The following is a 72,089-nucleotide window of genomic DNA, read 5'->3' as shown; positions in this document are numbered from 1 at the left end:
TTAAAAATTAAGGACAAAAGGCTAGAATCTCCCTAGATACTTATACAAATAAAAATAAAATTTACGAAAAGAAGACATTTTTTAGCTGGTGGAAATATTTTGAAGATATTCGAAGGCCTTGGAAACCTGAGAGTGGACATATTCTTTGGGGGGGGGGGGGGGGCACGTGTGGGGAGTTTCCTGTTAGCATACTACTCATTAAGAATTTTTAATTTTTAATTTTTTTGGGAGAATAAACTAACAAAAATATTTCTTGGTCAGGATTGGGTTTCTTCACTTCATCAATAGACTATAGTCTTTGTGTTTTGGGGGGCGGGGGGGGGGGGGGGGGGTGGCAAGCAAAATTCATATGGTGGTGGCCTCGAGAGACATAGGCAAATTTTCCTTGGAAGGTATGCACTTAATTCACACCTGGGTTGCCTAACTATAGTTGATGAGGATGCTGAGGACACTTGCCTAATCTCGGATGGTTGAGGGACAGAGTTAGAGGGTGCATGGGGCAACTTGAGGGGGAACAAGGGAAACTTGGTACTGAACTAGGAAGAGAAGAGAAAGGAAGTACAAGATGGCCATCCCCTCCACATTAAATGCATTGAAACCACTTAACTGGCTGCATTAATGGGAAAATGACTTTGAATAGTGTTACCATAACTAATGTTCAAGTGTAAAAACCTTCTAGCAAAGTCCTAATGGGACAAGTATCAAGATAGTTTGATCATTGCCTTCCAAATGTAAGGTCCAGATGCATCTTGGCTAAGTTATATAAAGCCAAGAAGCACCTAGATCAAATGGGGGGAAGGGGGGGAATAGAGAGAGAAAAAAACCATTCAATTGTATCTTCATCCTTGGGCTGAAGCCGAGGACGAACACTTAGCTATTTCCTATACAAATTCTAGTTGAATACTTCCACTTCGTATACACAATTTGACTCTGATCTTCGTTTCATCTTACACTACGAATATTACGAGATTGACCTTGCATCTCATCTCTATAAATTAATTGTGTGAATGATGTAATACCCCACATAATTTTATTTGAAGTTATTATTAAGTTTTCTTTTAAATATAATTGATAGGCCATATATATTTTTTTTATTAATAACTACAGCCCGCTACCCCATTAAGCCCACATCTCTAATACAAACTACAAGGTAGAGGAAGAGATAATTAGGGTTTTCTTAGCAAGGGATTTATCAAAGAGGCTAAGAGGTGTTTTTCCTTGCAGTTTAGAGCACATACAATTGATTGAAGAATCAATCAAATTGTTCAAGGTATGATTTCTCACTGTTAGAAACAAAGAATTAAGGAGTTAGAATTCTATCATGAAAAACTTTAGTGATGTGTAGATTGTTGAATTGGTAATTTCTTAGATTACGATTTACACTATTTCAATAATTCTTGAATCCTAGGTTGCCACTGTTCGGATTCTAGAACAAAAGCCGAAATTATTAAATCCATGAATAAGGCTTGCATCGTTTTCGTAGGACTATAAGAGCTTTTGGACTGCTGATCTATACCATAATGGTAATTCTGATTTGCTGGAGAATTTGCACCCAACCCCACACATGTTTCACTAGCTAGCTCTCATTTTTTGAAAGTCCTATTTTCTCTTATTGATAGCTTTGATAGTCTATGCCTAGGTGTTGACCATTCCCAAACACAATGAACCATTTAGGGTTTAACACATCTACAATTTTTTTAAATGGATAATGACAGATTTGAGATTTCATACCAAAATTCTTATATTAAATCCGTAGGGTCAATGAATGTTAAATTCATTAACAGAATCATATTGGTTTTGGCCCACCGTTTGCATTGAGGTTATATATTAAATTCTAAAGTGTTGGCTACTGCATTTCTCATGGTAAAATAAGTTTCGATTAACGCAAGGATGTAGTATTGATTAGAATACCATTGGTTAGAGAAACATTAATTCAGTGTTGAAAGTGTTATTAGTTCAGCAAAGTATAATTCTAGTGGGTCTATTTGTATAGTTCTATAAACTTTATATTTTGTATAGGATATTAAGTATATTTTCATGATTGATTATAGGTCCTATTTAAGAGTGTTTTGAGGCTCTTTGGAAGTTGTTTTGGTTGGACTTTCAGAGTGATTCAAGTGCTGTAAGTAATTATGCATGCATAAGTTTTGTTCTTTAGGTTCTTAGAAGTTAAAGATTTTCTAAAGTTATATTTTTAAGGTTACATTTTTAAAAGTTTATCAAAAATCATTTTTACACTATTGAAAGAGAAATTTCGACTTTTAAATAATGTTTTAAAGAGAAACTTTGAATTCTAAATAATGTTTTGAACGTCCGAATCTCATTTAAAAGATGAGTTCTAAACTAAACTATTTTCATAAAATAATTGAGTTTCAAAGTAAGTTTTCTAAAAAGGTTCTTGTTCTTTAAATTTGTGTAAAACCAAGTGATTTCAAAGTCATATTCCTATTTTCCAAATGGTATTAAAATGTTACTTTTAGCAAATTGAATTTTCAGATTTACTCAAGAATTGTAAAATATTTATATAATTCCTCAGCTCCTATTTGTTCCCTAAGGGAGTCAAGCATCCTTTGATTCTGTTTCAATTCAATATTGTGATATTCGATATGTCTTTATATCTGGAATAATTGTTAATATTAAAAAAATTATTCTATTTTGTATATATTTTGTTTTGTGATATGTAACTCAAAATGAGTATTTTTAGAATTGATCAGATATATGTGTAAATTCACTCACAGGATTGTATGTGAAAATATGTGTTGATCCCTCACCAACAGAGTTTAGATGTTGGTATCCGCTCACAAGATTGTATTTGAGAATATGTAATGTGTATATGTGACACTATTCTCTGATCAATTATCTATATGTGTTTTCAAATGACTTTAAGATTTGATTATATATGTATTAAGTGGTTCTTTATATGTTTGGAAAACTACATCGGATATTTTGAGTGAAATTGTGAAATCAAACTCGTGCTTTGCTTGACTCTATTCCGTTGTGTATTTTGTATAATTACTTACTAGATGTGTGGCTCACCACATCAATTACTGTTTTCAGATTAAAGTGTAGTTGGGAATATAGAACCTTTAGATCGCTTTGTAAGGTGCAAGGTAGAGCGTGGAAGTTGTAGGCGACTTCAGTATTACTTGAAGACTTATAGAATTTTAGTTACCTTTATTTTGTAATTCATGTTTTATATAGTGGAGATTATTTCCAATTTGTGGAGTTTAGATTTTTGTAAGAGGTTTTTTTTATTTTTTTTTATTTTTTATTTTTATTTTTTTTTTATGAGTATTGTTTCTTTGGAGGTTTAATTTATTTTGGATCGGTTATGTTTATAGAGTTACATAAGTTCAACAAGTTAGTCATGCATCTAAATTCATGTTCTATGGATTTGGGTCGTGACAAGTGAACTATAGCTTAATTAAAAACGAGCCTTAATTAATTGTTCTACTTTTCACCCGCCATAGGCTTGTTGTCTAAGAAGAAACAATAGATTAATACATTGATATTGTATGATTCACAAGCTACTTTATTAACTAATTCTTTTTCTCGTATACATACATACATACATACATACATATATATATATATATATATATATATATATATAACCATGACTAAAATTTTTAATTTTTTCATATATCTATGAATTCTTACTACAAATGGACTAATTATACTATTAATAAACTACAAATAATAATTGAAATCATATAAACATTTTTTTAGAGAGTTTCAACTTATCTTGATGATAGCTCTTTATAAACATATTTACAAACATACATTATTCAATCTTGAGTCTATATAATTATTATTTTTAAATAACTACACATATAAAGTGTAATAATATAATATTATATATAGTTAAATCAAACTTTTATGTTCATCACTTTGTTCACAAAAACATTATTGTATTCGAACTTGGTTTATTATATAGTTGAGCCTAACTTTAGACTAAAGTTTGAAGTGTTTGATAAACAAATGAACATAAACTTGTCTTTTCCTCTATAAGTTCAGGCTATTCATAAACATTTTTTGTTTATTTACAACCTTCCACCTTTACCTAGTTATAATTAATGGATATGCTAATATTATTTTGTTTGAACTTAGATCGTTTAATAGTCGAGACTTACCTTGAACTTGTGCTTGTTTTATTTGCTAAACAAACAAATATAAATATGACTGTTACAGAAGCGACCTTGAACTATTCATAAAAAATTTTGCTTATTTACGGTTCTATACCTTAAACCAAATATAATTAATGGAGCCAAAGCATATGAGTATTTTGTGGGCCTAACTCATTTTGTAGTATCACCCACCTTACAATAATCTATTTAGTTTGTAAGCTAAGGATATTCGGTTAGTTATTGTATATTCTTTAGTCACTTTCACCATTACTTCAACGAAATTTAGACAAATAAGATACAATTAATGATATTCCTTCCTCAAAAACAAAACAAAAAAATTTAATGATATTCCAGCTGCCTAATTGGGATGTGGGGTCTTGGGGGAGTGGGCTCTTATCAGCCTACTTGCTCATCAAGAAATGGCTTAGTCAGCTAAAGTCTTACTGCCTTATTAAAAAAATAAAAAAATAAAAATGTTACTCGAACAAGTAGTTTAAAGAAAAAAAAAATTATGTTTCTTCGTATCAACATTAAGTACCAAATTCAAGGATTGGAATCGTTTATGAATTTTTTCGGAATTATTTTCTCGTCTGGTTTTTCAAACCTAACGATTACTAAGCCGCCCTGAGCCCAAAAAGTAATAAATCAATCTGCATCATCAAGTATGATTTCTCAACCTTTGATTCTTAAAGAGAGTAAAAATGGCATCGCAACCGTGTCTGCATTTTATGGCTCTGTGACTGGTACTTAAATTTTGACTAACAATAAAGAGAATTTCGTGAAACAGATAGAACCTCAAATCGGCTATATAAATATTACACACAAGTACGCAAGTTGCAATAACATTTTGTGATACCATGTAACAAAGAAACATCAAATGTGACACAGAAACTTTCTAATTAAATAATAAAATAAAAATAAGTAGATACCTTTTCAAAATGACCATTTCAGAATCCCAAACTCCATATATATAATTACTGAAATAGATTGTTCATCCAATGTAGGCTAATGTTCTTGATTGAAAATATTAATATATACATCCGTACACGCGTTTCCTCACTAAAACTTTAGCTATAGGCTATAGGCTATAGCTGAATCAATCAACTTTTCCTAGGCTCGATCTGTTGAATGTCGGGGCATTTGTGAGCAAAAACACGTGATATATATATAGTTTAATTTTAAATCATAAGTTCAATGTAATTTTTAAATTTTTGTGTCAAATTAATTATTAAATACAAAAATTGAAAAGTTTAAATTTAATTAAATTCTAAATTAAAGTTTAATTTTTTATTACGTGTTTGATTTACTTTTTAATTTTTTGTGACAAGTAAATTATTAAAGTGTGGAAGCCAAGAGTCCAAATCCAATGTTCATCAACTAGTCCCGCCCGGGTCCATGCTAGCGTACAAACAAAATAGGCCAGAGATGCAATCCCTTAATAGTCCTAGTCAACTAGTCATATTTTCAACCTGTTGATATCTCAGAAACTTCATAGAACCAACAAAATCAACTTCCAATTCTTCATTATAAATATAGGTACCCCACTTTTTGCTGATTCTTATATTCTCTTCAAACAATTAAATCTGGTGGTCACGATGATCTTTGAGTATTGATTGGGGTGCCTAGCTCTTGTTGTCTTTTGAGTTTTTGTGTTTCTTTTGGTGTTTTTCACCTTGTGTTAGCTGCTGGTGTCAGAGGTTACTTTGTTTTGTTTGTCTGGTGTTTTGGTCAAGCTGCGTTTGTATATACTATGTGTATTTGTTGATTTAAACATTTCATTCCTTAAAAAAAAAAAAGAAAAAAGAAAAAAAAAAGTGGGGATTATTAGCATGAGTTATACTTTAATGAGGTAGTGTGAGATTGTGATGAACGAGTTTCCTATAAGAAGTGAACTTTTAGATGTTTTCCATTACTTATCATAGTTGTGGGGGTGAGTTGTGAGTTGTCTTGTGCCTGCAATTTACGTGCAACCATTTGATTATATATTTTAAGTATTAGATTTCTAGATATTGGGGCTCCAGGAAATATGGCAAGTAGGCATGAGGCATCAGAGGTTTTCTTGTTTGAAGATATTATATATGTTGCTTTGGGAACTGATGTGAGAGAATGCAAATCAATCCTGGTATGGGCTGTACAGAACTCTGGAGGGAAGAGAATTTGCATCCTTCACGTACATCAGCCTCCACAGTTGATCCCTTTTAGTATGTCCCAGAATCTACATCTATATCTGTCTGTCTGTCTGTCTGTCTCTCTCTCTCTATATATATATATATATATATATATAGTTTGCATGTTCAGTTATGAACACATAAATAATAACACAAACACTCTCACACACACATATATTTGTCTGAATATGTTTTATGTATACAAAACATGGAAGTTTTATGATAATTCAGTGTTTGATGTTGTAAAAATTGATCTATTACAATTGACTATTCTTTGTTTTGACTTTTTGGAGTTGCACTGTTCAATGGTTTGTTTGTTGACTCCAAATGACAAACTTGATAACGATCTGCCTCTTCATGATAAATTTTCTAAAATTTAGAGAATTTTTATTATCCTGAAGAAATGATTTGGAATTTTGGATAATTTAGGAAAATAAGAAAAACTTGGTAACTCCAACTTATATTTGGATGTGATTCTAAACTAATGATATTGTAATATAATGAAATGTGGCTAAACAATCGATTTACAATACCAAGGTAATTGACTGAAGATTGTTCATTATGGAGGGATGCGTATTTGTCTCAAAGGTTTTTACTTTTTTTGAATGGTTTTCATTATTTTTAAAGAGAATTTATTTGACCTTTTTCTTGGTTTGCAGTGGGTACAAGAGCTCCTGCAAGCAAACTGAAGGAAAGTATCGTAAGGGAATACCGGGAAAAAGAAAGGCAAAAAATGCAAAAGACCCTGGATGATTACCTTCTTATCTGTCGCGAAATGGGGGTAATAAATCCTTCTCTTTTAATTAGTATACACTTTTTCTTGTTAATTTGTTCAGTTTGTTTTGGCTTTAAAGAATTTGTCTCTCTAAAACAGAAACCATGAAGCTATGTATGGAATGACGGTCACTTTTAGAAACTTCTAAGTTTGGAATTGATAGCTTAAATGTCCAGTGAGTTCCTTTTGAGAATGCAAATTTGCTGAGTTTCTAATTTATTTTGGCTTTGCTGTTTTTTAATTCTAGGTACAGGCAAAGAAAGTATATACAGAAATGGACTGTATTAAAGAGGGAATCGTAGACCTCATTTCCCAGCATGACATCAAGAAGCTTGTTATGGGTGCAGCAGCAGAGAAGCAATACAAAAAGTACAAACTACATTAGAACTTTCCCCTTTTTTCATGCTGACTTCTTTGTATATCCACCATGGCCACATAATACTAGAATAAAAATTATATGATGTACATGAATGTGCTTTATTGAGTATCACTTTTGATTGCTTCGGAATAGATACATTGTTAATAGGTCTTTAACCGTACAAGACGATCTGGAATTTTCAAAGAAGGCCAGGCCAATGTTCAGACCATAAGGGAAGTTGGGGATTGAAGAATAGAACACCTTAGTAGCACTTATTCAAGTTGTACTAAAAAGAAAGTTTTCTAATAATAAACAAAGAAAAGAAATCTTGAATAGATACACCAAGCAATTTGAAATGTCTGTTTGTTTGTTCAATTAGTTAATTGAATTCCTTGAACACATGGCTTTATTATTGTTGGTGTCAAATGAGATTTTTATTTTTTTTTGCAATCTACTTCCTGGTTTTTTGAGATTATGGTCTTCATTTGTTTTTTTCATGATGGTCAAGTAGCTTATGTTTTGACATCAACAACTTCTGTATGATTTTGAGATCTCAGAACATTGTTAAAGATATTAATACATTGTCTCTCAATGATGCAGAAAAATGATGGAACTCAGGTCTACTAAAGCTATGTATGTGCGTGAGAAAGCACCTGTCTCATGTCAAATACAATTTATCTGCAAAGGAAACCTCATCCATACTAGGTTTGCTTGACAGTTTTCTTAATGACATTGCAGCTATGATGTGTATGATTGATAGTAAATATTACAAAATGCTTGATAAGTTTCTGATCAAGAAGATTGTACACTAGAAATTGTGAAAGTACATTGGTTGTCATTTCATGATCCCTTGTTGGCTAAGTAACCGTCACTCGATGCAAGTACCATATCAATTCTACTTAACTGTCTTAATCTTTTTACTAATACAAGTACCATATCAAAACAGGCAATCACGTGCAGACACTGAAACAGGAGAAGCAAACCCTTTGAGATCAAGGTCTGTTACTTTCAGCCAAAATAGGGATATCACTGAACCTGGACCAGCAAACTACTATAGATCACAATCTGTAACACTGGGGCACAATAGGGACATCCATGGAAGGAACATTCTATTCCCACAAGGTATGGAGGAGCTTCCATCTCTTAAGAACAAGTTTGATGCAGAAGAGAGTTCTCCTGATGAATGGGATGGGTCATCAAGGAGGAGTACTTCAGTTTACTCAACTAGGTCTCCCAAAAGAGTAGTTGACGTAACTCTGACTTCATGGAGTGAGGGGAATGAGTTTAGTACACTCTCTCCACCTACCTATTATTCAAGAAGCCCTTCTACTGTGGAGGCTGCATCTTCATTACGGCAACCAAGTTCAAGTTCCTTATCAACAAGCTCTTCTAATGGAGCTCTCAGTGCTGCGGTATGTGCAAAACATTCATTTGTGGGGTGGGAGACATATATTTTTGTTATGAAGCATTTGAACATTTTGATGTGTGAGTTCTAATTGGATTTATCTATACAAAGCATTTTTCCTGTTCTTCAACATTATTCTTCTGAATTGATCAATCACTAAACAATATGAAGGCTTTGAAATTTTTACTTTTATCTTATCCCAGCAGGATGGAAGTTTAGATAATACTCTTTATGAGCAATATCAACAAGCGGCAGAAGAGGCTGACAAAGAGACACAAAGGCGTCGGAAAGCTGAAAGAGATTTGGTTGAGGCTCTACGCAGGGTATGTTATTTTAGAAAATCTTGAACTTTTTGCATTTATGGAGATATTCTTTTACACTCTTTCGTCTTAAATGCGAATGTACTATAAATGGATTTTTCAATTTTGTTAGTTTTTCATACTTGACCAAAATATTGTAGATGAATATTAGCTTGTTGTGAATGTACTTATAATGGATTTTTCAATTTCATGTTAAATTTTCATACTTGACCAAAATATTTGAATATCAGCTTGGCAAAGAAAAATCTCTGCTTGCTACAGAATTAACTGTTTCAGCACACTGCAAACCTGTTCTTGTCTATCATATGCACCATTCTTGAAAAATATATCAATGTAATCACTAAAGGTGCAAAATTTAACTCAATTTTTTTATCAACAGGCCCAAGAAGAGTCGTTTCAAAGAAAAGAAATTGAGGAAGCTCTATTAAAAGGGAAAGAAGAAGTTGAAAAGGTTAAGAATCAGAGGGACCAACTCATGGAAGAATTTCGGAATTCCCATGAACAAATAATATTATTAAAGAGCCAACTTGAAAATTTACAGAAAGAGAGGGATGAGTTTAAGATGGGGCGTGACAATGCACTGAAAGAAGCTGAAGAACTGAGAAGAAAACAAGCAGAGGTCTCTAGACATTTACCTCAGTTCTTCTCTGAGTACTCACTCTCTGAGATTGAAGAAGCTACTCATGGCTTTGATGAATCCCTCAAAATTGGACAAGGAGGATATGGTAGCATTTATAAAGGTCGCCTGCATCAAACCAAGGTTGCGATAAAGAGGCTAGAATCTCAAGGCTCACAAGGCCCCTCAGAATTCCGAATGGAGGTTTGTGTATTATTTACAATTTGGTTAGTACTAAATTCTTTCTCACAACATAAAAGATAAGAAAAAGCTACAACACACATTTGCACTTGAATAATGGACTTAGTTTACTTGATTGTTATATCAGGTTCGTGTATTGAGTCACTTGAGGCATCCCAATCTTGTCAGACTCATAGGATCTTGCCCGGAAGTTTTTGCACTAATTTACGAGTATCTCCCCTGTGGAAGCCTTGAAGATCGACTAAATTGCAAGGACAACAGCCCTCCATTATCATGGCAAACTCGAATATGCATTGCCACGGAGTTGTGCTCAGTCCTGGTGTATCTTCATTGCATTAAACCTCACAGCATTGTACATGGTGATTTAAAACCATCCAATGTACTCCTTGATTCCAACTTTCTTTGTAAACTTAGTGACTTTGGAATCTGCCGTATGTTATGCCATGATAAAAGTTCAAGCAACACAACACTGTGTCATTTTACCGATCCGAAGGGAACCATTCCTTACATAGATCCTGAGTTCGTTGATACAGGAAAGCTTACTAGGAAGTCAGATGTTTACTCCTTTGGGATCATACTAATACAGTTGTTGACTGGGAGATCAGCCATCAAATTAGCAAATGCAGTGCAAAATGCCTTAGATGCCAGAAATTTGAAAGCCGTCTTGGATCCTTCAGCTGGAGACTGGCCATTTGAGCTTGCTCAAGAGTTGGCTCGCTTGGCCTTGAGGTGTTGTGACAAGAACAGAAAGAACCGGCCAGACCTTGGGTCAGATGTCAGGAATGTACTTGAACAAATGAGGGCTTCATGTGGAGCCTCATCCTTGTACCGACAGGAGCCTGAATAGCATTATTGCCAACTACCTCCATCTATATATTGTATTTGTTGCAAAATTTACAAGGTAAGTTAATTATGTTCCTATCTTTTTTTCAATATTTGGGAATGGCTTATCTCTACGTTCATATCCTTCATAGACCTTATGGCACTCTCCGTTATAATTCAAGTGTCTCCAATACTTGCATTGCATAAATTCATCCTTATGTATACTGGTTACTCGGAATAATATTTGCTACAGGTACTTCATCACAATATGATCCTTTTGTCTCTTCCAACAAACACTTTATCCCACAAACTTCTATTTGTTTTGTTTTGATGAATGAGAAATTTTATTTCAAAGAATACACATTTACAAAGAATTAAAAAATAAAAAATAAAAAAAAAATTCAGAATCAAAACAGTTCAATACTTCAGACAACCTATCCCACTTAATCATTAGGGGAAAAAAAATCAAATACAGGCTAGGAATACCCCCACATGGAACATGAGGCCCTATTCTGAACACTGTTGCAGAAACTGCTATTATCAAACTCAATTATACTCTTGGTCTCCTAGCATATTAGCTTCACAATGTTGTGCTCAAATTTAATCCTCTGGTGGAGGGCATTCCCATGTTTTCAAATGTGATAATCAGCACTGAGCAGACAATTGGTATGCCAGGGGGTATAAGCCACAATCTTATTTCATACCAACAGAATTTCTGGTGCTTAAATCGGAGGCAGATGGTTAATGGTTTATGTTATTGTCATCAAATATAATGAAATATATTTATTTGAAAATTTTCAGGTAGTCTTGCAAGATTTGTTTGTGGCAGCAAATGGTTTTTTTCTCATGAAGCAGAGCTCGACTTTGAGAAGAGGGCTGGACAGTGGTCAGCGGGCTTTACACTTAAAATAAAGGATAATCTTAATAATCTTAAGCTTGCATACTACAACCTTCTTCTCTTCCTTCCATCATTCAGATGTGACTGCAACACAGCATTGAAATCTTTTTTTTGTTTCTTTCTTTTTGAGCTCTACAAATCATTCATACCAATCTTTCCGGGAAGGGGGGAAGAAAAAAAAATGTATATATATAATGTACATGCTTTCTTCATTCTTTAAATCTTTGTTGTGTAATATACTTTTTTTAGCCTTTGTTGTATCTTTGATGTATGACAGTAGATGAAGCCAATTTTTGTTCTTCGTTAATTTGTGACACTTCAATGTAATTTTGTAGTTTTATGGGTTAGGATTTTTATATCCTTGAATTTATGTGTTTCTAAGGCTTTCCTAATCAAATTAGAGTCTTAATATGCTATAGCTTTAACTATGATCTCTTTGAATTTTCTTTCACTTTAGAAAATAAGTTTTGGAACTTTTAAATATGTCAATAACTAGTAAGAGCTTTGTAGATACCTTTTTGTATTTCTAATAGAGATGTCCATGATTCAAATTTATTCATCCCAATTGTAATTATCGAATTTATTAGCAACAAAAACTTGTTAAATAAAAATGAAAAATTATCTATCATCAATGAAGTTTCAATTAAAATTTTATATATAATAATTATTATTATTTTTTTTTTACCCTTAAAAAAAATTAGGAACACCCTCAAATTAAAAAATAAAAAATAAAAAATTTGTTCTACTTCCAAAGAAAAAAAAAAGCCCAAAAAAATTTTTTGAACTAAAATCTGAAAATAAATAAATAATGGAATGGAGCAAGTGGCAAGCCCACGAATTCTCAAAAAAAAAAAAAAAAAACAATGGACGGCAAGTGCAACATTAAGCCCATGGTAAGCCCAATAGATTACAGAGGTAGCAAACCCATGGATTCAAAAAAAAAAAAAAAAAAAAAAAAAAAAAAAAGCCAAACAAACAAACAAACCTAATGCAGAGCAAATCACTAAATTAGAAATCACTAAAGGCTAAAGAAAACCCTAAGCTCCCAAAATCTCCTTCGCAGTCCCACTAAAATTCGTCGCCATAGACTTAGGCTTCATCACCTTAATGATCTCAATGACATCGTCGAGCAAGATGTAACCGTTGTGCTTGATGTTCTTCGTCTTCTTTCGGTCGCACTCTAGCTCCTTCAGCACCTTGATGACCAGCATGGCGGCTGAGGGCACCATGGACACCATAGCCTGACGATTCTAGACCGTTAGCTTGACTGTTACGCAGAGGCCCTTCCAGTCTTTGGCAGTTTCCTTGGCTATGTCTTCTCTGATCTTCTTCGGGGAGAGACCCAATGGACCGATCTTTGGAGTGAGTGAACTCGCCGCTCCAACCTCACCTCCGGTGACTCGGACGTACACATCCACCACTTGTGAAGGATCGAGCTTTGGAGGCATCTTTTAGGTCTTTGATGGTGAAGCTTAGTGTTTAAGCAGCTTGTATGAAATAGCTATGCCCCTCTATGAAAGTGAGTCAGAGAAACTATGAGGTATTTCATTTTACTAAGTTTTCTCTCTTTTTCTCTCTAACTCTCTCTCAGTCTCTCAGTCTCTCTCTCTCTCTCTCTCTCTTTATTTGAAATCACTGAAATGAAATAAACAAGAGTCCCTCTCCCTCTTTATTATGTAAGACTAACTTTATCTAATTCTTTGGAACTGTGATTGGCTGAAACTTTAACTTTATTAATATTTTGCCTATTTTTTGACTTTTTGAATTTGGTTTTATCTTATCCATTGGTGTTGGTGTTGGTGAGATATTAATTGTCTTTTAGTGTAATGTGTATTGTGATTTGTGATTGTGAAATTTTCTGATTGGCAACTGGCTCTTGTGATTGGGGGTATCAGGCATGAGGCTTGTTTGTTGAGTGGGGTGGGGGGTGGATGGGCAAATAGGGCTGGGTGGGATATTTGAATTGGGGGAAGTAAATGCACATGAGATTTTTTTTTTTTTTTGAGAGAGATAATTACAACATGCTGCTTACCCCACACCTAGAACCATTTCCCCCTAGACCCTCAAGTACTTTGTACATAGGGAGGTGTCAATTCAACTACAAGGCCTTTGGCAAATGCACATGAGATGTGTGCTAATGTAACTAATGAACAATAATTTAATTAACCAAAATTAATTGGGGAAAGCAACTAATAAACAATAATTAATAATTTAATTAATCAACACATTATAAAAGACAAACAAATTAAATTATATTAGGCTAAACAACAATTAATAATTTTATAATTAATGAAATAATAATATAACAAATTATAGTTTATAAAAGACAAACAAATTAATGAAACAACTAAACAACAATAATTAATAATTTTATTAATATTTCAAATAAACTTATAGTTTATTGTTTATTTTTTTGCTACCCTGGGAAAAATTCTTGGGAACTTATAGGAACACTTTAGGAAAAATTCCTAAAGCTGTCATTGCTTCCTAAAGGTTTTTTTTTTTTTTTTTTTGGCTTCTTATATGTATTTTGGAGGGTTTAGAATAATAATGATGATGGTGGTTTATTATTTGATGAAACAGATCAACGAAGTAGAAATATTTGACCAAGTGCTTAGGAATGGGTCCCACAAAAAGTAGAAATATTTGAGTGATTGGAAGCTATAAACAGTGTGTCAAACGTGTGGAGTTTAAGAAATTGTGGTATTTTAAGTGATAAGCAATGAGTAACGAAAATTGAGTGAGGAGTAATGAGTAATGGTTTTTTTAAAACCAAACAACCCCTAAGAGTGTGTCTGGTAACAGTATGTATTGTTGTTCAATTTTCAATGTTTTGAAAATACGTGTTTAAGTATTATAAAAATACGTGTTAAAAAATGTCAAAAAAAATGTGTCAAAAGTGTTATAATTGTTTAAATACTGAAAGAGAAATGCTAATGAATATCTTTAGGGTATTGATTAATAATCAATTTTAAAAAAGTTTTTATAGGAAAAGAAAAAAATAGTTAATATTTTGATATCTTTTTTCATTTTCATAAAAGTAGTGTCAAAACTTTTCTAAAATAAAAAGGTTAACCAATACCCTTTGCTAGAATTACGCATTCTAAAAATACCAAACATCCCTAAGTCTACTCCTCTTAATAATGTCTAACTCACTATGCTTTCCGTTTTTGGGGAAGTTTGTAGCAAAGTAACATGTCATCTTGTTGTGCAGAAATCGACAAGGCAACTATTGACTTTCCTATATATTTGGTCAAATTAAAATTGAATTTTCCTATAATTTGTAAAAGGCACAATTTTATTATTTGGTTATATGTTGTGCCCTTTTTGGATAAAAGACAAAAAGTTTTATTGCACCTAAAAATCAAGAGAAAGAGTATGTTTACAATAATTTCACAATATTTTCACAACAAATTATATGTTATAAGTTGTTATAGGTGGTTATTGGTAGGCAAAAAAGTAATTTTAATGATAAGTTTAAATTACTACCTTAGGCTTTAAAATTTTCTTTTTTGTCCCTAAAGTTTTTAGAGACATATTTTCAATAGTTTAAGGAAGAAAAATAAAATTATAATAGTTTAAAGATGAAAAATGAATATTTAAATTTGAAAATAATAAGTGTAATATTTTTAATAGTTTAGGATTGAAAAATGAAATTTATGCAAAGTTTAGGGATAGAAATGATATTTTTGCCTACATTATATCAACCCTAAAAGCTTGAACAAGCCTAGAGGGGGAGCTTGAGCACGACATCTATATACACATATAGGGTGTCGTATAAGTATAGTCTATACTACAACAACCTTTTATTGTGAATTTTCTTTTTGTAGCTTCACCCTTAGAGTATTTTTACCGTGGTAATATTTTATACAAGAGTTTTCACTTCATAAACAATTTTTTGTCTCTTATGTGTGATTGTGATTGTGATTGTGTTTATTTGTTATTTATTGGTTATTTGGAAGTTGTGTCGTTTAATTATCTTAGATCATAATTGAATTAATTTAATAGAATCAGTAGTACACTGTCCAGGGGTGTACGAACAGGAAACCTTCCTCTGGACCATCAAGGATGGGGAAAGACACCAAATCCATGGTGGATGTTTCTCACAGATATGCCACTAATTTCGGAGAAGGAAGCACAGGAATTGAACAAGCTAAGGCGGCCATTGGTTGTGCCCCACTTGGACGAATCAGGATGGCTGGTCCAGGAAAGGAGAGTGATAGACTTCAGGGGGTAGGTGACAGAGTTTCAGGGGAATATGCCGATGTTGAAATTGTTCTAGATTCTTAATCCAATCAAAAGGTGCGATCTGCTCTTGTGTTGCAGAGAAGAAATTCAGGGGATCTTGAACTATATGATGGTGTGGAAACCGGACTGGGTGGCTTCCAAGGACATATTGAGGAGGTTGGGATGGAGCATGATTGATTCAGCCAAAATGGGATCTAATCCAATGGAAATTCCTAACATCAATTGTTCAAAAATGAACATTCTACTATGGAATTGTAGGGGTGCCCTAAATGGGGACTTCAAGAGAAGAGTTTTTGAAATGGCGATGAACCATTTCCCTCTATTATGGTAATCACAGAGACTAGAGTGGGCGGTGACAGGGTTGCCAAGATTATTGAGGGTCTCCCTTTCGACGGTTTTTTTTGTAACTGAAACCATTGGATATGTTGGGGGGGCTTTGGCTACTTTGGAAAAAAGAGGAAGTGGAGGTTTTTGTGCTGGCTGCCACAGAACAAGAAATTAATGCAACCATCAAGGTATGCAATTCTGAACTTACTTGGTTAATTACTGCTATATATGCTAGTCCTCGATTAATTGAGAGGAAAATTTTGTGGTCTAATCTGTCATAAGTTGCTCTATTACACAAATTACCTTGGTTATTTTTAGGAGATTTTAATGAAATCTTGTGTGGGAATGATAAGCTAGGGGGCAGGCAGATTAATCTCAATAGAGCTTTAGAGTTTAAAACTTGCTTGGATGATTGTAATTTTCTAGACCTTGGGTTTTCTGGACCTAAATACACGTGGTCTAACCTTAGACAGGTTACCAATCTTATTTTGGAGCGCATTGATAGATGCTTTGCGAACCCTTCTTGGAGAGTTCTTTTTCCTGAAGCTTCGGTGACCCATTTGCCCAGGGCATTTTCTAATCATTGCCCCATTCTTCTTGAGCTAACTAGACCCCCACCGTCTTCAGCTGAAAAAATTTTCAGATTTCATACTATGTGGATTTACCACCTAGAGTTTCCTGAGGTAGTTAGGAGAGCTTGGGACTCTGAATCCAACCTTCTTTCAGCCATCAAGAATTTTGTGGATAGAGTGAAAGTCTGGAACAGAGATGTGTTTGGCAATACTTTTGCTCGAAAGAAAAGGGTTCTTGCTAGGCTGAATGGGGCCCAAAAAGCCTGGGCCTTGAAATCTCGGCTGAATTGGGCTGCCTATGGGGATGTTAATACCTCCTATTTCCATGTTTCTACTCTGGATAGGAGGCATAGAAACAAGATTTGAAGCTTAAAAAACTCGATGGGGGAGTGGATAACTAATGAAGAGGATACTAAAAATCTCAACCTCTCAGGCTTTCAAGAAATTTTTCAGACTGAGCTTGTTGAAGCTCCTTTTGACTCTGAGGTGCAATTCTTTAGTTGCTACTTTCTATCTGAAGAAGAGAGATCCTGTTTGGCCGCCCCTATGTCGGACGAGGAAGTTAAGCAGGGGCTTTGGTCCCTAAAAGCCTTTAAAGCCCCTGGTCTTGACGGACTACACGCGGATTTCTTTCAATATTTTTGGGCGGATGTTAATCTGGCTGTGTGCAAGGAGGTTTCAAGCATCTTTGAGTTGAGATTGATTCTAGATTTTTTAAATGAGACTTTTATTTCATTAATTCCTAAATGCCCTAACCCGGAAAGCCTAAACAACTTTAGACCGATTAGCTTATGCAATACCATCTATAAAGTGGTGACTAAGGTTATTATGGGACATCTTAGACCCCTCTTAGATAAACTTGTCTCTCCCAATCAGACTGCCTTTGTACCTGGAAGAAGAGGATTGGATAATGTGATTGTTGCACAAGAACTTATCCACTCTCTAGACAAGAAGAAGGGAAAGGCGGGATTTATGGCAATCAAAGTTGATCTTGTTAAGGCCTATGACTGGATTGAATGGTCTTTCATTCGTAATGTGCTTCTTGCGTTTAGATTTCCTGAAGATCTAATCAAGCTAATTATGAGTTATGTCTCGTCTACAACTATTGCTATTCTCTTCAATGGTGGCAAGCTAAATTCCTTTAAGCCCACGAGAGCAATACGACAAGGAGATCCGCTCTCTCCTTATCTATTCATTCTCTGCATGGAATACCTTGGGTTTCTTATCAATGAAAGTTGTAGAAAGAATGAATGGACCCCACTGAAAGCATCCAGGCAAAACTTGGGTATTTCACATTTGTTTTTCGCGGATGATCTATTGCTTTTTACCAAAGCTAATAAGGCAAGTGCTGAATCCATCAAGAAGGTACTAAACAAATTCTGTAAAGAGTCCGGGCAAGTGGTTAGTATTGAAAAGTCATGCATTTATTTCTCTCCTAATGTTCTTCCTGCTGTCAGAGATAATATTTGTGAGGTGATTGACATACATGAAACCTCTCATTTAGGGAAATACTTAGGTTTTCCCTTAAACCATAGAGGTGTAGCCCGGAATAGACATAACTTCATTGTAGAGAGGGTGATTTCAAAACTCTCAGGTTGGAAGGCAAAATTCCTCTCCTTTGCCGATAGGTCCGTGCTCATTAAATCTACCATGGCAGCAATTCCTAACCATATCATGCAAGGGGTGGCTCTTCCAAGCCATTTATGTGAAAAACTTGACAAAATAAACAGGGATTTCCTTTGGGGTTCATCTATGGAAAAGAAAAAACTGCATGTTGTGGGGTGGAGCAAGATTATCAAGCCTAAAGAGGAGGGAGGCCTTGGTATACAAGCAGCACGAGAAAAGAACATAGCTTTACTTGCGAAGCTCAATTGGCATTTATACCATGAGAAAGATTCTATGTGGGCGAAAATTCTATTGAACAAATATTGCTCTCATCAATGTGGGAAGTCCATAGATCCCGACAAGCTGCCTTGTTCCTCGAATTGGGCTGCGATTAAGGTGGGTTTTCCTATCTTTAAGCAAGGCATTTGCTGGAATGTGGGTAACAAGTCAAGTTTGAGCTTTTGGGAGAGTAACTGGGCTAAAGGAAATGCTGTTAGAGATCTTATTGAAGGCCCGCTCACACAGATTGAAGAACATTGGACTGTTGCTGATATGCATTAAAATGGAACCTGGAAATGGGAAAAAATTTCCTTTGAGTTACTTAGGCAGATTGTAGATAGAATTCAAGCCATACATATCCAGGCTTTTGGTGATAAGGATGATTCCTTGATGTGGAAACTCTCTCCTGATGGGGAGTTTAATGTGGCATCGACTTATCTCTTAGCCATTGCGGATTTGCCTATGCCCCTTCCTTTCACAGACAGTTGGTTTTGGAAGTTGGACACGTTGCTAAAAATCAAACACTTCTTTTGGCTGTGTAACCATATGAGTGTTTCGGTGAAGCAAGTCACCAAGGAAAAAGGAATCAATTGCAATGGTCTCTGCCCTTTGTGTTATGTGTAGGAAGAAACAATACTACATGTTCTAAGAGACTACCCAGTTGCTAGGAGGTTTTGGCTGAGCATGGGAGTGCCTCAAGCTCTAAATGATTTCCTTTCTCTTGATCTGATGGGCTGGTTGAAACATAACTGCTTGTGTAGCAGCAGTATACATGCTAATGGCCTTCCCTGGAATGCCCAATTTCCTTTTGCCGTGTGGCTATTATGGAAACAGAGAAACAAGGCAATTTTTGAAAACTCCCTACTCAACCCGAAGCTAAAAAACCTTTGCATTCAGACTATAAGAGAATATTTCTATTGTGTAAGCAAAGGCCAGAAAATAAAGTGACAAATTTCTATTCAAGTGCGATGGAACAAATCGCCAATGGGCTGGTTTAAATTGAATACCGATGGTGCTTCTTTTGGCAATCCAGGCAAGGCGGGTGGGGGTGGTCTTATACGTGATCATCATGGGAGTTGGGCAAAAGGCTACATGAGGAATATCGAGTTTACATCCAACATTTTAGCTGAGTTTTAGGCTTTAAAAGATGGTCTAATGCTTGCTTCCCAACTAGGCATCACCCAACTACTTGTGGAACTGGATGCCAAAGTAGTTGTAGACCTGATGCTTTCTTCAAAATCCTTCAATAACTCCTTTTTTGCTCTGCTCAATGACTGCAGGTACCTTCTTTGCCATTTCAACCAAGTCAGGATCAGCCATGTTTACCGGGAAGCGAATAGATGCGCCAATCATCTCGCAAAAGGAGGTTGCAACATGATAGGGACTTTTGTAGTTTTAGATGCTCCTCACTCAGATGAGCTTTGTATCAAATTAGAATCTGACGCTTATGGTTTGTACTCATTAAGGCTTTTAGCCAATACTTTGCCTTTTATGGCTAGCTAATCAATGCATATCATCCTTTTCAACCAAAAAAAAAAATTGCATAGTTTGAATTGGAATCAGAGCATAGCTACACAATAAAGCAATTGTGTAAATGTCTATAGAGAGATAGAAGAATTATACTATTCATAAAATATCGTAGAGAGATAGAAGAATCCATATATATATATATATATATATATAAGCAGATACCTCATGTGGGAAAGCATGAGGTTCTGCCAAGTGGCACATCGTATGACATTCTACTAAGAGAAAAGAAATATCCAATTATGTTAAGCTTTTGACATTGCACTTTTGCTATGCTGAAGCATATAGATGTTATTTCATGATTGGCAGGCAACAGTGGTGAGATGGTTATTTATGCCTTTTTCTTAGGATTTTTTTGTCCTTCCCATCAAAAAGAGTTATACAAATATTAAGTACAAGAGATTACTTAATCTTACTCATCATAAACATAAGCCATAAAGCTTACTTGCTTAGTTGTGCATAAAGATGCTCATCTAAGCTACAAAAGATACAAAGTTTAGAAAATTTTATTTCAATGGTCATCCAAGGTACACAAGTACCAATGTACACAAACACACACTATTTTTGTATTTTTCTGATTTTTCAATTTTTTTATATTTTTATGAAAAACAAAATTAAGCAAAATTGAAAAATAAATAAACAAAAACATGTTAAACAAAGCAAAGCATAAAACTAGACTCACTTAAAACATAAAAGCAAAATACACAAGTGATGCAAAAACAAAAACAAGAAAGGGAGAGAGAGAAAAAGTGACTAAATCACTTGGAGTCTTTTTCCTTCCACACCTTGGAAGAATATTTCGGTTTTGCAAACCCTTGATCCAGCGGTGAGGGGGAAGAATTGAAACCGTTCAGGTTCGAAATGAACATGAGGGCTTTGAGTAGATCTCCAAGAGGAGCAAAGGAGGATGGAAACTGATTTTGGTTTCTTGATGGGATTATATTGTTGCTTTGTTGAGTGGCTAACCACTTGTAGCAATTAGGCCGAGTACGTCCAGCTACTCCACAGTGATGACAAAGATGCTACTTCTTCTATTTAGGCTTTTGAGTGTTTCCCTTCTTAGCCCTAAGTTTTTCAGTCTCTTTTTTATTCTGCTTAGGGGGTGCTCCTAAGATTGATTTACCCTTATCTATGTTCTCACTAGCTAACACATTTTTCACATATTGTTTTTAGATTCAACATTATTAGTAGGAGAAACAAAAACAATAGTATTAGTAGAAGCAATACTAGGAGAACAGAAATCGTACCCTAAACTGGTTCGATCGGAGGCAGATTTCTGAAGACTAAGCATCTCATCAAGTTTTGCACTTGAAGTCCTCTCCAGTTGAGCTTTGACTTGGAACAGTTCTACCTCAAGTTTCTTGGTCTTTTTAGCAAAGAAATTATTTTCAAATCTCAGTGCTCCAATGGTTTGATAGGCTTTATCAAACTTCATGGAGATTTCTTCTCGTTCAAGCTCTACTTTATTGAGCTTCTTGGTGGCTAACCTATACAACTTCTCATGTTTTTTCAAGACCTTGTATAATTTTTCATAGGCTCTGTGGATGTCATCTTGTTCATCCATCTTCTCAAATTTTGACTTCACCAAGTCCTCTTCTTTATCCACATCTTCAACAATCCCCTCAGTAGGATTTATAGTAGCTGTGAGGATATTCAGGATTTCATCATCCTCATTGTCAAAATCATCTTCAGGCTCGGTGTCGCTCAAGGTAGTAGCAAGTGTCTTGCTTTTCCCAATGGTCTTGAGATACGTAAAGCACTCTTGTTTCATGTGACCGAAGCCTTGAAACCCAAAGCATTTTGGTCTTGAGGGAACAATGTACTAACCGCCATCCCTAGCGTCCTTCTTTTCTTTGTCTTGGTTCTTGAACTGAGATGAACTGGACTGCTTGCAGTCTTTATCAAATCCTTTAGCATTGGCATTCTTCATAAATTTTTTAAATTTCCTGGTGATATAGGATTTCATCTTAGAATCTTCATCGTCTGAAGACTAATCATTGTCACTGCTCTTAGCCTTCAATGCCATGCTCTTTCCCTTCCTAGATTTCTCTATCCTTGTCAACCCCAACTCATAGGTCTATAGACTACCAACCAGCTCTATCAAAGGAATTTTGTCAATATCCTTCAATTCCTCAATCACAGTGATCTTGGCATGAAATCTCTCTGGTAGAGATCTAAGCACATTTCTAACAATCTTGGGTTCAAAATGGTTTCCCCAAGATTAAAGGCTGAGTTCACTATATCCTTGAGTTTGGCATAAAACTCATCAAATAACTCATCCACCACTATCTTAATCTCTTCGAAGTTTATAGTAAGCCTCTGAAGCTTCGAATCCTTAACAGCCTTAGTTCCTTCATAATTTGTCTAGAGGATGGTCCATGCTTCTTTAGCAGTTTCAGTAGAGGATATCTTTTTGAACTCCTCATTTATGACTGCACTGAATAACGCATTCAATGCCCTGCTATTGAAATTTGCTACCTTGATCTTAGCATCATCCCAATCGGCCGATGCTTCCTTCGACTTGATCTAACCTATCTCCACAGCTTGCCACACTTTTTCATCTAATGACTGCAAAAATGCTCTCATGCGTACTTTCTAGTATGCATAGTTAGTACACCAAATAAAGGAGATATAATGAGAGACTATCCTCTATCCATGACAAATAAGAGTCAATGGATCACACAGTAAAGATTAAAATCTAATCAGAGTGTGCTTGCTTTGATACCACTTGATAGGCCAAGAATGTATTGACCCATTGTGATGAATTAACCAATTAATTAACTAAGTTAATTAATTAATTCAATTAGCATGCAATAAGCGTGGTAGCACAAACAAATCACCAACTAAATTAAAATGCAGCAGAAAATAAATTGACAAGGTGATTTGTTTATGAATGGGGAAAACCTATACAGTAAAAACCCCACCAAGTGATTTTAAGGTTACCACTCCAAAGAATTCACTATTATCACAACAAGCGATTACAAGTAAAGAAATCTTAGTACTAACCAACCTACAATTAAACCTTTACCCCAATACCCAATTGGACTTATTCTATAGTGATAATCTCTCCTTTCAATGCACGGCTCCCAGTATGTGACTAATCAATTTGATGCACGGATCCCAGTATAGGGCTTACTCACCAACTTGAGAAAGATGTTAGATGCAAAGTTCTTCAATTCATTAACACAATGAAGATCATGAAGCTCCTTGATTACAAAACCCTACAGTGTAAAAACACAGCAGCTTCTTGAATAGAAAGATGAACTAGGGCATATGTCTCTAGTTCACAATATGCTTATGAAAAACTTTTGCATTGAGGTGCATCATCTGTGATGACCCTTAAAAAAATCCTTATATATGTATAGGATTGTGAGAAAAAAAAGTCCAAATATCTATTCATGGATTGGAGTGAATTTAGATCTAAAAAACTGATTTTCATAAACCTCGACAGATACCTTATCTATCGAGCAGCTGTTGAGAATCGGGCTTAAATAGCATTTTAAATCTCGATGGATACTAGCTATCGAGTTTTAAAAACCAGAACTTCTTCACTTGATTCTTGGACAGACTTGCATAGGTTTAACACTTGAACTTGAAACTTTATTCCTTGAAATATTAAACACATCTTAGATCTACCCAATTATAAGTAAAGTGCGTTTTGTCAAAGGATTAGCCAATTCTATATTGACATATGTTCCTAACATGATTCACATATGTCCTAACACAACTTATTTAGGAATAGTTCATATTGTTTATTTATTTATTTATTCTTCGATACTAGCTTCCCATAAATTGATCACAATTATTCATCTCAAAGTCTTAAATAGATTAGTGACGAAATATTCACTACAATGGTTCAGATTTTATAGTCTGCGTGCTCTTCAGTAATAACTGGCTTAAGAGATTTCTATGTTTTTTACTCAAAGTAACATTAGTACACACATTCTTACACGGTGTGTATAAAAAACCACTACCTAGCAGCAACCCATTCTTTAAAGAGTGCTGTTTTGAGATGGGCGAAAGAGTAGGTATAGTCATAAGCTGGGAAATCTGGTAGGTATGGTCATTGGTGGGGCTATAAATTTGGCTATTTGGCACTACAAAAAGTTACTTTATCTATTTTACCTTCTCACTTTACAAAACACCCAATATCAATGGATTTATTTTAGTTTTCAACACAATAAAATAATATATCTACTATAATAAAATAATATATTCACCACAATAAGCAACAATCACTACCACCACTTCACATAGCCCACCACCACCACCACCACTACCCATAGCCTACTCTACCACCACCATAACTACCAGAATCAACCCACAACTATCCAAGAAAATCAACCCATAACCACAAAAATAAAACCCACAACAACCCAAGCCAAGAAAATCAACCCACGGCCACAAAAGAAAAACTCAAGCGAGATCGGCGAAAGAAAGAAAAAACTAAGGTGGGATCAGTGAGGAGTGGAGGAAGAAAGAAAAAAAAAATGAAAGGGAGAAAAAAGATCGGCGCTGGGCAAGCTAGAAGAGAAAGAGATGAAGAGTGGGTAGGTGAGGTCAGTGAGGTGGGCGGTTGGGCAAGCGAGGTTGTGGGTTTTCATTTTGTAGCCTTTGGCAGAGACAATGGTGAGAGAACGAGGTCTCTAAGGAATTATGCAGAAGTTATTAGTTGTTGTTATGAGAATGAAGGGAGTTGAACCCAGAAATTGAATGCGAGGAATTGAGTCTAAGGAGCAATGGGCAGATTGGAGAAAGAAGGAAAAAAAAAAAAAAAAAAAAGAAATTGAAAGAAATAATTTAAATATTCTTATCAATGTGAACACAGTGGTGCTAAAAATAGCAATATAGTTTTTTAGCACCACCAATGCTAGTGCTCTTAGGTTAGGCTTTTGAACTTGTCGTGGGTTGTCATGCTCTTCATAGTGGGTTTGGTTGTTTAAGGTCTCAGGTATGTGGGCTTAGGTAGATGTAAATGGGCCTTGGTTAGCAAAAGGCTCCTAATCCGTTAATTTTTGGGCATGATGAGGTGAGATTTGTTTATTTATTTTATGGAATGATGTATTTAGTATTCATTTGGATACAGCAGCCACGTCCAGCATCTACGTTTCATCTTTCTTTCTTTTTTCTTTTCTTTTTTTTTGAGAAGAGCGTTTCATGTTTTTCCAGTAGGTCCTGTGTACTGTTCACAGGACCCACAAACCTCTTTTTTCAGTAAAACTTTCATTAAAAATGGATCCCACGGCACTATTCACACATTTAAAAATTATTTTCCTATAGTGTTTTCAGTTTTCAATAAAATAAATGGTATTCAAACACACCCTTAGCTAAGATGAGTTAAAATCATCAATCAACTCATTAATTGCATGGGGCACTTATGCGTGGGCTATTGAATAAATGCTACTAACATATGTAAGTTTTTTTTTTTTTTTTTTAATTTTTTTTATTTATAGCTAAATTGTAAATTTTATCTTTTAAATTTGATTGATTTTTTTTTTTAATTTTACTTTGATTCAATTGAATTCTGAATTTTCAAATTTACTCAATAGATTTTATAAATTTTTTCATGTGAAAAAAAATATTTATTACAAATTTTTAACGAAATTAAACAACATACCTAAATTAAATAAATTTATAATTTAGAGAACTCAATTGAATGAAAATAAACTTAGAGGATTGAAAATAAATTACAGTCAAATTTAAAGTATACAGTTTATATTTTAGCCTTTTTTTTAACAATATTTCAATAGTTAGGAGTGAGGAGTTTTGAACTTTAAATATTTTTGGAAACACTAGTAGATATTAAAACCTTGAGCCACATGACTTTTGGCTACACTTTTAGACTTAAATGGGTTGATTTCAATTAATGGCAAAGACAAATTCCTTAGATGTAGTTTGTAGATTTCTTAATTAAGTTCAAATACATAGTTGTATTGACCAATAAAATATAATAAAAAATTATTTTTCTAAAATAATTAAATTAAATACAACATGTGTTTGAATTTAATTAAGAAACAGGCACCTCCCCTAAAGATAATGAAAACTTTTTATAAATGGTAACTGTGGGGCTAGTGAATTTGCGGCCCAGGCCCATTCTGCATGGGGGCCCAGGGGCTAGGACCCACGCCAAGGAGAGCCGTTGCCAAGGACAACCTCCTGCTCGGCACCTCACGAAATGCCTGAGCAAGGGGGGAAAACTGAGTTCAGGGGCAGGGTAAGGGAAAAAGCTACCAACATCATAATACCAAGCCCTTTATCTGACAAGTCCATGCTCTAAACCATACCCTTGAACTTTCCCAGCGACTCCAAACCATACTGGAGTATGGGTTGACAGGACAGGTCTGCATCCCGAAAAGAGGGTGAGACCTACACGTGAACTTGAAGAAAGAGAAGAAAGACGGATATAAAAGGAAGAACTCCCCAGAAGGTAGGGGAGCACTCTCTCCCCCCGGGTAAAAGGGGGGAGAGGGAAGGATACAAGGATCCGGGGACAACGTCCGAGGACAAAAGTCCTACAACCCGTTCCAATGGAGGGCTTAGCTAGTCAAGCAAGACCCGCCCATACAAGAACTTCCATGGACGCCACGATCAAACCGTCCACCTGTGCCCAATGTCATGCCATTCAAGCCCACCCTCTACAAATCATATTGTTGGGGCCCATTGTATACGAGCCCAACGCTACTCTTGGGCCGTTAAACAAATCGTGTCCCTACAATTGGCGCCGTCTGTGGGAATGGCTTGCGCGTTGGCTCAGGCGGCGGTGGAGTTAAGCTTTTGTCGAGTAAGGGTCTATGAGGATGCCTTTATGACCGGCGACACATTGTTGTTGTTCCAACATAAGTTCCCACAAGGGGCTACGCCTCGCAGTGCCAATGGCATGGGCAAGCCTAGGGGCTTCAAACATCAAGCTAGCTTCCCCCACCTTGTTCGAGGAGCTAACCTTCGGAAAATAAATAAATAAAAGAAAAATACAAGTTTTGGACAGAACCAAGGCCTTGCATGGTCCTCGGACTCAAGCCTCTGGGGAAACCAACTACTTGCAAGAAAAAATACAAGTTTTGGACAGAACCAAGGCCTTGCATGGTCCTCGGACTCAAGCCTCTGGGGAAACCAACTACTTGCAAGAAAAAATACAAGTTTTAGACAGAACCAAGACCTTGCATGGTTCTCGGACTCAAGCCTCTGGGGAAACCAACTACTTACAAGAAAAATACAAGTTTTGGACAGAACCAAGGCCTTGCATGGTCCTCGAACTCAAGCTTCTGGGGAAACCAACTACTTGCAAGAAAAAATACAAGTTTTGGACAAAACCAAGGCCTTGCATGGTCCTCGAACTCAAGCCTCTGGGGAAACCAACTACTTGCAAGAAAAAATACAAGTTTTGGACAGAACCAAGGCCTTGCATGGTCCTCGGACTCAAGCCTCTGGGGAAACCAACTACTTACAAGAAAAATACAAGTTTTGGACAGAACCAAGGCCTTGCATGGTCCTCGGACTCAAGCCTCTGGGAAAACCAACTACTTGCAAGAAAAAATACAAGTTTTGGACAGAACCAAGGCCTTGCATGGTCCTCGGACTCAAGCCTCTGGGGAAACCAACTACTTGCAAGAAAAAATACAAGTTTTGGACAAAACCAAGGCCTTGCATGGTCCTCGGACTCAAGCCTCTGGGGAGCCTTGCATGGTCCATGGTCCTCGGACTTAAGCCTCTGGGGAAACCAACTACTTACAAGAAAAATACAAGTTTTGGACAGAACCAAGGCCTCGCATGGTCCTCGGACTCAAGCCTCTAGGGAAACCAACTACTTGCAAGAAAAAACACAAGTTTTGGACAGAACCAAGGCCTTGCATGGTCTTTGGACTCAAGCCTCTGGGGAAACCAACTACTTACAAGAAAAAAGACAAGTTTTGGACAGAACCAAGGCCTTGCATGGTCCTCGGACTCAAGCCTCTGGGGAAACCAACTACTTAGAAGGAAAACTACATTACGTGGACCTTAGAATCTATCCGAGGAGAACTCTCCATTAACAATTGGGTTAATTCCTAAAGTGCATGGATTCTCAAGTCTGCTCTCGGATCCTCAGTACCAAAGGGATTGATGCAATATAGAGCAATATGTTGCCAAAGACACAATCGGAGTCCCTTACTGCTCGGTCACCCCCTCGGATGAATTATTTAGAGTTTATCGTTCTCGGATGGTCTCCTCGCACTTGTTACAGAACATTCAGCTGTTATCTCGGTTAGTTTCCTAAGTTTAACTTACTATGAATTATCGTTATTATGCCTGGTAATGTCGGTAAATTAGAATTAGTTGGATTATGTTTCAAGGTTTCCTGCTCTAAGTATCATTGAAGAAAGACACACATGGAGCACACCCATTCACAAAGTAGTGTTGCAAAAAGAGAAAAAATATTCAAAACAAGTAAATAAATCCCCTTTTTATTAAAACAAAGAAATAGTACAGCGTACAATGAAAAGCTGGAATCAGCTTATATTAAAGCTAACTACATAATCGAAAAGAAAGATACAAGAGAATAAGACACGGCCGAGGAGGTAGTACAGAGGAGAGGTTGGTTGCTGCTTCAAGACTTTGTTCTTCCTCAACACTTTTACATGCCCATAACTCAGGCAGCAAAAAAACCCAGCTTGGGGCCTGCACCGTTGAAGAAAAGGTGCAGAGAGAGCCCAGCTTCAGGCTAGCGCAGCTGAAGAAAAGGTGCAGGGAACCCAACTTGAGGCCCACACCGTTGAAGAGAAGGTGCTGGGAACCGGAAGTTGAGGAGCCTACACCAAAATTTGCCTGCGACAAGGCAGACGGCGCTGATGGCGGAGAATCTTTCTTCTGACACACCAAAAATCTAGCGTGAACAGAACCTGCTTCGGATTTTGACTAAAAGAAGGAGAAACACCGTTTCCCCTTTGTCAAGACGGAATATTTTCTTGTATCTGTGCCTCCCTTGCCCAGACCTCATTACTTTGAGTCTCAGAAGGATCCGGCGCCTCTGTGGCGGATGGAGTTCCTTCATCCCAACCCGCGCCTCAAACATATTATACTAAGGGAGGATAACACCGGATGTGGAAGTTGTGACTATGGCTGAAGGATTTGTGTGTAAATGGATCAACCTCCTACCCTATTTATTTAAAAGACAAGGAAGTGGCATTCAATTCGCGCAGAGTCCCAAGGAACGCTACAGACAAAATGGTTTCGGCTCAATTCCCAACGCCACCTACAACCATAGGATTAAAGGATTCTTGTGAAGGCGCATCTCGAACACTGGAACGTCAAAGGGCACCGCGTGACCAAAGACTAAAGAAATGCCTCTTAATCCGATGCATCTCCTATGCAAATGGGAAAAAGCCCAAACATCAAAAAGTACATAATCTGAGTGAGTTGTGATGTGGGCCCAGCATTATCAAAATCCTCATCCCCAACTAAAAGTCGAGCAGCAGGATTTTGAGGGGCTATTGTGGGGCTAGTGAATTCGCGGCCCAGGCCCATTCTGCATGGGGGCCCAGGGCTAGGACCCACGCCAAGGAGAGCCGTTGCCGAGGACAACCTCCTGCTCGGCACCTCACGAAATGCCTGAGGAAGGGAGGAAAACTGAGTTCAGGGGCAGGGTAAGGGAAAAAGCTACCAACATCATAATACCAAGCCCTTTATCTGACAAGTCCATGCTCTAAACCATACCCTTGAACTTTCCCAGCGACTCCAAACCATACTGGAGTATGGGTTGACAGGATAGGTCTGCACCTCGAAAAGAGGGTGAGACCTACACATGAACTTGAAGAAAGAGAAGAAAGACGGATATAAAAGGAAGAACTCCCCAGAAGGTAGGGAAGGACTCTCTCCCCCCGGGTAAAAGGGGGGAGAGGGAAGGATACAAGGATCCGGGGACAACGTCCGAGGACAAAAGTCCTACAACCCGTTCCAATGGAGGGCTTAGCTAGTCAAGCAAGGCCCGCCCGTACAAGAACTTCCATGGACGCCACGATCAAACCGTCCACCTGTGCCCAATGTCATGCCATTCAAGCCCACCCTCTACAAATCATATTGTTGGGGCCCATTGTATACGAGCCCAATGCTACTCTTGGGCCGTTAAACAAATCGTGTCCCTACAGTAACCTTTTCCTTGTACAAAAATTATAAGATATATCAATTGAGCAATTATGATATAGGAAACACCATGTATTATAACTTACTAGTCACAAGGCTATGCATGGATTAACCAAAACGTTAGAGGTGTTTTTGATTTTTTTTTTGGGTGAAAAGGAAAGTTTTTTAAACTAAACAACTGAAGCAGGAGCAACACTCCTCTCATACAAAAACCCAGCATCATCTAGACTCAACAACAGAGCAAAATCTGCTGGGGGAGAATCAAAAACAAGAAAATTACAAGGGAGCAGCGCACCCCTCCTAGCTAGTGCATCCACACATTTGTTAGCTTCTCTATAACAGTGTTGGATATGAACTCTTGGAATTCTAGCCATACCTTCTTTGCTATCAGCAACAAGATTGTTATTTCCATTTGGGTTGTGTTTTGTACTCCTTAGCAAATTAATTACCAACATCGCATCCAATTCAATTATCACCGCGAGAAGATTCAGCTCCAAACATAATTGAATTCCATCTCTCAACGCCCACAATTCAGCAGCAACGCTAGTTGTAGTTCCAATAGCTCTCGCATACCCCTTGATCAACTTACCCTCTTCATTCCTAATGATGCCTCCTCCACCTGCACGCCCCGAGTTAGGGGTGTGCATGGGTCGGGTTGGGTCGGGTTGAGGGGATTTTTTGACCCAACCCACCATGGTGGGTCAAAAAAATTCAACCCAACCTAACCCAACCCATCACATAAGGCCAACCCAACCCAACCCAACCCAACCCACATGGGTCGGATTGAACCCATGGATTTGACAAATTATTATTATTATTATTATTATTATTATTATTATTATTATTAAATTGAGTAAAAAAAAATATAAATATTAATATATTAAAAAAACTTAAAGATTAGTATCAATGTAACTCCTTAAAGGATCAACACTAATGACTAAACAACAATAGTAATTTATTAGGATTTGTGTGAACTAATTGGCTTTTATATAGGATAGGAAGAATTGGTTATTTAAAAAAATTTATTAATTATATAATATATTTTATATATATATATTAAATTAGTATTAGTAGGAGGAACTGAGGAAATGTTGCTCTACAACTGGTTTTTTTTTATAAAATTATTAAATATATAATATATATATATATATATATATATATATATATAAAAGTGCCCTACAATTGATTTTTTTTTTTAAATTATTAAATATAAAATATATTTTAAATATGGTGGGTCGGGTCGGGTTTGGCGGATTTGTAATTTTACGACCCAAACCCAACCCGACCCGCTATAAATATTTTTTTTTTATAACCCAACCCAACCCACCAAGCCTTAAAAACCGACCCAACCCAGTGGGTCGAGTTGGGTTGGGTCGGGTTTGGCGGGTCGGTGGGTTTTCTGCACACCCCTACCCCGAGTTGCCCATTGAAGATCCATCCGAATTGAGTTTAACCCACTGCACCGGGGGTGATGTCCAACGCAATTGAACAATAGTTTTCACTCTAGCATTCCTCCCATTCACTCCCAAGAAAGCAAACTCGGTTGCCTTAGTGATCACTTCGTAGCTATTCAACTTTGGGGGATTGTTGCCTCTGAAGACAATCTTATTCCTATGCAACCAAATACTCCAAACACCAAAAGGAAACAAAACATCCCAAGAAATTCCCAAATGAGAGCAAGCATTAGAATTACAATTGGAATGTAGCTAATTCACCAAGGATGAGCCATAAAAAGAATTTAATACAGAAGAAGGAAGAAGAGAATCCCAAACCTAACCGGCCAAAGGGCAATCTCTCAACATATGGATGATTGATTCAACTTCATTATTGCAAAGAGGACAGAGATGGGAGATGTTCATACCTCTGGATTCAAGAGTTTCTTTAATTGGGATACTTAGGTGGCAACATTGCCAAAGAAAGCACCTGATTTTTGAAAGTGTAGAAATCTTCCAAACCCAACTACCAGTGTCAAGATTAAATGTATAGCTACCATCTTCAGTACAAGCAAGCTTATATGCATCTTTCAAGACAAATTCTCCACTTGGGGACAGGAACCAAGAGATGCAATATGATTTAATAGTCATGAGAGGCATAGGATTTGCTTTAATATCCTGCATTGGAATCAAAGGAAAGTAGAAGGAGATGCACCCTAAGTCCCAGCGGCCCCGTTTAAAGACATCTTTGAGCTGAAGGTTTTCTTCCTTTCTATTAAAAGGTCCAGAAATAAGCTCTCATAGAGTCCCTTGATTGAGCCACTTATCATTCCAAAAGGATAAATTGCTCTCACAACCAGCAATCCACTTGATGCCTTTTTTAAAAATAGATTCCCCTTCCTTAATAGCTTTCCGCACAGAAAAGTAGCCTTTAATTCTTCCCACACTGATCTGATTCCCAACATACCTCCTACGATTAATGTATTTATGCGTCAACACCCGAGCCCAAAGGGATTCTTTTTCATGATGCATACGCCAGTTCAGTTTAGCAAGCAAGGGATTATTCTTTTCCTTGGCTGCCTGTAATCCAAGACCTCCATCGTTTTTGGGCTTCGTAACCTTCTTCCAGCTCACCATATGGATTTTCTTTTTATTTTTCAATAGACCCCTATAAGAAATCTTGATTAAGCTTGTCTACACACTTGATAACTTTTAGGGGTAGGATAGAACACTGAACGCTATAACTAGGGATGGCCGTGGTGATCGCTTGTGTGAGCACAAGCTTTCCTGCAAATGAAGGCAAATGGGATTTCCAACCAGCGAGATGGCTTTGGACCCGTTCAATGACAAAACCAAAATCATGAGGGTCCGAGGTATGCTTGATGGGGAATCCCAAATACTTCCCTAGGGTTGGAGTAGATCGGTACCCAAGTGTGTTGCATAATTCCTCGCGAGCATCTCTAGAGACATTCAGGGAAAAGAAAACACTAGACTTTTCATCACTCACCTTCTGCCCAGAAAGCACACAAAATTTCTCAATGGCATCTTTTATGGCAATACAATTTTTCCGATCAGTCTTAGCAAAAAGAACCAAATCATCTGCAAAGAAAATATGAGAGAATGATATACCCCCCGGGGCAGCTTTAACAGGGTCCCAAAACTTGGCTTCACACTTCTCAGTAATTAGCGTGCCTAGCACTTCCATACACAAGATAAACAGATAAGGGGATAAGGGGTCCCCTAGAAGGCTAAAAATAGTCAAGCCCCCCACCGTTAACTAGCACCGAAATAGAGGTGGACACACAACTCATATTAAGAGAGATCAAATGATTAGGAAAATTGAACAACTTCAACATATCTCGAATAAAGCTCCATTCGAGGCGATCATAAGCCTTTTCCAAATCAATTTTTATCGCCATCAACCCTGTCCTACCTTTCCTCCTAGACATGGAATGTACTATCTCCTGAACTAATATTGCATTGTCTACCCTTATCCTGCCAGGCACAAATGCAGTTTGGAGGGGAGATACCAAAGAAGGCAACAAATGTCTTAAATGGCCAACAATAATTTTGGTGACAAGCTTGTAGACTAAATTGTAGAGACTAATAGGCCAGTAATTATAAAGAGACTCAGGACTCTTGCACTTCAAGATCAACATAATAAGAGTTTTATTTAGATACTCTGACATAACCCTAGAGGAGAAAATAGATTTTACGTCAACTTTGACAAAATTCCCAACAATGAGCTAGGAACGCTAGAAGAAACCCGTATAAAGCCCATCCAAACCAGGTGCCTTATAAGGCTTAAAAGTTTTAAGAGCATCAAAAATCTCACCATACATCACCGAGACTTCCAATTTGCCTTTATCCTCATTACCCAATCTGCAATACTAGCAAGGGGGAACCCAATCTTCAATAGGCACACTAACTTGCGATGAGGAGAACAGGTCAATAAATCCCTGCCTTATGAACTCAGCAATTACTAAATCTCCATTCAGCCAATTCCCCATTTGATCCTTAATGCAGGTAATCTTATTTCTTCTTCTACGGACAAGGGCCAACGTGTGAAAAAAAGCCATGTTTCTATCCCCATCAATAATCCAGGTGATACGTGACTTCATACTCCAAAATTCTTCTTCAAGGCACAAAACCTCTACATATTCAACCCTTAAACCCCTCTCAAGCTCAATAAGGGAGCTACTAGACCTATCTGCAAGCACAGACCGAATGCCCTTAAGCCTAGCACCAAGTCTCCACTTCTTGTGGAAGATGTTGCCAAAATGATTCTTATTCCACTCCTTTGCCTTAGCTACAAATTTTGTCACCCCGACATCCAAGCTATTAGAAGCACTCCATGTTGCCCTTACCACATTAGGAAACGAAGGATTAGACAACCACATTGGCTGGAATCTAAACGGCCGAGGAAATTGCACACTAGCTTCATTATTCAACCTAAGAACAATGGCTCAATGGTCCGAATGAGCCCTCTCCAAATGAGTAACACCCATTTCTAGATAGATGTTATACCACTTAGTATTCACAAACACTCTATCAATATGCTCCTAAACTAACTGCGAGAAAGGGCGAAGATTAGACCAGGTGAATTTTGGTCCAAAGAATCCAAGATTAATCATTCTTTAGTTATTTAAGCACTCCTAAAACTTCATTGCTCTGCTCAAATTCACTCTTCTGCCTCCAAATTTATCCTCACCATCTAACATTTCATTGAAGTCACCAACAATAACCCAAGGCAAGGAGTGTAGCCCAGCAACAATGGAAAGATTTCCCACGACAGCTTCCTTTCAGCATATCTGGGGCTAGTGTATATAACTGAGAGAAGCTAGGAAATACACAAAGACAAATCCTTGACGATGGCATGAATCCCAAAGAACCCACAATCCTCCAGTCAGATCGATATTATTAGCATGAATGACCCCATCAAAAGGTAAACGAACAGTGATATTCTTGGCCCTGGTACCACTAACCTTGGTTTCAATTATAATCAAAACAGTAGGGGATAAAGTATGAACTAAATCACGAACAAAATTATTAAATAAGGGGTTAAGAGCACCTTGACAATTGCAGCTAACAATATTCATTTATAATAAATAAATAGGTAAAAAAATATAATTAGAGAAGGTATGAAACACTTCCCTCATCATAGCGCCTATCATCACCACCATGGCCATTCCTACTGTCAGCTTGCACTTGATCTTCACTATCATCAAAATGAAGAGACTCATCATCTTCATTGTTCTGCCTGACACCCGCTTTAGCTCTAAAAGTTGGATCTATTCTTTTCAAAGAAGCCCTTGAGATATTCATAGTAGTGTTGGACTGCGCACTAGCCAGATCCCCACTTCGGGCTTGATTCTGAAGCTTAAAGGCTTGCACTGAACTATTTGTTGGTGAATACAACATCTCTGCCTCGTCAAAATGAGTCCCTTTTTCCAAACCCAGAAGATTTGATTGGATTTTTTGAGCCTCTAACAATGAACGCATGAAATTCTTGTGGAGCTTGATCGAAAATTTGCCATTCCTTCGTTGGCATCCTGAACTTGCTGCTAGTCCGGTCAGCTCTTAGGATACTCTTCTCTTTGTCAAACGAGCTCATCAGTCCGTCCCTAGCCCCAGCAGAAACCCGAGCTTTTTGCTTACTTTTTTGCCCTCGAGAGGGACCTTTGCTTGGCACATTGTGTTGTGTCAGTCTAGACTGATCTGCACCATTAAGAGGGGGAATGTGATCTACAAAAGGACTCTTGAAAGCTATATGGGTCACATGATCACTTCTATCTGCCTTCGAATAAACAATTTACATGTTAGGCTCAAAGTTTGACTAGGGCCAGCTATTGATGGGCCTTGATATCTAGAAGAGGAAGGTTGGGTGTTTACCTTTCCAAAATCACTACTAGATTTCTTTTTTCATGCAACCAAAACCCACAACCCAAAGTTATCATTTTTTGGTCAGCTCTTGTCAGGAGGCGTGGCCTCTTTTCCCTCCAAAATTTCCCCATTAGCATCATCCCCACCAGGCAACTTCAAAGTTCTTACTCTGTAAGGACAATTTTCCTCCCTGTGAACAATGCACCCACACGAGAAACAAAGAGAGCTAAGCCCTTCGTACTGAACAGGTTGGGATATACCCCCTACTTTGATAAGCTTGATTAAAGGCCTATCATAACTGATTTGAATGCATAATCTTGCAAACATGCCCCTTGTTTCAGTAGCTATATGCATAATGATTCGCAAGATTAGACCTATGGCTTTACCAATATCCCGCAAAACAGATGGCTAATAGTACCCTATTGGCAAAATTGGTAGGCGAACCCAAGTTGCAATCGTTGCTACATTTGCCTTAGCAGGATTAAAATTAGCCTCCCAGTTTCGTGTGGATAAATAGTGATTGCTCACAAACCATGGACCATATTTAAGAGCTCTACCATAATCGTCTTTGGCCAACAATCTAATAAGAAAAAATCTCTCTCCAAAATCAACGCAATCCACACGGCCTGAAGGCTTCCATAGACTTAGAAGCCTTGTCAACATAACCTGGTACCCCACCATTTTCCCGGCAACCTTCACAATTAGAGCATTAGACCAATGGGCTCGGATGCTAGCCTTTCTTTCTCTTGACAGGTTCACCGCAACAATACTCGCCTTAAGATCTGAAGTTTCGTCGTCTGACTCTACTTCAGTTTCCATCTCATTTTCAAATGCAAAAGCTTGTTCAAAAGCGCCCGGTATCTCCCCCACAAGTTTCTCCTTGTAGGAAAAACCCCCACCCCTCCTCTCCGTACTCGGTGAAGCGGGGCGACTCATTTTTCCCTGGGAATGGTTTTCCTTAACCTTCTTAGTGCTCCTTTCCAGTTCCTCATCTTCCTCTCTAAACCGTATTGCTGCCTCTTGGGCCATAATAAGTTTTAGTGTTTTTGATTTTAGTACTTAGATAGAAGAAACATTGTATATTATTGAGCACTTTATTGCTCATGATGTATTGCTTTTATCTTCCTACAAATAAAATTTTCAAAATTTTTATAAAAAAAAAGGGGTCTTGTGACAAGGTTAAGTGTGGTTTAGCTCAACATGTCAAAGGTCTTTTTAATTTTAGTACTTGGATAGAAGAAACGTTGTATATTATTCAAGCTTTGCTGCTTATGATGTATTGATTTTATCCTTGGCAAAATAAAATTTTCAAAATGTATATAAAAAAAGGTCATGTTAATGGGTGCTTTTAAGGCATTTGTTAATAGACTATTTTAAAAAAGTTTTAAAACCACTTTTATGGAAATATAAAAAGCTATCAAAACCTCAAGAGGTTGTTGGTTTAATAGTTTCTAAGACCTCATGATATTCATGAAATCTGTGTTCGAAACTTCTTACCAATATCTTAGGGCCACCTCCATGGAATTCTTTTCAGTAAAACCTAGTAAATGCAAGACTGTGAGACTACATACATCCGAGGGAATAATCAAATACTTAAAAAAAGCTTGAATATCTTCATTTGTCAAAAAAATAAAAACTGTTAAAAAATTCAGTTATTTTTTTTCCACAAAAAAGTTTCAAAAGTATTTTCTAAACTAATAATTTTAGAATATCCGTTAACTTTTCCCTAAATATATATAAATAAATAAATAAGTGTCATTACTTCAAGTTGTGTAGTTTAATCACATTATACTGGGATCTTCTAGAGACGTTAGAAGAATAAAAATTCAAGTTTCTTTATTCTATTCCTCATTTCATTTTCATGTACCAATATCCTATAGAAAACAATGTTGCCGGAATATTAATATTATTCTTGCCGTTGTTTCCAAGATTTCTCAAGCAAGATATTTGACCATTTATTTTTTATTTTTTATTTTGAGAAGAAGATATTTGACCATTTAGATTTCCTATTTAGAATAAATTCTTACTTTGTCGTTGTTGTTGTTGTTGTTTTTTTTTTAAAAAAAAAAAAATTAATTTATTTATTTTTATGGTGGGATCGTTGGAATATTCCAACCGGATATCCAAAATGGATAGAATGAATGTGCCGCTCAGGCCCGCCCAGCTGGATTCCGTAGAATTTTTGAGATAAAGTCATAGCTGTATAGCAAGGAGACACATAAGTAAGGTTTTGATGTTTGAAGTTTTAACTACAAATATGAATTGATCCACTCATTATACAGTGCTTTTCTTTGTCTTATACGAAGTTTTGTCGTGCTAAATTTTTTTTTTTCTGATCTGTGGAGGCATTGAATTTGTAGGTTCACGTTACAATTTAATTAATTTGTTAAAACACACTGAGACTTATACTGACTTTTCTGCAGGTTAATGAATTATGCCAAAAGATTCCAGTGTCGAACTTACCAAGAAATTGCCTTTTTCTCAAAATTGTTTACTTCAGTTTGACAAAACAAAATAATTGTTTACTTCGGGGACATCCGATACAATTGGAACGATACTTCGGTGTTAAGAAATAGAAAAAGGGATTTGCTTCCATTTGCCATGGACAAAATCTAATTGAAGATTCCAAATTCAACTTTCTTGTGACTGCGTACTGAAAACATTTTCATAAAATTAAAGAAATTGCATTTCTTTTTAGCAATGGAACACAGATTAGAAATAAAAATGGTGATTCTTAAGATTTGTTTGGATAGAACTTATTTTGTTAAAAACTAAAAATACTGTAGCAAAATAATTTATAAATGTGTAAATAGTATCGTGGAACCCATTTTTAATATTTTTTTGAATAAAGTGGTTGTGGGTGTCGTGAACAGTGTACAATGTCTCTGCACAGTATAATCCGCGTGCATGAATAGTGTAGGTTATTATTTATAAGCCTAAATGCACTGTTCATGTCTCATGAACAGAGACATGAACAGTGCAAGAGGCGCTTAAAAAAAAAAAAAAAAAAAAAAAGGTAAACGCGAAATCATCCGTATCCAAACCACACCTTAGTATGTGTTTCGTATTGGCTTAAATTTTTTTTTTTTTTATTGTTCAGTTTATTTTTGTATTATTCATAAGTTTTATTGCACTTTTTGGTACTATTCATAGGTTTCATTATATTATTTTAGTTATCTTTTAATTTTATTTACAGTATTTTCAGTAAAAAGTTTTTAGTTTCAGTTAAATAAGTTATTCGGAAAATATAAACCTTAAAAAGAGTTTTTTAGTTTTTGTTATTACTGAATAAATTTAAAAATACAGTTAAAAATCATATGCTTTTGGACATAGAAATCTGATTGTAATGTCAATAGCAAAATTCGTTGTAATGTGGTGGTGAAGTCTGTCGATCTTCTACTGAATGTTTTGGTGAATTTGCCTTATTATTTGATGATTGCAGGAAGCTTCTCCATTGGCTACCCATGAAGAAAATTAAGCATTGATTTAGAGATGGGAACAAGCATGATTATGCACTTGCCATAAGAGTAGCCTGAAAACTCCACCTACACATTACCATTAAATTATTTACTCTTCCACCGGTAAAACTTTTTTTTTTTTCTATAGAATAAAAAGAATCCCATCAAGCATCCGTCATCAATATTGACAAAAAAAATAATAATAATTGTAGCGAAAATGACAAATCATTAATAAACAGATTTCATTAGATTCATGTCTCATTGCAGTGTATATGATAAACCCACGTGGCTACCTTTGACCCCAACCAAACGTGAATACCATGTTGGAGTTGAGTTGCTAAGTGAGATTTTATTTCAAAGGGACCAAATTATAAAATACGGAGTTAGGTTTTTAGGTTAAGAGGATAAGATGAAAAAATACAATTGAAAAAAAAAAAAAGATTAATCTAAGTACATCAAATTTAAATATATAATTTGATTAATTTAAATCTACGTGAAGGTGTTAAAGTATAGTAATATATTGAAAGGTTATATACCTCCTTATTGCCTTGATTGCTTTTAAAAAATTATATGGATTACAAATTTCTTTCTCTATTCTTTTAATTATTTATAAAAGTAGAGTTTAAAACTATGAAAAAGTCAAGAGATTGAGGGTGAAAACGTTAGTTAAAGGAAGAAGGCGCTGTACGGATTTAGTGTCGTCTGTTTTATTAAAAAAATAATTGTTTTAAATTTAAAATATGGTATCCATTACTCCAAGTTGAAGTGTTGTGAGAAAGGTGAATTCTATTTGAACTAAAAAATAGGAAAAGACCTTACGCCTAGTTTTTTTTTTTGGCCAATAGAACTAGAAACAACTCAAAGAAGAAGTGAATTGGGAAAGCTAGACTTTCATATAAAGAGAAGTTATAAACACCACACACGATACTCAATTATATTACAGAGTCATAATCTTTGACCAAAAAAAAAAAAAAAAGAGTACAATGAGGTTATATACTCTTAGGGACATATTTTATGTAATTGGCTAATCTTTTGACAAAATGTATTTTACTTGTAATTGGGTAGATCTAGAATAAGTTTAGAACTTCAAGAAACATGTTGTTCAAGTCAAGTGTTAAAATCATGAAGATCTGACCAAGAAACAAGTGAAGAAGAGTTACTCATTAAAGCTCGACAGCAATCTCGACAGCAATCTCGACAGAAAGACTTCTATCGAGATTTAAAGTCAAAACTCGATAGAAGTTTAACACAAGCTGTTTCTGTTGAGACTTATGAAATCATAATTTTCAGATCTGATTTTCGGCCCAAGTTTATGTATTTGTATAGGGTTTCTTTTCTCACAACCCTAGATATATATAAAACTTATTTTAAAGGTCATCGCGCATGCAAATAGTGCCCTAGTTCATTATTCTTTCTGTAGAAGCTACTGTGTCCTTACACCAAGGGTTTTGTAACCAAGGAGCTTCCTAATCATCATCGTTGATGAACTAAAGAACTTTGTAGCCAATAATCTCTTCAAGTTGCGAGAATTAGTCACGTATTGGGATCCATGCATCATTGGTTAGTCACGTATTAGGATTCGTGCATTGAACAAAAAGATTGCTGCTACAATATAAGCCCATTTGGGTATTGGGGTAAGGGTTCAACTATAGGTTGGTATTTCGAGATAGGCCAAAGGGTCTGGTAAGATTCCTTATACTTGTAACAACTTGTGATTAATAATAGTAGATTCTTGGGAGTGGTGACCTTAAAATCACCCGGATGGATTTTGCCTCGGTGGTTTACCTTATTTATAAACAAATCACTTGTGCCAAATTTATTTTCAACTGATTTAGTTTAGTTGGTGATTTGTTTGTGCTGCCACTATTGCATGAAATTTGATCTAATTAATTAACTTAGATAATTAATTAATTAATTGCAAGGAGTCAATTCATTTTAACCCAACTCATGCATGCATATCATTGTAAGGAGTGAGTTTATACTTATCTCATTGGGGGAAATTATTCTAAAATTTTGTAAGGGAAAAACTAATCTACTCCTATTTTAAAGGTGTTTGTTGGTAATTGCCACCCCCACACCAACTCTGCCCCTATCAGCAAGGGTCATAGCTCCTCCCTTCCCTTCGCAGTATTGGGGGTTGTTTCGAATTGATTAAGAAAACAAAATATATTAAGTGATAGAAGGATAAAAGGAAAACGGAAAAGACCAGGAACCAACCATCTCACAACCTCCTCACCTTGAGGGAAAAAAAAAATAAAAGAACAAGTTTCAATAATATTTCATAGAAATTGTCATACATCCTCCCTTTTTTTAGTGTTGCGTGCCCAAATGAGATGAGTAACTTCCATAAGAGAAAATGGGTGAGCTTTTTATACCTGTAGCAGAGTTGAAAAGAGAGAAAAAGTAATGCCACCCTAGAAAAGAAAAATATAGAAAAAAAAACAAAGTTGAAAAGAAAGGGAATGAAGAAGAAGGGGGAGGGGCACATGACATGATGGGGGAAGATAGAGAGATTAGGAGAAATAATGGCACAAAAAATTGAAATAATTCAACACTTAAATCCTACATCCATATTACGAAAAGCTCAAAAAAAAAAAGAAAAAAAAAAAAGAACACGTTTTTCATTTACTTGGTCGATTAAATAATAAATTTTACAAGGTTATTATAATAGTGTATTATTAGTTATGTTCAAGTTTCACTAATTGGTTGGTATAGCTTTTGTTAGTTATATGTAATTTAGGGTCCGTTTGGTAATGTTATTCTAATAACGTTGTTTATATTTTTTGGAAATATGTGTGGTTGAAAAAATGTGTGAAAATATATATGATATTGTTTAAAAACCAAAAACTATTGTTTGAGTGCAGGTACCAAACACCCGATTATTAATTATTATGTAATGATTTTTTCATAACAATTCAAAGTCATAGTCACTCCTTCTGTGATTGTCGACTTGTCGCTTTTGGTTTGGAATTGACCCCCTTACACTATAGGGGTTGAACGTGAATATGAATGTGACTTCTAGCTCGACAATGACTCTAAGTTCAAATGTTAAAGCCTGCGAGTTCAATTTTTCTTTCTAGCATGCTATGGCAGTTCTACTAGGAGTTCAAAACGCTTGATTGACTAGTAGCAAGCTAGCATCACCTTCTTTTCATGTTTTGAAAATTCAACATCGAATATATTAACTTCTACCAATAAGCACATTTTCATTCAATAGGCACATTTTCGGCCAATAGACACCTTTTCGTATATCCAATATTAAGGGTTATGACATTTTAATAGACACCTTTTTGTAGGCATATTTTCATTCAATATGCGTATTTTCGGCCAATAGGCATCTTTTCAATCAATAGATATATTTTCATTCAATAAGCAAATTTTCAGCCAATAGGTATTTTTCGACATATATATTACAATCTATCTTATATATACCTATATATACAACCCAAAATAAACTAAAGACACAACATTCTATCTCTTTTTTTTTTCCCCCACAAAAAACTAATAAATAAAACAACATTATTTCCTTATGCCTAACTAATAAAATTTTGTAATGTCATTTTTTTTAAAATTTTATGCATTTTTGCTTACTACTCCAACTCAAAAATAATTATTTTTTTCCTTAACTTCATTCAGTAGCTATTTTCATACATTACATAGGTTAGCAACTAATATATACTTGCATGAATAGACACGTGTGTAAGCTTAGAAGAAAAACTCCTGGTTAAGTCACTAAAAAGGGGGAATCTGGGTAACTAATTTAATTTTCCTAACTATCTAGTTAGTAGTTAAGGTTTCAAAACTCTATTTTTTACTAGCATCTCGAGTCTAAAAGACTCGATTTAGGGCCTATAAATCAAGTTTTTGGGACTCAATTTTTATGGATTGAATGTGGTATTTTTTCCACGTGGCACCTACTTGGAAATCGAGTCTCTAAGACTCGATTTCTAACCCAAAAAATTTTTAAAAAAAATTTAAGTCTCATGTACAAGCCGAAATGCCCAAAAACAAATTTAAGAAATCCCAAACACATCAATCCCAATCCTAAAGACTCAGATCAGAGATAAAGAGCTCAGAGGGAGAGAAAGACTCAGATCAAAAGGAGAGAAAGAGCTCAGAGGGAGACAAAAAGCTGGGTCGCGCACGGCCTAGGGCTCTCGCGGCCTAGGCTCATGCGGCTTGGGCTCGCGCGGCCTGTGTCGCTCGCAAACTGGGCTTGCACGGCCTGGGTCTCGCACGGCCTGGGTCGTGCGCGGCCTGGGCTTGCACAGCCTAGGTAGTCGTGGCCTGGGTTGCTTGCGGCCTGGGTTTGCCTGGGTTGCTCCCGGCCTAGGTCTTCCTGGGTCGCGCACGGTGGTCTGAAGTTGATCTGAAGCCACCCACTCCGATCTCGATCTCTCTTTTTGTTTCTGTTTTTTTTTTCTCTGCTTTCGATCTTCTCTAATGTTCTGGTGGTTCCTCTCTGATTTGTTTTTATTTATAAAGGTTATAAATTGAGTCTTAGAGACTCGATTTCTATGTAGTCGCCACGTGGAAAAATATGCCACATCAAAAGTAATTAGAGCATAGAAATCGAGTCTTTGATGCTCGATCTATAGGCCAAAATCGAGTCTAAAAGACTCGAGATACTAGTAAATAATATAAATTGAGAACTAGAACTACTAACTAAATAGTTGGAAAATTATGACTAATTACCCATTTCCTCCACTAAAAAGTTTCAAACCGATTACCACCAAGGAAAACACAGGCTGGTTGGTGTGGAACAACAGATAGGGCAAGTGTGTGTCACACACGAGATTAAGGACAAATAGTGTCTCCAAAATGCGTGAGTTATGACAGCAGTAACAAATGATTTAATGATACCTGCTCGCACCACAAAGCGCTCGATGGCAGAATATATAATAAATATAATAGGGCATGCGGGAGAGCCCTGGAGGGGATATCCATATGTCATCCACATCTGAGCCGGTCTTAACTTTCACGACGGTCCATCTATATATGTATACAACGAATGACGCGTGATATGGATGACCACGCGGTCTCATTTCTATACTTTTGATTTAAAAGAGAGAGAGAGAGAGAGAGAGAGAGAGAGAAAGACAGTGACACGTCACACGTGCAGTCATCCCATGGAGCATGGTAGGTTTGACGATGTAAAACGTGGGAGAATATGTGCATCTATATACTACAGTATATACTTTCCAAGTTTCAACTTCCTAGTAAAAACTTTCTTAATTGCTTCTTTAGGGTAGAACCGTAGAGGTTGAATTTTCTTATTTCTTTTTCTCTTTTTTTAAGGAAAAATAAATAAAAAGATTATCGGCTTTCTGAAAGAAGTTCTTTGTTTTTATATATAACTCATTCTCGCTTTAAGACAAGCATTCTCTTTCATTGCCAATCAGATACGTACCTCGTATTCACGGTATCCTAAAGGTTTTCCAACTCCACTTCCAAAAAAAAAAAAAAAAAAGGCTTTTCCAACTCACCTATTCGTGATTCCTTTGAATGTCCTTATTTTAATTGTTGGCGTTCTTTCTTAAGTTCTTGAAATGCCGTCAGGTTTTTCAATTCATAAAGCTAAAACGGGTTTTCCTGTTTTTTGAGATTGCTAGTTACAAGTTCTTTGAAAAGTTTTGAATCTAAAGATAGAAAGTTTTTGTTTTTTACTTTTATTTTTGAATCTAGGGATAGAAAGTTGGAGTGGGTTGTTTGTGATTTTGATAAAGAGAGAGAGAGAGAGAGAGAGAGAGGAGAGAGAAGTTGGATTGGGTATTGGAAATATAGAGTTTTAGAGAAAGTGTATAGTACTGTGTCCATGCGAAGAAACCGCTGCTAGTTCCGTACAATAATCATTGGCTTTTCCATCAATACTTCTCGTCATGGCTGTGGTGAGTCCTATGCCTGCAAGCTCCCAAATTGGGTTTCATCACTTCAGGGCTCCAACGGTTGAGGCATATGGCCAAGAGATAATAGAGCTACCAGTGGCGCCACCTATAACCGAAGAGATAATATATGTTGCTGTGGGAGATATCGTGAAGGAGAGCATATTGACCATAGCATGGGCATTGCGGAAATCAAAAAGGAAGAAGATTTGCCTCCTTCACGTTCTTCAGCCTTCACAAACAATCCCATTGAGTAAGTCAGACCGCATATAAATTTAGCCATATATAAATTTCTATATTTTCATGAATATGTGTGTTTACAATTTGAGATTTGTTGGGAATGTGTAAAATGGTGTTGTAGTTGATTTCTAATCATTGAGATTAATGTTTAACTTGATTTGCAGTGGGTACAAGATTTCCAGCAAGCTCACTGGAAGAAGAACAAGTCAAGGCTCACAGGAAAACTGAAATGGAAAATATGCTAAAGACCCTGAATCGCTACCTTCTAATCTGCCGCCAAATAGGGGTACAACTTCTTATGTCCCTTTTTGGCTATATTTCTGCAGCTAATTGATCTTGTTGTGTTTCCTTTTTTTTTTAAGTAAAAAAATATTTCTTGAATCGTGGACATGATGTTTTTTTTTTTTTTTTCCTAAAGGATACCATGGATTATTATGACCAGTCATTTGATATTGTGCATGATGGGTTATAATAGTTTACTTCCAACTTTTGGGATTGATGATTTAAAAATCTTTAATTTTTTTTTTTAAATCCTTTTAAAATGACGGATTGAATTTTTTGATTTATTTTGGGGACGATGGCATTCAAATTTAGGTGCAAGTAGGGGTAGTACATACTGCAATGGAAAGCATTGAAAAGGGAATTGTGGATCTCATCTCGAAGCATGGAATCAAGAAGCTTGTTATGGGAGCAGCAGCCGACAAGAACTATTCAAGGTATTTATCGGTTTGAAAAATATCTAAGAAGAAGAAAAAGATCAAAGACAAAAAAAAAAATTAATGTTTGTACGATGAGAAAGTGTACCATGTTTCGGAAACATGAATCTTCTCCCTCACATAAGGATGGACCTCACATATTTGGGGTCTATCCTCATGTGAGGGAGAGGATACATGTTTCCGAAATATAATGGATTTTCTCAATACTGATCTATTCTATTGTCTAAAAAAGTGGCTATAATTTAATGCTGGAATATTTGTAGAATTTAATCTCTATGAATTTAAAATTTTCTTCTAATTACATGGTGGTATCTATCTATTGGATTATGATAACAAGTAAATTAATATCTTTTCAAATCCTCATTGTGATTTGTAGGAAATATGGTTCCATTATTGTGTGTGTGTGTGTTTTTTTTTTTTTTTTTTTTTTTTTTTGGAATGATTCAAAGTCTACCGGGTGTGGTTTATTATTCCCCAATTTAGTTAAATGTTTTTAATCAAAATAAGTCAATCTTGCATAATGGTCTACTTATTGAAACTTGCATATGTATTTATATAAGGAGATTGCTTACCCTACAGCTTAACTTGAAGAAAATTGAAGGACCTCAAATCTAAGAAAGTCATATATTTCTCTCTCACATGTGGGGTCCACCCTCATGTGAGGGAGATGATGCATGTTTTTGAAATATAATGGATTTTCTCAATACTGATCTATTCTATTGTCTAAAAAAGTGGCTATAATTTAATAATGAAATATTTGTAGAATTTAATCTTTATGAATTTAAAATTTTTATCTAATTACATGGTGGCATCTATCTCTTGGATTCTGATAACAAGTAAACTAATATCTTTTCAAATCCTCATTGTGATTTGCAGGAAATATGGTTCCATTATTGTGTGTGTGTGCGCTTTTGAATGATTCAAAGTCTACCATGTGTGGTTTATTATTCCCCAATTTAGTTAACTGTTTTTAATCAAAATAAATCAATCTTGCAGAATGATCTACTTATTGAAACTTGTATATGTATCTATATAAGGAGATTGCTTACCCTGCAACTTAACTTGCAGAAAATTGAAGGACCTCAAATCTAAGAAAGCCATATATGTCCGCCAAGAAGCACCTGCACATTGTCACATACAATTCATTTGTAAAGGGCATCTAATTCACACGAGGTTTGCTTGACATTCATTATTAAAATTGCGTTTGGCTATATCACTTGAGAATGTGTTTTTTCATCTAATAATAATTTATATTAAAATATTATGAAAATTATCATTTTTAAAAAATAACCCTAACAAAAGAAAGATCTAAGCACCAGAAATAAAAGAAGCTTCTTTTTTTTTTTTTTTTTTTTTTTTTTTTTTTTTTTTTTACGAGATAGTTTTGCAACAAAATATATATATATATATATATATATATATGTGTGTGTGTGTGCGCGCGCGCGCGCATGTATGTATAAGAACAATTTTCCTAGTTTCTCCATAAAAAAAATTTCTACAATCTCTCTCTCTCTCTCTCTCTCTCTATATATATATATATATATATATATATATATATATATATATATTTTTTTTTTTTTTTTACAGTACCTATATGCACACAAACAATTTTCCACAAAAATTTAAGAAATTGAACATAGTACTACTGCACATAAACTTTAGAATCCCAAAAATCATCATTAGCAACCAATCATCATCAATAATGTTACCCCACTCAAATGCCCCTCCCCCTCCCCCCCCCAAAAAAAAAAATCACCCATAAACTCATGATTTTTGTACATTTTTAAATAAAATAAAAAACTTTAAATTTAAAATTTTCATAAATAAGATAGTTGTTAATATTTGATTATCTTACACACATTCTTTATCTAGGATATTTAAAATCCTGGAAACCAATATAAAAAAAAAAAAAAAAAAAAAAAAAAAAAAAAAAAAAAAGTTGAAGTTCTAGATTTTAAATCACTACTACTACTATTGCAAGTAAACTCAACTGAAATATGCCTTATTTTTTCTTCACTCAAGTAACCTTGAAATCCAACAATATCATTGATGCAAGCATCGTGTATCAAAATAGGGAGGGTAGCTTATTGAATGGAGCTGATGTAAAGGCTGAATCTTCATTGCCAGAAGAAAGAACTCCAAACGCTAGTGACTATATCCAAGGAAGTGTCACTGATGGAGATGTTTCTGTTGCTCTAATAAACGAGTTGGTTGAAGAAAGGTGCGCTGATGAATGCAATGGGTCACTAAGGATAAGGAGTCCTTTAACTCGCTCTTCTACTGTAGGAGTCTCACCTTCATCAATGCAACCCAAACCAAACATGATTACTGATGAGAGTATTAGTGGAGCTCATGGTACAGTGGTACGTTCAAAACCTTTTCATCTGGGCTATATGTGTGTGTGTATGTCGTGAGTTATGCAGATGTATAGATTTTTGAGTTCAGATTTTTGAAAGTTGTGTTTAGCGCACTAATTATCTTAGTGGACTCAGGATGGAGATATATACCGTACTCTTTATAATCAACTTCAACAAATGATGGCAGAGGCTGAAAGTGCTAAGAAAGAAGCATTCCAAGCGACACTCAAATGTAGGAAAGCAGAAAGAGATGCAAGTGAGGCTATACGCAAGGTAAAGTCCTAATTACTTATTAGTGCAAGTGCAACTTCTTTCACGTTTTCTGTTGGATATATTGCAAAAATTCATTTATTTATGTAATTATGTAAACAATAAGAACATGCAGATTCTATAACCAAAAACACGTACACAAAGAAAGTAAATCTTGTGATGCATAAAATAATTAAGAACAATTAAATATATTCACAGATTAAATGAATGCAGAATGATAAATGTAAATTTGATCAAGTCTAGTGTTTAACAATATATCATTAACATGGATTTAGCCCTTACATTATTTCTTCAATGGTACTTTAAATTGAGTTTCTCCTGTTTCTCAGAATACAGTGATCACACCAAACAAGGAAGAAGCTCAAATAATCTGAACACTTGGCGAACAAAACTGTCTCTTTCTCTTTCTTAGACTCTATGCATGAAAATTAATCCCAGGTAAAAGCTACCTAAATGGAATGAGGGACTCACTATTATAAACACACTAGCACTATTTAAAAAAAGTTGCAACATGAACAGATATAATGTTCAAGAATAAAAAAATAAAAAAATACCATGCAATAAACAAACACTTAAATAAAATAATATAAATTTATTTAATAACTCATAAAATGTCAATTTCTTTTTTATGTTAGTCTCAAAGATTTTACTTCTTTAAAAGTCATTTTATGATTCACTTTTTTTTTTTTTTTTTGGGGACAAATGACCGCATGACATTAATCTCCTTGTGAAGAACTTGTCCCAACTCGGATCCAAAATTGACCACCCAAACACTTGCAAATAACCATTTTCTAACATTTTCTCAATTAGGTAGCTGATTTTTCCGGTGATTGAAGTGTTTTAATCAATCGCCACATATATTTAGTGAGTTTTTCTTAACTTTATAGTGATTTATCAGGTATATTAAATTAAAATATTAAAGTTGTTCTATATATTGTAGATAGATCAACAAGTGAAGACCCAAAACATTAAATTGTGAATAGTTAATTCAATTTACAGGTTAAAAAATCAGAAAGTTTATACGCTGAGGATTTGAAATGCAAAAAAGAAATGGAGAAAGTACTAGCAAAAGAGAGAGCAGAACTTGAAAAGGTGAAGCATGAGAGAGACCAAGTTATGAGAGAACTCCAGATTTCCCAAAATCAAAGATCATTATTTGAGAGCCAAGTGAAAGAATCTCATCAATCTGTAAAGGGGTTGGAGAAGAGAATTATGTTTGTTTTGGAACTATCACAAATTTATAAAAGAGAAAGGGATGAGATGCAAATGGAACGTGACACTGCACTGAAAGAAGTTGAAGAGCTGAGAAGAAAGCAAGGAGTAGTGGCCTCATGCACATGCATGCCTCAATTCTTCAGTGAGTTCTCGGTCTCAGAGATAAAAGAAGCAACGCGAAACTTTGATTCATCCCTAATAATTGGACAAGGAGGATATGGGGACATCTTTAAATGTTTCCTGCGTTGCACCCAGGTAGCTATAAAAGTCTTACATACTGGAAGTTCACAAGGGCCCTCTGAATTTCATCAGGAGGTATGATGGTTTAAACATTACCTATTTAATAGTAGAAGTTTCTCTATTTTAGTACTTTTTATAGGCAGTAAAAAATAACATATCAAAAAAAAAAAAAAAAAAAAATAGTTACAATAATTAGTATCTTCAAATTTAATAGAATGGTGGAAAAAAAATACATGTAACCTTTAGTTTGTTGATGAGAATCCATAATCTAACTCTAAAAATTTTAAAACTAAGGCTTAGTTTTTGTTGTTCACAATGATATTTAGTTAAATGGCTCAATTAAATAAATGTAAAATATTTAAATCACTAACCACTGTTTGCTTGAGTGCAATTGGCATATTTGATGCATTTCAGTTCTATATGAATAGATGCTCAAATGTATTATATTGTCTTGATTTTTACATATGCGTATGTTCAGTCTAGTTGGTTATTGTCTTTATTGGTTTTAGACCCTGTTTACCAAGTTTTAAATCCAAATATATACTTAATGCAATTATGTATGTCCTTAGTGTCAAACAATCACCAGTCTTGTGCAAGAATAAAAACAACAAAAAATACAAAAAAAAACAACAATATTATGGTGACCTAGGAAAAACTAATGGAATATAGATTTCAAAATAAAAACACCGGAGGGATTTAACCTAGCATCCCTTAATGCCAAAACACATCTACTATTAAGATAGAATTTTACAAATTGAATAACCATAATCCTAGTAAAATTTACTAACATTATCCAAAGCAGCTCCAAATCCAAAGACTTATTCAATTATCAAGATGGGTTGCACTTGGATCTCCTTTCCACGACTTCAAGTACTCACTTAAAGATTTTGGTCTAGTACTTGAGAATATTGGGATTGCAGCAACTTTAAGACCCGTTTGGTAACGGTGTTTAAGTATTGTTGTTCAAATTTTAATATTTTGAAAATATGTGCTTGAGTTTTATAGAAATACATATCAGAAGTATTATTGTTGTTTAAACAACAATGCCAAACAGTCCCTGAGATCACCACCTTTGCTGAATATGCTTCACTTCAATCATCCGTAGGGGCTTTTGATAGCAGAGGCACAATAACTTTAGATTCTCAATTAGTAGATCTCCAAAAGTATTTATCACATGTACAAGGGTTTTCTTAAGTAGCTAAATACACAAACCTAGATCTCCCAGTCTGATCATAGAAAACTGGCCTATTTCATTGATTGGATCACTATCAAAAGCTATTGAAAAACATGAAACTTGCATATATAGTGAATTCCAGCATTTGGTCAAAAATCTTGTCTATGTGTTAAGGGTTGAATTGATGAGGTGATAGTAGCTAAATTCGAGGTTAGCTAGGCCTCCTGGGATGAATGCAAGAATGGGAAGAAGAATAGAATAACAAAAAAAAAAAGAATACTAAGCTTTACTGAATTGATACCCCTCATGGTTACATGCCTCTCATCCTTATACCCCAATTCCCTTTGGTAAATAACTGCACATAGCTGTGCTTACAGCTGTGTAACTAACTCACACCCCAGCTGTCCTAGCTGTCACAACTAACTCCACTAACCCTTACACCTGATTCGGGTACAAGCATCCCTATAGTCTTATTGTAGTTCCTAGATACTTACCTTTGCTATTTTAGCTAATTAGGTACCTTAGCAGACAGCCAAGCACTTAACCAATTAAAATAGCAATGGTCATTACATTTAACAATTCTCCTAATTAAAACTCCTAACAAATACCTCCCTCTTTAAAAGACCTCGCCCACAAGGTGAGGGAACCTTTGCTGCATCACATATAAATTCTCCCAAGTAGCATCATCAACACCTTCTCCTTGCCACTGAACTAGGACTTGAGTGATGGTCCTATTTCGAAGCTGGTGTGACCTTTCCTGAAGCATAGCTACAGGCTCTGTGATGACTACCCCTTCCATATCAGTAGGTGGTAGAGTGGGAATTGAGACCACATGTTGACCCAACTTAGCTTTCAAGCAAGATACATGGAAGGTGGGATGAATTTTAGAATTTGGAGGTAAATCCAATTTATATGACACCTCTCCAACCTTCTGCAAAATCTGGAATGGTCCATAGAACTTAGGAGCTAATTTCTTCAACTGATGGTGCTTAAGGGACTTCTGTTTGCAAGGTTGGAGTCTTAGGAACACCCAATCCCCCACAAAGAAGCTTCTCTCAGTCCTATGCCTGTCAGAATATAGCTTCATTCTGTCTAGTGCTGCTACCAAATTCTGCCTTAGTAAAGAGGTCAATTGCTGTCTAGTCCTCAAATGAGCATCCACTCCTTCAATCTTTGTTGTACCAGCAATGTAGTCCATCAATCGTGGAGGAGGATAGCCATACACTGCTTCAGAAGGAGTGACCTTGAGTGAGGTGTGGAAGTTGGTATTAAACCAATACTCAGCAAGTGGCAACCACTCCACCCAAGTGGCTGGTCTGTCAGCTGCAAAAGCTCTCAGATAGTGTTCAAGACTTTTGTTCACAACCTCTGTTTGGCCATCTGTCTGGGGATGATATTCTGAGGACATTGCCAATTGAATGCCCTGAAGTTTCATCAGTTCTTGCCAAAAGTGAGAAGTGAAAACAGGGTCCCTGTCACTCACAATTGAAGTAGGCATCCCATGCAATTTAAACACATGTTGCAGATACAAGTTTGCCACTTTAGAAGCAGTGTAGGGATGTAACAAGGCTATGAAGTGAACAAACTTTGTGAACCTGTCCACCACTACCATCACCACTTCCTTCATTGAGATTTTGGCAAGCCTTCAACAAAATCCATGCTCACAGCCACCCAAGGTCTCTCTGGGATAGGCAAGGGCTGTAGTAGACCTGCTGGATGACATGTTTCATGCTTTAGTCTTTGACAAGTGTCACACTCCCTAACATATTTCCTCACATCTGACTTCAATCCGGGCCAATAGAAGTCCCTTTGAACCCTGTGCAAAGTTTTAAGAACCCCAGAATGTCCCCCCCCCCCCCCCATGGTCCATCATGTACCTGCTGCAAAATAGCTGTTTTTAAGGATTCACATGACCCCACATACATCCTGCCTTTGTACAACAGCAGCCCATTGTGCATACTAAATCCCTTAGGATCCTCCTTCCCTGTTTGAAAAGCTTCCAAAATACTCATAACATGGGAATCAGTAGCATAACTGGATTTAAGTTGAGCTAACCAGTCAGGAGTACGGAAAGAAATCATACACAAAACCCCATTTTGAGATGAGACTTCATCACTAGGGACCTATCTGGACAAAGCATCAGCTACTACATTTTCTTTACCCTTCTTATATTCCACAATAAAGGCATACCCTAGCAGCTTGGTGATCCACTTTTGTTGGGCTAGTGTACCAATTTTCTGTTCCAAAATATACTTGAGGCTCTGCTGGTCTGTCCTTACCAGAAAAGAGTTTCCAACCAGGTATGGCCTCCACCTTTGCACAGCAGTGACCAAGGCTAGCAGTTCCTTTTCATAAGTTGATAAAGCTAAACTCCTGCCTTTAAGAGCGTGGCTGTGAAATGCTATAGCTCTCCCTTCCTGCATTAATGCAGCTCCCAACCCAACACCTGAAGCATCACACTCCACCACAAATAGTTTATCAAAGTTTGGAAGAGTTAAGACAGGTGGATTGGACATAGCAGACTTGAGATTCTAGAATGCCATCTCAGCTTCTTCAGTCCAAGCAAAAGAATCTTTTCTCAAAAGGGCTATCAGTGGTGCTGCAATCTGCCCATATCCTTTCACAAATTTCCTGTAATACCCTGTGAGACCTAGGAATCCCCTCAAGGCCTTAACATCCTTTGGAGTAGGCCATTGTTGCATTGCCATTGTTTTCTTAGGATCTGTCCTTACTCCCTCACCAGAAATCAAGTGGCCCAAGTACTCCACCTCTTCACAAGCAAAGACACACTTGGATTTCTTTGCAAATAACTTCTCCTTAGTTAACACCTCCAATACAGTTTTGAGATGAGAAACATGTTCAACCAGGGACTTGCTATACACCAGAATGTCATCAAAAAACACAAGAACAAACCTTCTAAGGTAGGGTCTAAACACTTGATTCATTAGGGACTGGAATGTTGAAGGAGCATTAGTGAGTCCAAAGGGCATAACCAGAAATTCATGACGTCCCTCATGAGTCCTAAAGGCTGTTTTAGGAATGTCTTCCTCACTCATCCTAATCTGATGATATCCTGACCTTAAGTCAAGTTTAGAAAATATGCAAGCACCATTCAGCTCATCAAGCAATTCATCAATAACAGGTATTGGAAATTTATCCTTAATGGTATTCAAGTTAAGCTGCCTATAATCAATGCACATACGCCAAGAGCCATCTGCCTTCCTCACCAACAAAACAGGAGATGAAAAGGGACTGCAACTATTCCTTATAGATCCAGTAGACAACAATTCCTTAACTATTTTTTCTATCTCATTCTTTTGATAAAAAGGGTACATGTATGGCCTCTGGCAGATTGGTTGAACTCCATCTTTAAGGGTAATATGATGTTCATGACCCCTGAGAGGAGGCAGGCCTACTGGAGTATCAAAAACATGAGAAAAATCTTGCAGTAGATCAGTTACTGCCACAGGTAATGCAGCCTGTTTCTCCAGTGATGAAGGGTTTGAAATATGAACCAACAGACCCTTTTGATTGGGGTTTTAAGAAATTGGTCACCATCAATGAGATGTGAATCAGTTTGCTTCAATCCTTGCAGCTTGATGTTATGCCCTTGATGACAGAATTCCATAGTTAAGAATTGGAAATTCCATTGAATATCACCCAATGTAGTTAGCCACTGTGTTCCTAGCACCACATCACATCCTCCAAGTGGTAACACATGGAATTGAATAGAAAACTCCCTTCCCTGCAAGCAAACTGGTACTTGATCACAAAATCCCTTAGTCCTGATCAAGGCACCATTGGCTACCTTGACCTCCAGTGTCTGTGATTGGTCAACTGCTAATTTCAGTCCAGGGGCTAAGGCTGCATCAATGAAGTTATGGGTGCTGCCTGTGTCAAGCAACACTACCAAACTTACTCCATTGATTTTACCCCTAATTCTCATAGTACCAGGCGTGGGGTTACCAATTAAAGCATATAAGGTTATCTCAACCTCCTCAGAATTGGCATTAGTGTCTTCTTTTTCAGCCATTGAACTCCCCAGGCCTTCTTCCAACTCAGTGATCTTGACACCAGACTATGGATCAATTCCCAAATCAATTCCCTCAAGCAGAAATATCTTAGCACTTTTACATTTATGACCAGGACTCCATTTATCATCACAATTATAACATAATCCCTTCTTTTTCCTATCTTCCATTTGAGCAGGAGAGATTCTTTTAATTGGAATTCTAGACTTGGTTTCTAAAAACGTGTTGACTCTAGGAGGACCCAAGATAGATGGCTTACCCGTTTCTTGTTGGATTCTAGAACTCCTTTTGCAACTGCTCCAATACTCCTCTTGAATCTTAGCCAAACCAAAGGCTGCATTCAATGATGGTGGATTCAGCATTCTCACAAGCAAACGGATTTCATCTCTCAAACCACTTAAGAAGCAACTCATCTTGTGTGTTGATGATAAGCCTTTGATTCGATTTGATAAGGCCTCAAATTCAGCTTTGTAAACAGCTACTGTTGAGGTCTGTTTCAACTTGGTAAGGGCCTCCATTGGATCATCATATGGTGTTAATCCAAATCTGACATATAAGGCTTGTACCATACCCTCCCAGTTACAGAAAATTCCACCATCCTCTGCGTCCTGGAACCACACCAAAGCTTCTTGGTCATGTGAAAGGAAGCCACCAAAAGTTTCTCCATAGCTGGAGTTTGGTAATAGGCAAAATACTAATTAGCTTTGTATACCCAGCTAGCAGGATCATCACCTGAGAAGCGAGGAAAATCAAGCCTAATAGGTTTGCCAAAGGTCATTGTTGAAGAATTAGGAATTGTAGATGAAGGTTCCTGTGATCTATTGTCATCCGTGTTCAACTTCTGAAGAATTGAAATAAGATGTTGGTTCATCTCATTCATTGTTCTGGTATGAATCTCCTGAATCTTTTGAATTTCCTGGATGCTTTTGCCATGATGATCAGAAGTAGCTCGAAGAGAAGAAATAGCTTCATTAGTGGCTGCCATGGCAGTTGTTGATCGTGTCTCAGCCATTAGTCACAGAATCTCGGCTCTGATACCAATTGTTAAGGGTTGAATTAATGAGATGATAGTAGCTAAATTCGAGGTTAGCTAGGCCTCCTGGGATGAATGCAAGAATGGGAAGAAGAATAGAATAACAAAAAAAAAAAAGGATACTGAGCTTTACTGAATTGATACCCCTCATGGTTACATGCCTCTCATCCTTATACCCCAATTCCCTTTGGTAAATAACTACACATAGCTGTGCTTACAGCTGTGTAACTAACTCACACCCCAGCTGTCCTAGCTGTCACAACTAACTCCACTAACCCTTACACCTGATTCGGGTACAAGCATCCCTATAGTCTTATTGTAGTTCCTACATACTTACCTTTGCTATTTTAGCTAATTAGGTACCTTAGCAGACAGCCAAGCACTTAACCAATTAAAATAGCAATGGTCATTACATTTAACAATTCTCCTAATTAAAACTCCTAACACTATGAATACGCACTTCTAAGACTCAATACAAGACACTTTCACTCACAATTTGCCAACCTAAACCCAAAACCTAAAAATCTCTAATCTTCACTATTTAGTCAGTAATTCTCACTTTCATAGCTCTAGCAAATACTTGAAGTATAATGAAATTGACTATGGGATTAGGATATATGTTGCATTTATTTATTTTTGCTATATATTTGAACATAGGGCATTTTTTTTCATCAAAATTGATAGGCTAAGTATGTATTGACTCCTTGTGATGAATTAATTAATTAATTAGCCAAGTTTATTAAGTAATCAAATTAACATGCAAAGCGCGTTGTAGCACAAACAAATCACCAATTAACTAAAACATGCAATGGAAAATAAATTGACACGGTGATTTGTTTACGAATGGGGAAAACCTACACAGCAAAAACACCACCGGGTGATTTAAGGTCACCACTCCTGAGAATCTACTATTATCAAAACAAGCGGTTACAAGTAAAGGAATTCCAATACCTTATACCAACCTACAGTTAGCCTTACCCCAATACCCAATTGGACTTGTTCTGTAGTAACAATCTTTCATTTCAATGCACGGCTCCTAATACGTGACTAACCAATTGCACGAATCCCAGTACGCGACTTAATCACCAACTTGAGAAGGATGTTGGCTGCAAAGTTCTTCAGTTCATCACATGATGAAGATCATGAAGTTGCTTGGTCACAAAACCCTATGGTGTACAAACACAGCAATTTCTTCAAGAGAAAGAAGAACTAGGGCAAAATTAGGTTTCCAGTCACACCTTTCTTTACACTATGGAATTGTGCTCTTGTGCAACTTCTGTAACTTTTTACGGCCCTTAAAATAATCCTTTATATATGTTTAGGGTTGTGAAAAAAGAAAACCCAAACATACATTCACGGATCGAAAGAAAATCAGTTTGAAAAACTAAACTTCATAAACCTCGATAGATAGCCATCTATCGAGCTAGTTGTCGAGTCATGGATTTCAGCAGCTTTTAAATCTCGATAGATGCTAGCTGTTGAGCTAGCTTTCGAGTTTTAAAATCCTACACTTTCTAACTTGATTCTTGGACAGACTTGTATGATTTTAACACTTGAACTTGAAACATTGTTTCTTGAAGCATTAAACACATCATAGATCTACCCAAATACAAGTAAACTGTGTTTTGTCAAAAGATTAGCTAATTATATAAAATGTTGACATATGTTCCTAATATTGAATCACATATGTCCTAACAAAAATATCTCTCAAAAAATTTAGGTATAATTAATTTCATTCTTGCACTAGTATATAAATATATATATATATATATATATATATATATATATATATATATATATATAATTTGTTTTCATTATAATAGTATTGATTCACAATCATGTAGATGGATAGCATATGAATGTGACAAAACTGAGGAGCTGAAAATAAATAAAATTGTTTTAATTTGACTATTAATAGAATTTTCTGGACAAGATTCGAATATTTATAATCTTCTACTTTCATACCATAATAAATAACCACTTGTTTTAAAATTTTAACTATTAAGAAATAAGAAAGTTAACTATTTAACCAGATTTTAATAAAGATAAACATAATGAAAATTGTTGCAAATAAGGTTCCTTATAATTAAGTTTTCTGTCACAATAGACTTGGTAAAAACTCATTTTTCTATGATCCTGTGAGTGTGTCTCAATAGTTTATTCAGTAGTTGATAATTTGAAACATTCAACAATTTGCTTACAAGTTTCACATTGTAAATAATCAGGTTAATGTGTTGAGTAAGTTGAAGCATCCCAATCTTGTAAAACTCATTGGATCTTGCCCAGAAGTTCACGCTCTCATCTATGAGCTTCTTCCCAATGGGAGCCTTGAGGATCGACTCAACTGTAAAAACAATACTCCACCACTGTCATGGCAAACTCGGATACAGCTTGCCACTGAATTGTGCTCTGTCCTTGTCTTTCTTCATTCCCACAACATAGTACATGCTGATTTGAAACCCTCCAATATTCTCCTTGATGGTTCCTTCATTGGCAAGCTTAGTGACTTTGGAATCTGTCGTATACTACGTGACAGTTCTAGCGACACAACATTGTGTCATAGAACTATCCAGAAGGGCACTCTGGCTTATATGGATCCCGAGTTCATTCACACAGGAGTGCTCACTATAAAATCAGATGTTTATTCTTTTGGGATCATATTGTTACAACTGTTGACTGGGAGACCAGCCTTTGGGATAAAAAAGGAAGTGGAACGTGCCATAAATATAGGAAATTTGAAAGCTCTTTTGGATCCTTCGGCTGGAAATTGGCCATTCGTGCAGGCTGAACAGTTGAGTCGCTTGGCCTTGAAGTGTTGTGACATGTACAGGAAATGCAGGCCAGACCTTGGGTCAGAAGTCTGGCAGGTACTTCAGATTCAGACAATGAGGGCTGCTTCTTGTGGAGGCTCATCCTCAATCAGCTTGGATTCTTAATAACATCATCAGACACCTTCATATATACTATTCTTCATTTATCCCATGTCCAAGGCATTGTATAGTAGTTTTATTACCCCCAAAAATGCAAAGGATCCGACTTAGCCTGGATTATCTTTGGTGATCACATCCTCCTATGTATATATGATGTGGTATTATGACTAAAGGGAGCACTACTCTATTGTTTTGGATTATAATTCAATCATATGTACAGTGTCTTGAGTACTTAAATTCTTATGTGTAAGGTTGAATTTAATCAACCATGTGTTGGCTTTATTCCATGACAAATTTGCTTGTAATATAGCACTTAGAAACCTTGTATTTAGGTGGGAATCATGTAAGAGTAGTGTGTGAGAGAGTGTGAAGAAATGCTCAAGACAGTGCAGTGAAGCAGAGACTCGCGGCTAGGACTCGCGGGTGGCTCGCGGCTTGCAAGCCGCCAAAAGTTGCTCACGTGCAGAGCATGCAGGGGACCTGAACAGTCACGCCACCTGGAGCACTACACGACAAAAATCCAGACTGGCCATTAAGTTAGCTCGCGACTTGAACTCGCGACTCAGTCAAGTCGCGAGGTCAAGTCGCCAGCCAGCCCTGTTTTTGGAAAAACTGACTCTTCGCATTCCATTCTCACACCAGTATAAATACCCCTCATTCCCACAAAATATGTGTGGCTATTCAGAAAGAAAAACCCTAAGAGAGGTTTCTTCAAAACACCCACCCAATTAGAGAGAGCTACTCATTCTTAGAGAGAAATCTTTGTAGTCTCTTCTCATTCCCTCTCTCATTGTCATACCTATTGAGAGGAGATTTCTATCCAAACACTACCCACACCCATTTAGAGTGTTGAGTGTTTTTGGAGTTTTGGGAAGTATTGGAAGATGCCAAGGATGGCGGATGCTATGGTCTAGTAGCGGAATCCGGTAAGCTAGAAAAGAAAAAGGTTCGGCGTAACCTCGTTGGAGCAAGAAGCTTGGAGGGCTTAGGTACATCGGGTAGATTAGGCTTGGAGGGTCTATTGCTGTTCATGTATCCCAACTACATTTTCTAGTGGATTATTGACCGCTTGGAGGGCAGCGGAGAGGTTTTACGCCGAGGGCTTCGGTTTCCTCTTCGATAACACATCGTGTGTTGTCCTTGTGTTTGCATCTCTCTTCCCTTTATCTTTGCCTTTTATTTTCTGCTATGGATGTGATTTATAATTGGCTTAGATTGATTTCCAATTCTATTTATAGTTTATGTTAAGTTTCCGCACACTAGTTGTTTGACATAATGCTTGAATTGGTTAAGTTGTAATTTGGGGGTCTAAACGTTCAAAGGTGTTTATACACGTTTTTGAACTTTCATTTGGTATCAGAGCGGGTACACTTGTTGTGGTTTAAATACCTAAGTGTGATCCTTAACCCCTTGTGTTTATTTGCCATGGATTGTGCTTTGTATGCCTCTTTGCATGATTTGGTTGGTGATGAATGTAACATGCCACATGTTTGTGAAAATGCCTCTATGAGTGTTAATCCTCATAAGTGTGATGACATGTTATTTGAATCCATGGGTGTTGCTGACAAACTCTTGAAGAAAAATGCTAAGAAGTTTCAAAAGAATTTGAGCAAGTTATTTTGTGAAAAGGATGATTTGATTGCTAAGCTCAATGAATCCAACAAATTGGTTGAGAAATATAAAAAACTTGCTGAAATTTCTCTTGAAAAGCTGAAAGAGTTTGAATGTTTGAATATGGACTTGGATGCTAAACTTGTTTTGTCTAACAAACTTGTTGATGATCTTAAATGTGAAAATGAATCTCTTAAGATGCATGCCAAGTGTTTGATTGCTGAACCCATTGATAAAATGGATGATAATATTTGTTGCAATCATGTTGTGGTACCCGATTTTGTGCCTAGTGTGTGTTCTACCTTAAAGGACAAATCGGTGTACATTCCTCCACATAAAAGAAATCAAAAGGTGGAGAGAAAGGCTGTTAAGTCAAAACCTTCGTTTAGGTCTCAACCTAAGGCTTTGGATGGATCTAAGTTTGTTCCAACTTGCCACCATTGTGGTGTGATTGGTCATATAAGACCTCAATGTCATAAGTTGAAGAGGGAACAAAACCATGTTGCTAGATCCATTCCCAAAAAGCCTAGTGGACCTAAACACATTGTTTGTCACCATTGTGGTGCCTTTGGTCATCTAAGACCTCATTGCTCTAAGTTTCAAGCTCTTAAGAGAATCAAAAGAAAAGAGAAACTTGAGCTTTTTGGAAGTTGTGCTAAAAAGAGTAAACTGGATTTGAGTGAAAATAGCATGTTGTTAAAGAAAATGTTTAATGCTCTTAACTCCTTGACTATGTGCATCTCCGGTTCTCATTCTTCCAACCCTCGTCTCGGTTCTCTTGAGACACTCATTCCAAACAATCGTTCCGTTTGGATGAGGAAGGGTTCCTATGGTTGAGTTTTTGCTCTTTTGGTCCTTGATCTAATTCTTTCGATCTTTGTAGGACCCTTCATGCATTAAATGTCATATCTTCATGCATTTTGTGCATCTTGCATTTATTTGTATGCATTGTTTTGTTTTTTATCTTACTTTTATGTTTCTATTTTGTGTGAGTAAAAATCCAAAACCACATAAAAAGTAAAAAATTCAAAAAATTTGATCGTATTTGTTTGAGCACATATCACATGTGAGTTTGGCCTTGTACCTTTGTACAAATGGCTTTGTGCATTTACGAGCTTAGCTTGTTATTTTTGCACGTATATCTTTGTGGGAAAAATCTTGACATCTTTGTGTGATTGTTGTAAATCGATCTTCAAGCTTGTCATGAATGATTTGTCAATAGTCATGTTGGTTTTGATACATGCGTAGACTTGTGCTTATATCTCTTCCCACTCTTTTATTTTTATTGCTTAAAGAGCTCAATAAATGTAAATCTCAAAATGAAAAGAGATAATGAGCTGCAAAAGCCGTCGCACATACTAGTATTCGACTAGGAAAAAGGGAAAGCGACTTATATGAAAATGTATGATGCCCAAAAAGCCAAAGGCTTGTTCTTCAAAGTGAAATATCAAAAATTTCAGGTATCAATCTCAAAAATGAGATGTATTGCTCAAAATGAGTTGTATTGATTCAAAATGATCAAATGATATGAATTGTAAAAAGCCAAATGAAAAGCTTCAATCTTATGTAATCATTTTCTTATGGGAGGTCATATATGTTCACTTCTATAATTGAGATAGACCACTTGACTTAGTACTAGTTGTGTATGACTTGATTGAATTGATCATTGAAACTTCACTCTAGACTAAGGACTATTCTACATTTGATACACACACATAACACACTTGCCTTATGTTCAATGAATGTCTTATTCATTTGTTAGATTGTACTTGTCTAAATGTGATGTGTGTGTGCTCAATCTTATATGGATTAATCCAAAAATATTTTTGATCATTTTATATGTTTTTGGAAGTGATTTTTATCACTTTTTGTGTTTATGTTTAGTGCTTACTTTGTTTTTCAATGTTTAAACATGTTCTGGTTTGAAAAACAAGTGTCAGAATTTTTGGCCACTCATTTTGGCTACTTGCGTGAGCTGCCAACAAGCTGCCAGTTTTGGCTACTCGGTTTGGCGGCTTGCAAACCGCGAGTTTAAGCCGCGAGTTCATACAGAGAGTGAAAGTTCAAAAAACGTGTACAAAAACACTTTTGAACGTTTAGACCCCCAAAAACCAATTTAATCAACACACGCAATATGTTAAACAATAATGTGCGGAAACTTAACATATGCTATAACATGGTATTGATTAAACAACTATCTAAGCCACAACAAAATAAACCACAGCAGATAATGTAAAGGCAGAGATAGAGAGGAAGGAAGATGCAAACACAGCGATAACACCAGATATGTTATCGAAGAGGAAACCGAAGACCTCGGCGAAAAACCTCTCCGCCGCCCTCCAAGCGGTAATCAATCCACTAGAAAATACAGTTGGGATACAAGGACAGCAATAGACCCTCCAAGCCTAATCTACCCAATGCACCTAAGCCCTCCAAGCTTCTTGCTCCAACGAGGTTGCGCCGAACCTTTTTCTTTTCTAGCTTTCCGGATTCCGCTACTACACCGTAGCATCAACCAATGAATATTGGCTCCTTCCTAACTGCTTCCCAGAACTCCAAACGTCTGTCTCACAGAGATGATAATGGTGAGAACCAGGTTTGGTATAAAGGCCTCTCAAGGATTTGACAATGGAGAGGAAGAGAGTGAGGGATTTTGATGAGACTCTAAGGTAGAGATTGTGGGTAAAACAATCTGGTTTTTCTTTAGGGTTTCTCTCTCAAAATTCTCTCTGGAAGCTCTCTTTCAATCGTGGGTTAAAAGGGTATTTATACTAAAGAGGAGTGGAATGCGAAACGTCAGGTTTTTCCAAAACAGGGGTGGCTCGCGGCTTGACCTCGCGGCTTGACTAAGTCGCGAGTTCCAGTCGCGAGTTAACCGTATGGCCAGTTGTCCTGTTTTGTCCTGTAGTGCTCCAGCTAGCATGACTGTTCATCTTCCAGCATGCTTGGCACGTGTGCAGATTCTGGCGGGTTGAAGCCGCGAGTCCAGTCGCGAGTCCCAGCCGCGACTCTCTGTTTTCTTGCACACTCTTGAGCAATCTTCACACTATCTCACTCACTACCCTTACAACAATCCCACCTAAATACAGGGTTACTAAATGCTGAATTACAAGCAAATTTGGCACGGAATAAAGCCAATTAGATGGTTGAATAAATTCAACCTTACAATCTCCCCCTTTGGCTATTCCGTGACAAAACCCTAAAACAGACTCTAGACTTAACATGTGAGTTGGGAACAGTTGATCAAAACTCACTCACACCTAATTCTAGAAGCTGTGAAGCACTTGAATCATATGAACATAAACTCCTGAAACACAACAATACACCATGATCATTGTAAGCAGAAAATTATTAATGCATATGAAACAGGCAAAAAGAGATCAAGCATAAGATGGAGTTAATGAACAAACCATGGCTTGATCAACCAAGTGAACACCACAAAGTAGTGATCACAGTGTTCATTCACACTTGGAATGAACACAAAGACATACAAGTTAACAAGCACAAGGCAAGACACTTGTATGCTCAACACTCAACCAATGCATAGCTCACATGGCATATGCATCTAGGAACAATCCTACAAGGGCACAAGAGTGACAGTACATAAACCACAATGCAGAACATTTAGATTTAAAATACTGATTTCACATAGCATAAAGGCTGCACTTAAGCATGGTACATACCACAAGGCCTACAAACTATGCATAAAACATAAACCCTCAAAGCTTACAAAAGCATATGGGTACAAACTAACAAATACCTGAATAACATCATCAAACATATATAAAAGTTTTATCCAAGAATATATGAAAAGAGTTAGAAACAGTTTATACACCAAAACCCAAAAAAAAAACATAAAAACACTAATTACTCCCCCTCAACAAATTACTCCCCCTCAAGAGCTGCTTTTCTGCTTCAATTATCAATGAACTTTCTCCCCCTTTTTGACATGGAATGGCCAAAGGGTCACTGGTCATGCTGAGTTGTGAAGCTGTCAAGTGTAGCAGCCAAGACATCAATCTGATCTTGCATGGCTCTCATTCTGTCAGAATGCTCAGTCTGGACTGCCCTGATCCCATCAAGCCTTTCCAGAATGATCTGGAAAGCATCTGGAGGTGCATCTGCAGAAGTTGAAGCTCTGGACCTCTTGCCACTCCTCCTTGGTGTTGAGGTGGATGCATGCCCTGCTGCCTCTGCATCAGTCTCCATTGGGACTTCCTCTCCTTCATCACCTTCATCTTCTTCTCCTGGAAGCCTAACACTGATCCTTTTGCAGGTAAGTTTGTTGATTGCAGAGGGTGTAGACATGTGACTGATGTCTTGAGGAATTTGAACACCCTTCCTTCGAAATATCCTCATTAGGAGACTAGGAAAGATCAGTTTTGGTCTAGATGTTGTTCTTGTCTCATCCACAATGATGTCAAAGATGTGGGAACTTATATCTATGAAGTTCTTCTCTTTGAGATCCATCAGAAAAATTGCTCTAGCACAATTGATTGTGGTCAACTTCTTAATAGGATAAAGGTTAAACATCATGATTATGGTGAGAACCCTCATGTCCACTGGAAAGGCAGTGGTATTCAAACACTTCCCTTCTCTCTGCCCACCTATCCTCTGTTGAACTGTTTCAATAGAGACACTCCTATCCTTGAAATTTATAAACTCCTCATCATCCAAACCCTCAAGCCCTAGTACATCATCTATGACATGTGCATCCAAGATGAATTCTTTCCCTCTAACCCAGCAATTTAACTCATTCTCCTTTATCACAGCATTTGAATAAAATTCTCTAATCAGAGGTTCACACACCAAAGGGAAATCACTCAAAAGTTTGTCCCATCCTCTTCCTTCAAAACAACTGGGAATAAAAGTTTGCCTTAGATCGTCCAAATCCACAAATCTCTCTTGAATGATTCCTGCATTCAAAAAGTTATCCTTGTATCTCTCAAAATGATGAACTGACCTAAACAATCTAGGATCCATCTTAAGTCTTTTGTCAGCCCTTTTAGCAGTAGATTTCTTCTTCTGGGGTGAAGGGGCCATCTGTGAACAATCAGAAAAGGCCACAACAACATATAACAATATATGTGCACAACCAGTCAGTACCATGTATTTAACAGAGAGAGATATCAATCAAACAAGTGAACTTCAAACACTTAACCAGCAAGCAATTTAGTTCAACCATATAGATAAACTAATCCTAGGATAGGAAACACATGAACAACATGGTGAAGCTATCCTGAAGGCAAATAAATGACATTGAGGCAGATTATGGAAAATGATATGACATACACACAAAATATTGAGCCTAACAGAATCTTCCCACAGATTAACACACATGCACATCTTGCAAAGGAAAACACACAATTTCAACAGAACCAATAGTAACATCTCAACAGCTCATAGTTCAGAATGAAATGAAAGGAATACTTAGCTAAGCACAAGAGCAATAGGACAAAGACTATCATTAACACAACCTATAACAACAGAATCCACAAGCTAAGCAAGAACAAAAAGCAGAGACCGAACCACAAACCCATTTCAAAGACACAATCAAATGCGAAAAATCGAGGGTAAAAGCACAAAATCAAGTAGAAAAGAGTGAAAATCAGAAAACCCATACCTGGAACACGACGATTTAGGGCTGTAAGGATTCAACACAAGAGATTGGAAAAGGGAGCACGGAGTGTTTGGGAGGGAGAGTGTTTAGAGAGAAGATGAACAGTCACAAAAATTCGAGGGAAAAACTGAAAAAGTTTAAAAACTGCTCCTGTTTCTGCAAAACACGCGATTTTCGCGACTGGTTCAAGTCGCCACACAGTCGCCAGTTCAAGCCGCCAAAGCACTCAAGAGGAAAATTTTGAAAAATTTTTCTAAGTGTTTTTCGCGACTGGAAGGTCTACCCGCGAGTGAGTCGCGAGCTGAGCCGCGAAAATCTCTGAGTGAATCTCGCGACTGGACCTTCCACTCGCGAACAAGTCGCCAAAACTGACCAGCGAAGATGCGACTGATTCTCGCAACTTGACACACCCGCGACTGAGCCGCCAAAACAGGACAAAACTGTATTTTTGAAAATTTCAGATTTTTCAGCAAAACACTTTCCAAAAACACCTAAAACACTCAAAAATCTTTTTGTGCTTGAATTAACAAAGATTGAGTATGTGAAAACACATTTTATCAAGTACAATCACACAAATGAATATGGCATTTATCAAACATAAACTTGTGTGTTGTGTGTGGATATCAACAATGAAATAGTCCTTTGTCTAATGTGAAGCTTCAATGATCAATTCAACCAAGGCATACACAATTAGCACTAGATCATGTGACCAATCTCAATTATAGAAATATGAATATATGACTTCCCACACAACTTGATAACATAATTAGGAGCCTTTCATTTGACTCCACTTTCAGCCATAACATTTGATCTTTAGAGGCAATCATCTCTCATTGTGAGAGAGATAGACAACATTTTTCTTTGAAGAACAGGCCTTTGGCCTTTTTGAAAGAAATTTCACTTTTGATATAAGGTCGCTTACCCTTTTTCCTAGTCAAATACTAGAATGTGCGACAGGCTTTTGCAGCTCAATATCTCTTTTCATTTGGAGATTTACATTTAGTGAGCTCTTTTTAGCAAAAAAAAATAAAAATGGGAAGAGATATAGACACAAGTCTATGCAAGTTTCAAGATCAACATAACCATTCACTAATCATTCATGACAAGTTTGAAGATCTATTTACAACAATCACATAGATTTCAAGATTTTTCCCATAGTGATATGAGTGCATGAAAACAAGTAATGTTCGAAAATGCACAAAGCCATTAGCACAAAGGTACACGGCAAAACGAGTTTTAAGACAAAAACTCAACAAAGTCAATCAAGCCTTTTGATTTTCAAATTTTTTATGTAATTTTGGATTTTTGACTCAAGAAACAAAAAGATTGATAAAACACAATTAAGAAAAATTCACAAACAAACAAACAAAATCAAAAACAACAAGCATATCAAACAACCATAGTCACAAAGCATAGGAAGTATTAATGCATGGACATGTTGTAATGCTTATGCATGAGTACCCCTTTTCACCCACACGACACTTGCGTTTGGGGTGATTTCCTTAGAGGATTGGGTACGGGAGTTAGGGCTTTCAAACCTTCGTGAGAAGCTTTCCAAGCAGTTGGTGAATGCACCAATCATCTTCATCACGTTCATCATTCCGGGATCTCCGTTTTGCTCTCTAGGTTGATCCCCTGCCCACGTTCTCCTATCAACTCTTGGTCCTCCTGACCTTTGAGGAGTAGCACTGTTCTTTGCTCTCAGCTTTTGGCAATTTGGTCGAGTGTGCCCTTGAAGTCCACAGTAATGGCACACATACATTCCTCTAGGACCTCTTTGTGGTCGAGGACGTGACTTGGCACGAGACTCAGACCTGCCCACATACTGATTATGATGATTCAGCATCCGTTGGTCCACCACATTCTTCTTCTCCTCCACCTCGAGGTTCACACTCGTAGAGTCAGCTACAACTGGATCTTTGGACTTTACAAACTTCACTTCTTTGGTGACATTTCCAGTTGAGCTACTTCCTCCGGTATATCCCAGTCCGGATTTGTCTGAGAAGCTCTTTTGAGATGATATAACATCATCAAGCTTCTTGGTGGTGACCCTCTCTATTTTTGCATTTGCTTGAACAACCTCATTCTCAAGGAATCTCACTTTAGTGTAGGCTTCGGACAGCTCACCATTAAGAGTTTCAATTTCGCATTTGGCCTCCCTATACCGGATTAGGAGACTTTTGTAGTCCTCCTCAGCCTTCTTCATCTTTCTTACAGCAGCCTTGGCTACCCTTGTGTATTCACCAGATTTCTCCAAAAGTGAGTTGTAATTTTCTTGAAGAGTTGCAGTGCATTCTTCTTCTTCAGCTTCCGATTCTTCAACAATTCCTAGTGAGTCATCCTCACTATGTTCTCCAAGGTCTTGAACAAGCAAATTCAATTCATCCGAAGACTCAACATGAGCAATAGTCATGAAAGCTGAGTAGTTCCCTTCTCCATCACAGCTCTCTTCAGATTCTGAGTCGGACGAGTCTGAATCACTCAAGGTTGTGGCATACACCTTGCCTTTTGATTTCAAATAGTTAGGACATTCCCTCTTGAAGTGTCCATGCCCGTTGCATTCAAAACAAGTAACACCTTGTGTGGATTGGGATTCTTTTCCATCTTTCCTTTGGAAATCCCTCTTCTCCCTTCCAGAATTTTGGAATTTTCTCTTATCATCAAATTTTCCATTGTTTTTGAATTTCAAAAACTTCTTGAAATTTTTAACAAGATAGGCTACATCCTTGTCCACCATATCTTCTCCCGAAGAGCCTTGATCTTCCACCTTCTCATTAACAATCTTTAGAGCAATGGATTTACTCTTCCGTTGATTTGGCAGCGACATTTCATAGGTTTGTAGAGAACCAACCAGCTCCTGAACCTTGATGTCGTCAAGATCCTTGCTCTCTTCAATGGCTGTCACTTTGGCACGGAAGCTTTCCGGCAATGATCGAAGGATCTTCCTTACAATCTTAGAATCCTCCATCTTCTCCCCCAAGTTAAACTTGCTGACAACCACTTCATTTAACTTCCCATAGAATGAGTCGAAAGACTCATCCTCACTCATCTTGAGCTCCTCAAACCGAGTGGTCAGCATTTGTAACTTGGTATCTTTCACCTTCTTCGTGCCTTCATAAGTTGTTTCCAGAATCTCCCATGCATCTTTTGCAATAGTAATGTGAGAAATCCTGTGAAATTCATCTGGAGACACACCACAGAAAATAGCATTTAGTGCTTTACTGTTAGCATTAGATGCAGTAAGTGCTGCCTTATCCCATGTGGATTTGGCTGCTTCAGGTTTGGTCCAACCTATCTCAACAGCATCCCACACGGATTCATCAATAGAGCATAAAAAAGCTCTCATACGAACCTTCCAAAATGCATAGTTACTTCCATCAAAATATGGAGGTGCATTAAGGGATTGAGACCTATCCATCTCAAAAAGAAAGGGAGTCAAGGATCACACAATGGTAATAAAACCAAACAGATGTGTACCCGCTCTGATACCAATTGAAAGTTCAAAAAACGTGTACAAAAACACTTTTGAACGTTTAGACCCCCAAAAACCAATTTAATCAACACACGCAATATGTTAAACAATAATGTGCGGAAACTTAACATATGCTATAACATGGTATTGATTAAACAACTATCTAAGCCACAACAAAATAAACCACAGCAGATAATGTAAAGGCAGAGATAGAGAGGAAGGAAGATGCAAACACAGCGATAACACCAGATATGTTATCGAAGAGGAAACCGAAGACCTCGGCGAAAAACCTCTCCGCTGCCCTCCAAGCGGTAATCAATCCACTAGAAAATACAGTTGGGATACAAGGACAGCAATAGACCCTCCAAGCCTAATCTACCCAATGCACCTAAGCCCTCCAAGCTTCTTGCTCCAACGAGGTTGCGCCGAACCTTTTTCTTTTCTAGCTTTCCGGATTCCGCTACTACACCGTAGCATCAACCAATGAATATTGGCTCCTTCCTAACTGCTTCCCAGAACTCCAAACGTCTGTCTCACAGAGATGATAATGGTGAGAACCAGGTTTGGTATAAAGGCCTCTCAAGGATTTGACAATGGAGAGGAAGAGAGTGAGGGATTTTGATGAGACTCTAAGGTAGAGATTGTGGGTAAAACAATCTGGTTTTTCTTTAGGGTTTCTCTCTCAAAATTCTCTCTGGAAGCTCTCTTTCAATCGTGGGTTAAAAGGGTATTTATACTGAAGAGGAGTGGAATGCGAAACGTCAGGTTTTTCCAAAACAGGGGTGGCTCGCGGCTTGACCTCGCGGCTTGACTAAGTCGCGAGTTCCAGTCGCGAGTTAACCGTATGGCCAGTTGTCCTGTTTTGTCCTGTAGTGCTCCAGCTAGCATGACTGTTCATCTTCCAGCATGCTTGGCACGTGTGCAGATTCTGGCGGGTTGAAGCCGCGAGTCCAGTCGCGAGTCCCAGCCGCGACTCTCTGTTTTCTTGCACACTCTTGAGCAATCTTCACACTATCTCACTCACTACCCTTACAACAATCCCACCTAAATACAGGGTTACTAAATGCTGAATTACAAGCAAATTTGGCACGGAATAAAGCCAATTAGATGGTTGAATAAATTCAACCTTACAGAGAGGTTTCGCGACTCACTCGCGACTTGGCTCGCAACTTGCCAGTTGCGAGTCGCCCAGAATCAGCTTTTTAAAGAGCTTTTTCGTGGGAAACTTGTTTTAAACCTCTCCCATCCTCTCTAAAACCCCTCTTTCAATATTTTTACATCAAAACCCAACCAATTTGAATGGTTTTTCAATCCATTAACATCTCTAAGGTAATTATAAACTCTTTTCATTGATTTTTGATCCTTGGATTATGTTTTGGTGAGTTTTGTGCTCTTGGTTGGGACTTTTATCATTGGGGTTGGGAAAACTTAATTTTTGTCAAATTTCTTTATGGGATTGGTTTCTTTTGTTGATATGCATTGGATGTTGGCCCCTTGTGGCAGAAAGAACATGTATTAAGGGTGGATTTCATGATGTTCATGCATTGTTTCACATTATTGTTCATAGTGTGCATGCTAGGTGTTTGATAAAATGCCTCTTAGACATTTTCTCGCTTGTTTGGACTCCGATGAGTACCAAACTTTGGGGTTTCTCATGTTTCCT

At 36.8% G+C, this 72,089-nt stretch overlaps 2 protein-coding genes across 3 annotated transcripts; both read left to right on the top strand.

Annotated features, from left to right (window-relative positions):
* Positions 1-5,664: 5,664 nt before the first annotated feature.
* On the top strand, positions 5,665-11,950 carry LOC126696907 (U-box domain-containing protein 33-like). 2 transcript variants are annotated; one of them, XR_007646113.1, is made up of 9 exons: positions 5,667-6,328; positions 6,955-7,076; positions 7,318-7,439; positions 8,029-8,133; positions 8,375-8,840; positions 9,037-9,156; positions 9,533-9,973; positions 10,098-10,871; positions 11,594-11,950. XR_007646113.1 is itself a non-coding variant. In XM_050393660.1 (8 exons), exons 1-8 carry the CDS (start codon positions 6,154-6,156, stop codon positions 10,815-10,817), a joined length of 2,271 nt encoding a protein of 756 aa, XP_050249617.1. In that variant the 5' UTR covers positions 5,665-6,153; the 3' UTR covers positions 10,818-11,192. The 2 variants fall into 2 exon arrangements, 1 of the variants encoding a protein (XP_050249617.1); XM_050393660.1 differs by lacking the exon at positions 11,594-11,950 and having other exon boundaries at positions 5,665-6,328; positions 10,098-11,192.
* Positions 11,951-45,192: 33,242 nt separating this feature from the next.
* On the top strand, positions 45,193-59,960 carry LOC126696903 (U-box domain-containing protein 33-like). The gene is made up of 8 exons (XM_050393654.1): positions 45,193-45,770; positions 45,922-46,043; positions 46,352-46,473; positions 47,542-47,646; positions 48,548-48,836; positions 48,966-49,103; positions 50,100-50,630; positions 59,019-59,960. The coding sequence occupies exons 1-8, from the start codon at positions 45,515-45,517 to the stop codon at positions 59,727-59,729; spliced, it is 2,274 nt and encodes a 757-aa protein (XP_050249611.1). The 5' UTR covers positions 45,193-45,514; the 3' UTR covers positions 59,730-59,960.
* The last annotated feature ends 12,129 nt before the right edge of the window (positions 59,961-72,089 follow it).

Source organism: Quercus robur, chromosome 8 (assembly GCF_932294415.1).
Source record: "Quercus robur chromosome 8, dhQueRobu3.1, whole genome shotgun sequence".
Taxonomy (NCBI): domain Eukaryota; kingdom Viridiplantae; phylum Streptophyta; class Magnoliopsida; order Fagales; family Fagaceae; genus Quercus; species Quercus robur.
Note: the sequence above shows the minus strand (reverse complement) of the source record. Positions and strands in the feature narration are given on the sequence as shown.

Coding starts and splice junctions, on each gene's coding strand:
- LOC126696907 (XM_050393660.1), top strand. CDS start 6,154: ATGGCAAGTAGGCATGAGGCATCAGAGGTTTTCTTGTTTGAAGATATT. Junction 7,077..7,317: donor TTATCTGTCGCGAAATGGGG/GTAATAAATCCT, acceptor TTTTAATTCTAG/GTACAGGCAAAGAAAGTATA. Junction 9,974..10,097: donor CCTCAGAATTCCGAATGGAG/GTTTGTGTATTA, acceptor TTGTTATATCAG/GTTCGTGTATTGAGTCACTT.
- LOC126696903 (XM_050393654.1), top strand. CDS start 45,515: ATGGCTGTGGTGAGTCCTATGCCTGCAAGCTCCCAAATTGGGTTTCAT. Junction 46,044..46,351: donor TAATCTGCCGCCAAATAGGG/GTACAACTTCTT, acceptor ATTCAAATTTAG/GTGCAAGTAGGGGTAGTACA. Junction 46,474..47,541: donor GCCGACAAGAACTATTCAAG/GTATTTATCGGT, acceptor CTTAACTTGCAG/AAAATTGAAGGACCTCAAAT.